Consider the following 60948-nt stretch of genomic DNA (forward strand, 5'->3'; position numbering starts at 1 on the left):
GATTAAACTTGGGTCCTTGCACTTGCAGAGTAGGTGGCTGAAACACTGAGCTAAATCCCCGGCCCATTCTATGAAGTCTTTTACATTCCTGTGATTACCGTGAGAAATCCCTGGAAAGTATAGCAGACCTATGAATGCTTTCAGTTCACCTAGTGAGGTATCATAAGTACATTTTTTAATATGACTATTGGTGCATACAGAACATTTTACTTGTAGTTCAGGCTTTGTGTATTTCACAACATTTTGTAGCACTTCGTCTGTTACAATTTCCAGCAATGAATGGCAGTGCTGACATTCTGTCCAATAGGTTTCACTCCCCCAAGATCTTCACTATATTTTTGGATCTAGTTCTAACATTGGATCGTTCCATTTGGTTGCAGGACCATTTCACAACATTTCGACTATTCAAATATGTACTCACACTGCTGTTTTCTTTGTCATCTAAATCAAGGAGGTTTGCATTTCCTGTGTCTGTATCAGTTGGCTCTTGCTCCATTTCACTGTCACAGGAACTTTGGCTTACATGGCCAACATCAAAGTCAATATCATCTTCATCAGAACATGAGTAATCTGATGATTCACTTTTTTTTGAGACAGAGTCTCCCTATGTAGCTCAAGCTGGCCTTGAACTCACTTCACTGTATAGCCCAGGCTGGCCTCAAACTCACGGCGATCCTCTTGCCTCAACCTTCCGAGTATTGGGATTACAGGCATGCACCACAACACCAGGAGATGATTCACTTTTGACCTCCTCTAAAACTTGCAAATCTGGTTTTTCATTTGCCATTGTTCTGAATTGGCACATTGTACCAGAAAAATAAAAAAAAACAACACTTTCTTTTCAAACAAATCCTAAATGCCGAGAAATTTAGCAATGAGCATTTCACAAGTAAAACTCACCTGTTGCTGCTTTGGAGCTCCTGTACACATGTTGCTGTTTGTCTGCCAAGTAGGTGAATGCACAGATGAGTTTTTGCTTTCCCCAGGTGCAGCTACCATAAGTCACACCCATATTCCATTATGGTAAAATACATGCTTTCATATCAGAAGAGTGGTGTGGGTGTATTTTAACCCCTGTGATGTCCAGGTAACACATGCGAAACCTGTTAGCAGAGCATTATGTAGGTGAAAATCCTAGTTTGACACTTTTGCACACGTGCACACACCTTGCTGTTCATCGTATCGAGTGAGTAAACACAAAGCTTACTTCTGGTCTCCGCCAGGCACAGCTACTGAGACACACAGCCAGCTACTATTATGCTAAAGTACCAATTTATAGTAAAAAGTATGGGATGGGATGTTGTAACCTAATGTTGTGTCCTGCAGGTTCCATGGGTGGTAGGAGAGGGTTCCATTCAGATCCTGGCCAGGAAGGTCTGCTTGTTGAGCTGGGCAGTGGGGCTCTGGGAGTCATGACATCATTCTAATATTTTCATATATGTTTAAAATAGTCATTCTAGAGGCCAGGGATTTAGCTCAGTGGTGCCACGTTTGCCTTACAAGTACAAGATCCTGAGATTGATCCCTGATACCGGAAAAAAAAATCCGTTCTATAGAGTGGGTGATGAGTCCATTAGGGGGTAGGAACCCCTCTGTTTCCCCTAGTCGTGCCTTCTGGGGTCACCCCCTCCCCCAGCACTCCCACACAAACACACACACACATACATACATAGGACCAAGGGGAGTGAGTGGCCAACACATAGCAAAGAACCCAGCCAGGCAGGATGGGTCCACGGTGTGAGATGGTGCTGGAGTCTTTGTAAGCTCACCGTCCTCGTCAGTGAACAATCAGAGGTGGCCAGGGAAGCTAGGAGGAGGCAGGGTTTCTCAGAAGCCCCAGGCTTCATCTAATGGCACAAGGATTGATAGTCCAGGCTGTCCATACCTGCCTGGCCACCAGGGGAACCCTGGAGCCAAGAGGGTTGCAAAAGCAGCATTTCTCTGGATTCAGCGTCAGGATTCAGAATGATACGCCTGCTGAGTAGATGAGACCCAGCTCCTGGTGGAATTGCCCCAAGTCCACCAAGCCTCCTGTCTTTCTCTTTTCCCTTCCTGTCTCATACCTTTCTACTCAGTAATCCTTGCGGACCATCTCCCTAACCAGGAACTGGATGCAGGTCTGGGAGCTGAGCAGTTGAAACCCAGGTTCTCTCCTGAGAATTTACTTTAACTAGGGGGACACCTGGAAATTGTGACCACCGTGTGGGCTAATGGTGCTGAGCCCAGCCTAGATGGAGCCCTAAGAGAGCATGTGGAGGGCCTGAAGGGCTGAGAGGTACTGCCTGTTACCAGGAGTTACAACACAGAACTGTGCATTTGGGGACTGCGTATCTTCCAGCATTTCAAGATTGCACAGCCTGCAGGGGGTGAGCTAGAAGGTAAGACTTAGGAGGCGAGCAGAAGTCAGATGACCAGGGACAGGATCCACAAGTGCAGTGTTCCCAGACGGCTACATCGAAGAGACTTGAGCAGAGGTGATTCATGGTCCGATTGCAGTTTTTGGAAAGTCACCATGGAGCCTTGTGGAGAGTGGATCTGAGCTGGTGCACACATTGCCAGGGCCTAGGGAGAAGACTGTTGCCTGGAAAGGCCGGCAGTGGAGAGAAGGGGGTATTAGAGAGCCCCCTTTTAAGATGGGCCCCCTTAAGCCAATCTGTGCTGTGAGCCAGGCATCACAGCAGTGGGGAGCTTCTTAGAAGCTCAGATTCATAGGCCCCACCAACAGAGTTTCCCCCCACTGGCTGCTGTTGGCCAGGGCGTGGCCAATTCCTGGCCTTTCCTCTGTTTCCTCTCCTGTGTCAAGTCTTCAGGGGCAGGCATTCAGGCCTGACCCTATCTCTAAAATCCCTTTGTTCTCCTGCTGGCAGCTTTTGCAAACCCCATATCACTAGCTTCTCTAGGCCACTGACCCACATCCCTACCCAGGACATTTCTGCTGAGCTTTGCTGCTTTTGCTTGGAAGCATGCCAAGGCCCAAGCCCCCTGAGGGACCACTGGCTTGGGCCCCATTCCCTTGGGCAGGCCGAATTCATGCTGGAAGAATGGGGGTCAGAGTTCAGCACCCGAAAGCTGGGGCTCTGAAGAGTGTCCCAGTGGGGAACTTCACAGCAGCTCTGTGGAATGGGGGCTGGGGCCACCATGCCCTGTCCAGGACAATTTGAGAGTCAGCAAAACAGGACAAAGAAGAACTGGATTCCTGGAGAAGAAAGGCATTTGGGCTGGACTCACCCTGCTTAGGGGGTTTCTTCTAGGTTAATGGGGTGGAAGGAGCACTGGATGAGGAGTCAGAAGACTGAAGGGCTGTAGGGGCCATGGAGTACTTTAGTAGAATATGCACAAATAGCTAAAGTTTATTGAATGTTTATTGTGTGCCAGGCATTGTACCACATGGTTCACAAGGATGGATTCATTTATTCTTTATCATGGACTATTGAGATGGGTACCCATTTACAGATGGGAAAAACAAGGCTCAAGCAGTGTCCTCGGTCACTCTGCTGATGCAGTGCAGAGCTGGGAGGTGAGCCCAGGTGAGCTGGCCCCAGATTCAGGCTCTGACTTCCCTGCTCTGTGGTTTATGGTACAGATGGGGACCTTAGCAGTGTTTGGTCCTGGTCACACAGTGGAGCAGTGGGAAGCCTTTATTTCTTTCCTACCAGTCCCAGGGATCTTGGGCTCAGGAAAGATTTCTGGGGCCCAGGGCATCTGACTGCCTGAATGCCATAGAGGATGATGCTGCTGAAATCCAGGCACATGGCAGATTTGTTTCTCCATCCAGCTAGGCTTTGGTCCTGGGTTGCCTTTGTCCCTGCCATGGCGAGCCTCAATTTCCTCCTCTAAAGTAGGAACCACATCTACTTTGAAAGGTGAAATGAATTAATGAATTAATTAATGTGAAAATAAAGGAGCATACGGTGTCCATCTTGAATTTATGTTCAACTCACTCTTGGCTGTCCACCAGCCCACACGGGAACTCTGGGTTCTCCTTTGAGTTGTTTCATTCACTCATTGCCCATTTTTAAAACGATCTACCATGTTCTAGGCCCTGAAATCCTCAACTAATCCTATGATGTTTGTTAGTGTAGCCACTTAGAGATTTAGAAATGGGAGTTGGAGGTGAATTGACCTTTCAAGGTCACAGAGGAGAAATAGGCAGAGATAGGATTTAAATCCGTGATTATCTCAGTCCAGGCTCTGAGCCTCCAAGAGCTGATAAGTGAGTCTGGTCCAACTTCTATGATGCCACCAGATACAAGAAAGAAGGAAGGCAAAGCAGTAAGCAAACCCTAGTGACCACTCTGTCATCAGTGCAATAATAGAGGAATGATCCAAAGGGGTTGGAGAAGGGAGGAATGACTGTGCCAGGCAGTGCAGAAGATGGAGAAGAGATAATACAACCTTATCTGGAGATTAGGGTCTTTACAGAAGTATTCACGTTAAAATAAAATCAGCCAGGTAGGTTCTAATCCAGCACAATCAGTGTTCTTATAAAAAATGTAAATGTGGATATTGACACAGAGAAGAAAGAAAATGTAAAAAGGCACAAGTCCAGGAGAGAGGCTCAAAGCAGGTCCTTCCATCCCAGATCTCAGAAGGAACCCATTCTGCTGACACCTTGACTTCAGGCTTCTGGCTTCTCAAACATGGATTCAGTAATTTTCAGTTCCTCGAGGTACCCAAGTTGTGGTTATTTGCTCACTGCCCTGGCAAATCAGCACCTGACCCTTGGAAAGCAAGAGTGGATGCCAGTCCTTGTGATGTTAGCGGGGGAGACAGCTATGTCATCCCAAGTGCCTGCCCAACTATAAAGCAGGGGTGCTGAAGACACTCCCAGAACAACTAGGTCCACACCAGCTTCAGAGGAAATAGAAGACTCCAAGTCAGGCTGGCTGGTTTGCTTACTGTAGGCTTGCATCTTGGTGGTGCGTTTTGAGGCTGGGAGAGCCAGCTCAGTGCTTGGAAGGAAGGGCACAAGCTCTGTGAATGGTCTGAGCCAGAAAGGACTTCCTGCCTGGCTGGACCTGTGGAAGCATCAGATCACATGGGCTCTTGTTAGAAATACACAACCCTGGTGGTTGGCCTAATTTGCACGAGGTGTGAGCGAAATGGAGGACTCGTCCTCCACCGGACAGTCGCCTTCAGCCGCCACCTCAACTCCAGCGGAGTTGACCTCACTGGAGCAGCTGGACAAAGAGTAGGTCCTTGCCTCATAATGTTCTATCAGATTTGTCAGAAATCTGTTTATTTACCAAGGATGAACTCCAGTCAGCTGAACAGACAGAACGCTTCTATAAAAAGCTTTTGAACAAGCATAGAAGTAAAACAATCTCTCAGATTATTCCTTTCCGAATTTTAAAAACAGAATATAAAGCCTATGAAGCCAAGCTCCGCTTCCTGAATAGTTTTGACGTCTTTCTTACTGATGAAAGAATTAGGTGGCTTTTGCCCTCGCACATAGGAAGGCACTTCTACCAAAGGAAGAAAGTTCCAATACCTGTAAACCTTCAGGCCAAGAATTTATCAAAAGAGATCAACAGCGCTCTAGCTGAGACTGTCTTAAACATCTCTAAAAGTGGTTCTTGCAGTGCTATACGCATCGGTCATGCTGGAATGCAGGCTCAACACATCACTGAAAACATTGTTGCTGTGATGGAAAGTCTTTCAGAAAAATTGCTGGAGAAGTGGAAAAGTGTGAAACTCCTGTTCGTGAAAACTGGGAAGTCGGTTTCCCTTCCCATCTTTTCCTCATTTATCTCTTATCAGAATGAAACCAACAAAATCTCTATCAGTGAACTGAGGGAAAAGGAAGCTAAGAGGAAGAAAAGAGAGGAAAAATACCATGAAAAGCAGAAAGTGAAGAGGGAAAAAAAAGTTAAAGGAAAAAGCTAAGAAGGCCGCATCAGTCCTAACTAAAGGTGGCGTAGCATCTAAAAGCAAAGGTGCTTCCGTGAGGAGTTATGGGTCCCGGAAGAAAAAGACTGGCAAAGGAAAAACCCAAATTAGGGTGAAAAATGAGTCTGACGATGAAATTCCACAACTGGTACCAATAAGTGAGACTCCAGTAAAAGGAAATGTTGAGGCGCAAAAACATGTGACAGAGAAGTCTCCAAAAAAGAGTCCTGGTCCCAACACACCTAAGGGCAAGAAGAGAAAGGCCCTGCCGGCTCCTGAGGCCCTGGGTGCAGGTCCAGGGAGGAAGCCAAAAATGGGACAGAAGAAGAAACAAAGAAAACCCTCACCAGGGAAGAAAGAGCTGAGACAGACTCCAAAGAAGCCAGAGGCCAAGCTCTTCGCTATTACTAATAAATCTACAAGGAAAGCTCCCTACACTCCTAAACAATTGCCAAACAACCCCAAAGTGCCCCAGTCAACCTAAAATCAGTGACTCAACCAGAAGGAAACAGCAGAGTGAGCTGACAGTTGTTGGAAAATCCTTGGGTCCCGGGCTGGAGAAGTACCTAGTAGTAGAGGGCTTGCCCAGCACGCACAAGGCTCTGGCCTCAGTCCTCCACACCATTACAAATAAATGAATAAAATAAAAGACTCGGGTCCTGATCCACCATTGCAGCCTTCTTCAAAAATGAGGCCTGGGGCCAGGGATTTAGCTCAGTGGTGCCACCACGCACCTGCCTCGAAAGGGCAAGGTCCTGAGTTTGATCCCGGGTACCAAAAAAAAAAAAAATAGGCCTGGGTTTAAATATTTTTTAAACCTCCACAGGTAACTCCTGACAAGTATCTGGTTATGGGAAACACTGGTTAACATGTATTTTTTAATTACTCTTCTGTTTAATTGTTAATGTCAAGCAAAATGAATGCTTCTCCATATTTGTGATTTTTAAATTATTATTATTAAAGTGTAACATTTGCTTCTGAAAAAAAAAAGAAATACACAACCCTAGGACCAACCTGACCCACGGAATCAGAATTTACATTTCAGTGAGTTGAGTTCAGTGAGTAATGGGAATCACATTCAAGTTGGAGAAGCTCTGGGTCTTAAATGTGGCTGTACTTTGGGTGGTCACTGGGGCTGTCAGGTGGCTCTCAATGCCTGGGTAACTCCCGCAGAGATGATGGGGTAAGTATTCTAGAGTGCAGCTTGGACAACAGGTTTGGAAAAGCTTCCCAAGTGATGTAGTACACAATCACATTTGGGGGCCACTGGTCTGCTGTGGGTATTCACACCAACTCCACTTCCCATGAGAAAACTTGTGTAGTAAAGGTCAAAACCAGAGTTTCTGGGCCCGGACAGAACCCACTTTCCACTCCTAATGACTCAGGCTGTCCCAGAGGGCCTGTGCAGATGTCCCCTGGCCAGAGAAAGACAGTCAGAGCCAGTTCCAGGGAGCCAATAAAGATTCCACTGCTTGGCTTGAGGGATCTACATCTGGACGGGGCAAGCAAATACAGCCTGGTGCCCAAAGGTGTTAATCAATCTATAAGAAGCTATGATCCTTCTTGACTGAGCTGGGTCTGGGAACCCCTTGGGAGCATTTTACTTCTCAAACTCTGTAGCGTAGTCTACCCCTCGGGCTGGAAACTGCTCCACTAAGAGGCATAGCCTGAAACCAGTGGGGTGACTCTGGGTCCCTATTGTGAAATCCAAACTGTGCCCGATTCTGATGGTTCCAGGGAAGGCAAACACTGCAGCTGACTTGAGGCCCAGGTGGTCCTGAGGAAGGCAGAAGAGAAACCATTCCTTCTTGGAATCCAGCAAGGGTCCAGCAGGGATGCAGGTAAGTGTTCCAGGGTGCAAATTTCATATTGGGCCTCCTATGGTACAGCCATTCATTAGTCAGTGATAATTAACAGAGGTTTTTAAGGCTCAGATGTTGGATTTAAGGTTGAAATTGCCCTCCATTTACCTCCATCTGTGATTTTCACTAAGTGGTTGAGAGGGGAGAGGGTGAGGGGATGTAAGGGGAAGCCCATGGAGTTGTGGGGGCTAAGGTTTGAGACCTAGTTCCTCATTAACTGGCTGCAAGAGCCTGGGCCAGGCAGTAGACCTGGATGAACTTTTGCTCCAGATCTGTGATTGAGGGTGATACAAATACCCATTGACCTCAGAGGGTCTGGGAGGATCACATGAAATAGTGCATGTGAAATATGCTGTTAGAGCAGTGACCATGTTGGGCAGACGTTCTTGCTCTAGTAAGGGTGATACTCACACGGCCCATGCACATCCATGTAACTGGGTACTGCCTACCTGAATCCGAGTGTGCATGGACACACAGGTCCACAATTCCCTGTTCAAATCTCAGAATGTGGACTTGCAATGGTGAAATTAAAAACTCTTGGGAACACTGGAACAAATTGGCTGCTCTGTGTCCAGCATAGGTCCAACCATCTGGATGTTCCTGCTCCATGATGCTCCCCGCTCCATGATGCTCCCCACATGCATGCTTCCTGTATGTGTCCAAGAGCTGTGGTTGTGGGCTCTGCACGTATTCACTCAGAGTGTGGCACTGAATACCAGCTGTGCATCCACCACAGGCCTTGTCTGTGTCTCTGTGTCGCTAGATGCACACCCTGTCAACCTGTGTGCACTGCATATCTTAGGCTCCCCGTGTTGTGTCTGTGTGCTCTGGAGTGACCTCTGTGTGTCTCTGCATGTGGCACAGATCTCTGGCTGGGAGCCTGAATCTCAGGGTGGGTGTGTCTGGGAGGCCCAGTCTGGACCACTGTGCATCCTTACTCTGGTCAGGGTGACTGTTTGGAGCCTCTGCTGGCCTCTCCTCTCCATCCACAGTTCCCTCTGCTGCCTCTTCCTGAGTGCATCCCTGTGCACCTCAGCCTGGCCCCAGACAGAGCCAGGGCAGCAGACCATTCCCTGTCCCAGTCCATTTCTATGTCATTGGTTCATTCACCTCAGAGGTCTGTGGGGCTGGCTCATGGCAGGCTCCTTGCTCCCAGCTCTACCCTCCCACACCCTCTGTCCTCCAAAGTTCTTCCCCATCCCTCTGCCTTTCCTAGTGAATGCCACTCCCAACTCCCCCTTTCCCCTAACTTGGCTTCTTGAATGCACCCCTCGACAGCACCTGCTCCATGGAGCTTCTCCACCAGGCAGCCTGGAGCAGCACAGCCCTCAGTGGCTTGTCACCTGATGGGTAGAAGCAGAGGGAGGGAATGCTCTATCCATTGAGCCTTCCAGGTGCTACACCGCCATTTAATTCTTGCAGCTATCCAGGAGGGTACATGTCCTCATGGCTGCCTTTCAGATGCAGGAACTGAAGCACTCAGAGAGGCTGAGGCACTGCCCCAAGGCCCCTCAGATGGAAGGCAGTGAACTGGTTCCAGAATCCAGGTTCCTTCTGCCAGGCCACTTTGGGCTCCTTTTTGTGGGGCTCTGGCCTGTGGGTGTGTTCTGTAGGCTGAAATTTTGTCTAATTTGTGTCCACATCTCCAGGACTTGGTGCAGGAATAGGCAGCTAGTGAACACTCCATAAAGGTTTTCTGGATAAATGCCTGCTCTCAAAACTGACAACCTTAGCTTCTATTAGTCTGAATTATACGAGTGATGATCTCTTCCAGGATGCAAGGCTGGGGAAGCCGAGATTATAATTTATCAGAAAACATGGCAACTGTTCCAGTTTCCCTTTCAGTGCAGAGAGGTAAATTGATGGCCAGCAGCCTGACACCAGGAAGCAGCAGCCCTGAGCAGGAGGGGCCTGCAGCAGTGGGTACCCCAATCTTGGCAAGGAAGCCTCCAGAAGCCCCCACAGGGGCTCTGACAACGATGGTCTGTCCACCTGCTTCCTGGAGGTGGCCACAGGAGGGTCAGCTGCTTCGCATCGATCACTGCTCAGGATGCCAAATGGTGCCTTTGAAAGTCCATAAAGAGAGGGCTTCGCATTCATCCCTGATCAATCACCTCTCCGCCCCTTTCGGCACGTGCGGATGCAGCAGCACAATGCACTCTTCACGGACACTCAATCATTGCGGATGACGGGATTAATGGCTTTTCAGAGGGAGCACAGAGCCCTCTCCTTCCCCTCTCCTTCCCTTCTCCTTCCCCTCATCCCAGGCCAGGCATCTCCAGGCAGAACAAGGCTGCTGTGGCTGGAGTAGCCCCATGCTTCCTGTGGGCCTCCTTAATCGAGATTGACGGATGTGGGGTGTGCGGTCTCCGTAGGCCGGGCCGTCCGGCTCTTGCAGGAGGCTGAGCTGCAGGACAGCTGCCCGGGCTCCCAGATGTCTAGGGGAACCTATTCTCTCCTTTAGATCAATGAGGCAGCTGGCTGAGCCCCAAGAGCCCCACCTGAGGCCCTGAACCTCAGGCCACTGCCAGGCTGGGTCATCAGACCAAACGGTTCCTGACTCAGAAAGGGATCTGGGATGATGGCTTTCCTCCCCGTGTGTCCCCCGCTGCTCCCCCACCTGTGACAAGCTCAGCGCTCCTTCCTCCTGAGGCTGCCCAGCCTGAGCTGTGAGTGATGAAGAGGATTTTCCTGGCCCGTGACAGTGATTGCATTAGTGCCAATAACTTGGAAATGAATCATCCTAATAAGACCTGCGGGTGGCTGATGGAGACCGATGGCTGCCCCACATTCCGGCAGCACTGCTTCCCGCTGAGCTGTGATCTTGTCCTACTCCTCATGACTCCCCAGGCTCTGTGGGCTGTGAATATTTAATTAACATTTCTCCTTGGCTTGCAACGTGTTTGTAAATATGATTCAGGGGCTGCAGTGTGAGCTCGGTAGAGTGAGCCTGCTGCCTCTTGTGCCCCGCAGCCCCACCCCTCCCACTCCTGCCAGGTGCTGGTCCAGGATGAGACATCTTCGCTGTAACCCTGCAGACCCAGGCCTGAGATAGACATGGACCCAGGCCAGGTGTTTAAGGAGCAGGAAATGATCAAAGGAAGGCACCCCCCCCCCAACACACTTGAGAACTGGATGCTCGCCAGGTACCTCCCCAGGAAAGGAGAGCATGGAACTGGGGAAAGCTTCCTCATCCGGGCTCTGCCACGAGGGCACTTGAGGGGTCACCTGGCCTTGGTTTAACATCTGCATCATGGAGTCAATGATGTCTATTCGGTTGAGCTCAAGGATAATGGAGATGCTGGGAATTCATGACAGTCTATGTACATTTGAGAAACTCAGGGCCAGGGCCAGGAGAGATGAATTCTCTCATGGTACGGATGGGGAGACTGAGGCCTGAAATGGAGAGGAACTCACCTAGAAGCACAGTCAGGGTTGGGGGCTAGAGGTGGGGCCGATGGCCTCTCAGCTTGGGGCCTTTTCTGTGACAGAGCTTAGAAATGAATGATCTAGTTCTTTTGACTCCATTTTGTATATGCCGGAAAGTGATCACCCTGGAGAATCGGGCAAGCACTCTTCCCTGAGACCTGGAGTGAGCTCTCCACGGCCTGGTAAGCTCTCTGGGTGCATCCTCTGTCTTGAGGACCCACCATGGAAGATCAATTCAAGCTGCTGCCCCACACCTTCTTAGTGCCCAGGCAAGCTGATCTTAGATACATGAGCAGGCCCAGCCAGAGCCCTCTGCTGGCCTGCAGCTCTAAGGCCTTTGGAATCTGGGTCACTGCTTTCTACCTTGCCCCATGGCCCCCATGGCTGCCCCTGGAGACCACAGGCACCTGGACCCTGCTTTTGCTGCTCTCCCTGCTGCTTGCCTGTCAAACATCCCTTGTCATAATTCAAAGCCACCCCACAAGTCTCCCTGATCCTCCAGGTGAGAAACTTGCCCCCTCCATCCCCCACGTCACCCTGTAGTGCTCACCCCAGGTATCTAGATGTTTGTCCTCAGAGCAGGGTGGGCAGGGAGCAGCCATGGCATAGAATGGATATGGTAACCTCCAAGGATGACAGTGAATGAATGGGAGGATTTTCCAGCAAGTTCTAATGCAGGTTCCATACATACAGGTCAATTAGCAGCAGTCAAAGGCCTGAACTTTTCTCTCCCTTCCCAGGCCTTTGTCTGCTCTGCTCCTATAGCCAGTAGCCAAGGGCCTGGCAGATGGGATGGGTGGGCCTGAGGAGTAGAAGGGAGAGGTGGAGGCTGGAGGCTCCATCTTCTGAGGTCCAATTCCTTGAGAGAGTCCTCTTTCACCTCCCTAGCATGGGGCAGGGCATTGTCTGAGGCTTTTGATCAGACTATGTCCTATTCCCGAGGTGAGAGGAGAAAGATCCCCAGGTGTTCTGTAAGACACAGCTGGCTTTGCAGGTGAGGTGGGCATTGAGTGTTTCTGCCTTTAGGTGGAGGGAAGGTTCTGGTCTCACACCTAGGCTGAAGAGGCCTTCACCTGTCCTGCCTTCTCTCCTCTTGAAATGCCATGTTGTCCATTCTGCCCTTGCCCTGCTCTGGATGCAGCTCTAATGCCCACTCCCACCTGGCATGGGTGCCTTGGAGTCAGGAAAAGTGGGGCTTCCATGCCACAGTCATTTTGGGGCACAAAGGAGGAACAGCCTGGTTGAGCCACCTGTCTTCAGGGAGGCCAGGCCCAGTGGTCATTAGAGCCATCCGCTTCCAGCCCACGAGGGGCCCCAGACTCCCTCGCTCATTAACAGTGGCCCATCCATCTTGTCCCCCAGCGCTGACAAATCCATGGCCCCTGACAATTGACAGGGACTCATTACCCTTTGTGTGTGTGAAGTGGGGCGGGAGGGGGGATTTGAAGGAAAAGTCTGTTGGTCTGTTGGTGAAATTTCTTTATTATTCCAACCACTTTGAAACCATAGGATGCTGGAAAGTGGGTCTGGGGGCTGCTGCATCCCTCCTTGCTGTGTGGCTGGGGGCAAGTTTTCCCCCTCATGGAGACAGCGTTCTCCTCTGCATACTGGTGAGGCTGGTCTGTACCCTGATGAGTGATTCTTCCACATGAAGCATGAGCACTGCCTGCTCAGCTCACCTTCAAGACCCCAGAATTAGAAACCTGGAAACGGCTGCCTCTGGCCTGCTCAACACTCAGCTCACTTTTTGTTTCCCCATTAAGTTTATTGGTACATTTTCAGTATAAAATACAGTTACATTCATCATTGGGATCTTGTACCTTTACATGAGTATCTTGGTTCTTATATTTTTCCCCTTCCCCTGCCCTCCCTTCACCCCCTCCACCCTTCTCTATTTACAAAGACTTTGTTTCCATTTTATCCCTTTTCTCATATTTTTCTTTTCCTTTCTTTCCTTTCCCCTAGCCCTCCCACTTCCCCTGCTCCTTTAGACCTTTTCTTCCTATTTCACAATGTCAAGTATACATTTTGATCCTTATTTACACTTTTAGTTTTTCACACCAGAGAAACTATTCGGTATTTACACATCTGTGTCCTATTTATTTCACTTAAGAGTATGGCCTAGGGCTGGGGATTTAGCTCAGTGGTTCCAGCACCTGCCTCGCAAGCGCGAGGTCCTGAGTTTGATCCCCGCTACCCCCCCCAAAAAAAGAAAAAAAAAGAGTATGGCCTCAATGTGCATCCACTTAGCTATAAATGTCTATAGTTTTTCCTCCTTTATGGCTGAGTAGTACACTATTACTGGGCTCACTTTTGCAGAAACTTTTTTTTTCCCTGGTACTGGGGATTGAACTCAGGCCCTTACACTTGCGAGGCAGGTGGTGGCACCACTGAGCTAAATCCCTGGCCCTGGGCTCACATTTTTTTTTTTTTCTTTTTTTCCCCCATTAACTTTATTGGTACATTTTAGGTATAAAATACAGTTACATTCATCATTGGGATCTTGTACCTTTACATGAGTCTCTTGGTTCTTATTTTTTTCCCCTTCCCTTGCCCTCCCTGCACCCCCTCCACCCTTTCCTATTTGCAAAGACCTTGTTTCCATTTCTTTCCTCTTCTCATATTTTTTCCTTTCCCTTTTTTCCTTTCCCCTACCCCTCCCAATTCCCATGCTCTTTTAGACCTTTTCTTCCTGTTACACAATATCAGTTATACATTTTTTTTGTATTAAATTCTTTTATTGGTACATTGTAGGTAGTTATACATTTTTTAAATTACAATATTAAGATCTAGGAGACATTACCACAGATTTTACAGAATTTAAAAGGATATAGAAAGCATATTACAAAAATCTTTTTTGAAATAAATTTGACAACTTCTAAGAAGTAACTTAGAAGACAAATTAATGAAACTAACTCTGGAGGAAATATAAAATTTGAATAGCACCTATTAAAGAAAGTATATTCCTAGCTTGAAAACCTACCTATATGACAACAGCAGGCTCATAAACATTTTAACTGATAAATTATATCAAACATTTAAAGCAGAAAAAAGAAGGAACACTTCTCCCCTCATTTTAGAAAATCAACATTGTGCTAATCCTAAAACTGGATAAAGATAATAGAAGAAAAAAGTATGAACATAGACAGAAATTTGTTTAACAAAACAAACTCTTAGAAGTCAGATCTGGCAGGATGTAGAAAGTGGTTTCACTATAGGGATGGCAGTGTTGGCTCAGCATTGGAAGATCCACCCCCAAAAGTAATCATTTCAACAGAGGAAAGGAGAAAGCCACATGATCCTGTCACCAGCTGAAGAAAGAGCACTGGACTAAATTCTACAGCTATTCACGGCAAAAGCCACCAGGAGACCAGAAGTAGAACAGAATCCCCTCAACAGATCAAAGACATGTACTCCATACTTCCAACAAAAACTCCTTCTATGAATGGAGACGATATAATGCTTTCTCCTTAAAGTGGGGAACAAGGGCAGATATGCCCACTCTTCATCTGTCCATTAGACCCTGAAACATAGGTCCAAACCAAAATAGTCTGGCAATAAAATGACACAATTAGGATAGGATTGGCATGGCTGAAGCAAAATCTTTACATGTAGATGAAACGATCATCTACAGAGAAAACACCAAGAAATCTCTAGGAGCCCCCAGAACCTGTACCTGAATCCAGCAGGACCAGAAAACACAAGGCACATACAAAAATTCAGGTCTGTGGACACTTGCTATAAATGAAGAACTGGACATTGAAACTTAAAAGTCATGCAGGAGTACAAAGGACCCAGAAAAGCCAAAAACAAAAACAAAAACAGTGTTGGAAGATGTTTAGCACCCAATTTTAAGACTTCTTCTAAAGCTACAGTAATCAAGGCAGTGTTGGTGTAAGGAAAGACATATAGATCATTTGAATAAAACAGAGAATCTAGAAATAGAACCACACACACATGGTCCACTGAGTTTTGAAAGACTATCCAACATCAGCATTTTATAGAATATAAACTCGATTCAAGAGCCAAGGAAGAGATAGTGTCTTCAGCAAACAGCACTAGAACACCTGGTATCCGTATATAAAAAATTAACCTCAATCCTTTTTTTCCATACATGAAAATGACTTGAAGGGATCTATGAACCTAAATAAGAAAGCCTAAAAGTATAAAACTTTAAGAAGAAATTATAAGGGAAACTATTTATGAATTCAGGGTAGGTAAGAACTACTTAGGATACAAAAAACATGATGTATAAAAGAAAAAAATTGATAAATGAGATTCCATCAAAATTTAGAACTTTAAATGACATCATTAAATTGAAAAGTAGTTCTTGAACAGACCATATTTACAATGCATATAACCTATGAGCAGAATATATAAAGAATTCTTGGAGCTCATTAATAGACAACCCAATTAAATTATAGACATAAGAAGATGATAAATAGCCAGTATAGCACAAGGAATGGTGTACAATTCTAGAATCAGAAAAATACTAATCAGTACAATAATAAGATTGAATTACACACTCATTAGGGAGATGAAGTCAAAAGTTTTAAAATCCTTGTCATGACTTTTTCTTTTTACTGGGTTCTCCCCCTTTGCGTTTAATTCGTCACGCCCAATGGATTCATTCTGCTGGGTTTCCTGGGGTTGTGATCCTCATTGTCTTTTCCTAGGGTATTGTCTAAAATGTTTTGGAGTGCCGATTTGGTATTCATGAAGTTCCTGAGGTGCTCTTTATCATGAAAGTATCTTATTTCTCCATCCATTTTGAAAGATAGTTTTGCAGGGTCCATCAATCTGGGTTGGAGGCTGTTTTCCTTTAGGGCTTGAAGTACATCACTCCAAGCTCTTCTTGCTTTGAGGGTTTGCATTGAGAAGTCTGCTGTGGTTCTGATGGGCTTTCCTTTGTATGTGATTTGTTTCTTTTCTCTCACTGCTTGTAGAATTTTATTCTTCTGTTGGATTTCTGGAATCCTAACTATTATATGCCTATGTGTAGATTTTTTTTTTTATTAAGGCTAGCTGGAGTCCTATATGCCTCACTTATCTGTATGTCAAGTTCTTTTCTCCTCCTTGGGAAGTTTTCTGCCATCACTTCTGTGAAGAGTTTTTTATGTCATCTGCACTCTCTCCACTTTCTTCATTGACGCCAATCAGTCTTATGGTATTCTTCTTTGCATCGTCTAGCAGCTGCTGGATTGCTTTCTCATTTTCCCTTACAATTTTAAAGCAATTTTTCTTTTCCTCCTCACTAATTGCAATCTTATCTTCTATATGTGAAATTCTATCCTCATATTGGTTAATTCTGCTGCACAGGCTTTCAATGGATTTTTTAATCTCTTGGAAATCTGTTTGCATCTGTTTTATGGATTCCATTTGTTTCCTATGTTGGGATTCCATTATGTTCCTCAGATCCTCTATTTTTTTATCTGTGTCCTCTCTAGATTTATTAATCATGTCTTGCACCATGAGCAAAATCTTTGCTGTTATCTGAGTAATTATTTCTGATTTCATTTTTCCCAGATCCTCTTTTGTTGCCAGTTCAGAGAGTCCAGGTGGTTGAGTATCAGAGTGTTCCATCTCGTTTCCCTTTGGAGTTGCTGTAGGTGACCTGGAAGTCTGTTTTTGAGGCTTGTTTATGTGTCTTCTCATTTCCATGGGAGGGGGGGTGCTTCTGGCGCCCATGTGGCTCACCTTCTCTGCCCTAGGAGCTTGGGATGGCAGCGGGGGAGCTTCCCTCCAGGTGTTCGGACCAGCTCAGCTTCTCTGCCCTAGGAGCTTGGGAGGGTGGTGGGGGAGCTTCCCTCCAGGTGCTGGGACTGGCTGAGCTTCACTGCCCTAGGAGCCTGGGATGGAGGCAGGGAGCTTCCTTCCAGGTGCCCCTGGGCTGACTTTTAAAAGCAAGCCAGGCTCACCTGCACCCAAGCCCTGTATATGATTTATGAAGGGCTCAGAAATGAAGTTGGGTGTTGCCTGCCTACTTTCTGGAGGAAACTTAAGAACTCAGTATTGATGGGCTGTTTCCTGCTGCCCAAGTACTGGGGTCCAGTACTTGCCTTATGTAGATGTAGCCTTGAGTTTTCCTCTGAGCTCTTTGTCCAGCCCACATTGGATCTCAGCAGTGCTCAGCAGACAACCTCTGAAGGGCATAAGTCACGTGGGCAGAGAAGTTCTCAGACCAGAGTCTGGAATAGGCAGTCGGCAATCCCCAGGCTGGACGGGGCCTGGGTGCCCATATGAGACCTTCCCATCACATGTGAAGGTCACCGCTCACGGGAGCCAAACCTCTGTGGGCCCAGGCAGAGCCTGTGAGGAGAACCTTCTCAGTCACCTTTCTCTGCTCCACTCTGCCTGGGGGACTCTGGTCTGGGCCCAGTGCTTCCTACAGAAACTGTCAGAGAAGCTGTGAGTGGCCTACGTGGCCCCCATGCTGAGGCTCTTGTCTCTGGGCCTCCAACATTTCCTGGTGGGACCTGTTTGAGTCCTGCCTCATTCTCATCTCCTCTTGAGAATGTTCCCCTCTTTTCCCACCCTTGTACTGGGGATTGAACCCAGGGCCTTGCACATGCTAGGTGAACACTCTATCATTGAGCTACATCCTCAGCCCTTTTAAAATGTTTTATTTTATTTTGAGACAAGGTCTCACTAAGTTTCCTAGGCTAGTCTCAAATTTGTGATCCTCTTGTCTCAGCCTCCTGAGTAGTTGGGATTACAGGCTCACTCCACCATACCCAGCAGGTATTGTTAAAAAGTATGAAATATATACTTTTAAGTGGAAATATTTTGTAGGAAAATTAGAAAATGGAACAAAGAAAAAATTTGCTGTTTGCATGTTTATATTTCCTTCTAGATTCCTGGTGGTGGGGATCTGGGGTGATCACATGGTAACACAGTCAGGAACCATATATTTCCCTCAGTTCATAGCATAAGCAGTTTCCATGCTGCTATAGGATATCCACTACTTTTTTGATTTTCAAAAATATTACATTGGGGGCCAGGGATTTAGCTCAGTGGCACTGCAATTGTCTTGCAAGTGCAAGGTCCTGAGTTCAATTCCCAGTACCAAAAAAAAAAAATTACATTGGAATGATTCATTATTACAAAACTTTCCAGGCTCCTCCAAATCAACCCAAACCCAGTCAAAATACTACTAAGATTGGAATTAAAATTTATATGGGAGAATAAATATATGAGGACAACCAGGAAATTATGAAGAGAAAGAATAAAGAGGATAAAATTATCTCACTAGAAATAAAAAGAAAATCATCTTTAACATTTTTTTTTTTTTGGTACTGGGGATCGAACTTGGGTCCTTGTGCTTGCGAGGCAGGCGACAGAACCACTGGGCTAAATCCCCAGCCCTGAAAAAAAGAAGAAAATCTTCTTAATGCTTTAGTATTTTGCAAGTTTTGGAATTGGCATTGGAGTAAACAAAAAGATCAATAGAACAGAACTGAGAGTTCAGGAAAGTATCACGCTTGCATATGTAGAAGTGCAGTGCATTAAAAAAAAAAAGACACATCAACATTTGACGATCCAGCATTCCAGAATTGGAATGATCTAACATTCCTGAATCACATGTCTCCTACCCTCCTCACCAGCATCAGGGTCTCTGTGTGGACAATCCAATCACACAGACATTCTGTACGCTAATTTACTCAATGCAGTCCTCTTCTATGAGTCATTCAGAATTTTTCCATTTTGTACACTTTGGGGCACTGTGAGGAGCATCTGTCTCTGAGGATGTTTTCCTTCCTCTCTCAGATTCTTTCTCTCAGGAAACACCTAGGGTTGGACTTGCTGGGGCAGAGGCAGGGCCGAGGAAATGCTCTTGGCCAGCATGGGCCTGAAGTTTTCTCCTTCCTTCTTTCCCTCATTCACTGAGCCTCTGCGCTGGGCCATGGGTCAGGCATGGAATGTAAAACTTCTCAGAGGAAAGACCCAGAATGAATATTCTTCAGCATCAGACAGCGTAGTCCTCGAGGATGGTCATGCTAGGAATGGTGCCTCAGAGCTGGCTGCCTCCCAGAGAGAGGCACGGGAGTGAGCCAAGGCAGCCCACAGAGAGCTGTGCCAAGGAACTGGGACACTGCTGTGGCCACAGGAGCCAAGAAGGCTGAAGAACTGTAATCTATCTGTTCGCCTATGTTCCAGGAGGTTCACGAGTCCCAACTGAGGGTGGCTCCTCGTTTTGGGGTCCTCCATGTCCTATCTCTGCTGTAAAGTTGAGCCTGCCTAACGCTCTGACAAGAGACAGCCTCCTACACCCAGAGGCCAGCCTGGCCACAGGTTTAGCTCCTATGGCTCCAGAAACAGGCTGGAGTCCCATCTGGCCACCTTGTCTCAGATGTGTTCAGTAGGGTCTGTCTCGAGTAGGGTGGTGGTGCCCATGGGAGCTCACACCTGGTTCTTGTCCTGGCCCTGCCACTAATTCTGTAGAAGCATTTTTTTTTTTTTTTTGGTACCGGGGATCAAACTCGGGTCCTTGTGCTTGCGAGGCAAGCGGTGGAACCCCTGAGCTAAATCCCCGGCTCTGCCACTAATTCCGGAGTGACCCTGGGCATGTCCCCGGCTTTCTCAGGCTGTGCCTTTCTCACTGCACAATGAAGTGTTAGAATCAGCTGATCTGAGGACTGTCAGCCTGCGACACACAGGGCAAAAGGACCTCACTCATAAGACCAAGCATCAGCTTTAATGAGGGCACAGGCCCCTTTTTGCCACAGCTGGCCCCAGATCTGCTCCAGGCCCTTCGTGTCCCCAGGCAGCAGAGGCCAAGTGACAGGCTTCATTCATCTTCTCCATAGAGTGCAGGGACAAAGGGCCTAATGTGTGTGCAGATGGCCCTGCCCTCCATCATCCCTACAACCAGTGGCCGATAATGTGCCTTCAATGAGTCTCCTGTGGCCACTCACTGACCACAGGGTGGCCAGTCAATGATGTGTGAAACCCACAGACCGGATGATGAAGTGGGCCTCAAGGGGAGGTGGGGCGGAGGGCAGAACAATGATCAGAGCCCCACGGTGGATCCCATCACTCATTTCTGACATGGACACATTATCCTCTCAAAGACCACTTGCCCCTGGACACTGAGCTGCCAAATTAATTGGCAAGAGACCCTTGGAGGCAGTCCCTGTGGAGCGGCAGCCCTGTCCCCAGAGACCTGGCCCCAGGAGCCATCATCTTCTGGGAGGACAGAATTATGCTCCTTCAGGCCAGAGCTCAGGGCCCTCCTTGGGCTGATGGGATGCTGGCCACTTGTACATGTGAGCTAGGGGATAGGGCTGCAGGGGGCACACGAAGGGCTCCAAGCACACAGCCCCTAGGTGGAGCCAAGGCTGGAGCCCAGGCTCTGGACAGTGAAGTCCTATGTCTGCCTGAGTGCCCAGTGCCTAGGCACAGCTGCCCTAAGGACTCTGAGTGCCCAGGCAGAGCGCCCCACCCTGGGTGAGGGGACAGCATCCCAGCCCTGTCCTCCCTCAAAGCCAGCTGGAGGCCCAGTCCCCTCCAAGCTGCAGATACAGAGCAGGAATAGAGGGACTGCAGCAGACAGGAGCCACAGATTGGGGCCATGAGAGCCAGAGCTCCGACGCTTTCTGTGCTCAACCTCTGGGGATCACAAGTCAGCTGTGAGCTCTTGTAGAACTGGTGCCTTTCAGCAAAGGGAACAACTCAAAACAGGAACCGATAGCCCCTTGCCGACAGTACCCTTCCTGGAGCTCCTTGTGTGGCCTGGGCCGTGAAAGAGCTGCACTCAGTGCTGCAGTGTCTGTTTCTGACTCATCTTCCCAGCGGCTCACAGAGAACCTGATCTCACTTCACAGGCGAGAAAGCGGGGACTCAAAGAGTCTAAGTCACTTCTCTTAGAAGTGGCCCAGCCCAGCTGGAACCCAGTCTTGGGACTCTCTTGGTTTAAGGACAAGGAGAGGGGGAACCAAGGAACAAGGGGAGACTCCAAGGTGCCAAGTGTCCACGAACCCCCAACCCACTCATTGCAGGGTTCCTGCTGGTCCCTCAGGCTTCACCGGTTTGCTTCCCGAGTTTCAATCCCCTCCCTAGTCTAGCAAGACCCACCCCACCATGGTGATTTCTTCCTTCTTCGAAAATTGTCTCTGAACACAAGGCAGTGAGAACTTCATTAGTGCAAAGCAAAAGTCAACCCACTTTTCCTATCAGTCATAGTCACCTGGAAACAGTCTTGGCTCAGAGTCCTCCCAAAGCAGACCCTGAGACCCCAAGCTGGGGTGTCGTTAACAATGTGATCCCAGGGAGCAGGAATGAGGCACAGGTGGAACAAAGGAAGACTAGCTTGATCAAAGATGCATTGTGGAACTGGCCTGAAGAGCTTGGAGCAGGACCTCAGAACTGTTCACTGGGGAACAAAGGGAAAAACACATGCTGGGGCATTCCTGTTGCTCCAGGCTGCCTTGAGTGAACTTGGGTGGAAAGATGAAGGTAGATTCGGGGGAAGGGGAGGTGTCTTATGCTTAAACTTGGGTGGAGCTGGTTGAAACCCATGCAGAACAGGTTCCAGGAGAGTGGCTGGACCAGAGAGTTCAAAGTGATGCACAGTGTCCCATACAGTACAGAACATGGCTTAACTGCTGGTGACACGAGTAGCTCACAGCTAAGGTGACTAAGTAGTGGAAAAACATCCCAGCCCACTACAGTGGAGGGTAGCAGGAGGTAAAATAGAAGGGAGCCCGGAGATGGCAACCTCACTGGATGGACAGTTGGGGAAACTGAGGACTTGAAGCCTAAGCAGAGGCAGGCTCAATTGAGATCCCCCTTTCAGAGGCTGGCTGGGGAGATGCCCATCCTATGCCAGCTGTGTAGTGAGTGCTCAGAAGTAAGATGGCAACTGTGATAATGATGATGCTGACAGAGGCTCCTGGCGTGAAGTCCCTAGTGTTTTCTGGGTGCTATGCTGCAGCCTCTGGGTGTGTTGGGTGTCATTGCACGCAAGGCCTTACAGGCTATAATTCTGCACAGCAGAATTAACCCAGGAGCCCTGAGAAGTAAAGGTGGTGACAGCTCCATCTCTGATGGAGAAGCTCTGCCATGAGGCTGTTCTAATGGCCACCTTCAGCTTCTTGAATTTCCTTTGTCTTCCAAAATGCATTTGATCTGAGGCTTCTGGCTTGCCAGCTTGGTGTGGCACCTGCTCTCCGCGGCTGCACTGGGAAGGGGTATCCAGGTCTCTTGGGAAGTCCAAGGCCATGAGTTCTCTCCTCAGAGCCAGTTTTGACCCCAGCCTCTGCAGACCTAATATCCTCACCTGCCCTCTGTCCTTTGATTGCTCTAGCTTTTCAAGTAAAGGTCCTTGCATTTCCACCTCTCCCACTATCCCTTACTTCAACTTGGACGCTCTCCAACCAAGTGTGTGCAAAGCAGGGAGGCTCTGCTGCCCCTCCAAGTACTGAGCCCCCAGAGCATGTGGGGCTCACACCATCCTCACCAGGCTTTGTGGGAACCCCTGCCTGTCACAGCAACTTATGTTGGTGGTGCCTGGCTTTCTTCCTTGTTTGGCCTAGAGTGATGATTCTCATCTACAGCCCTGGGCATAATAGCTTTGGGAGGCTGGTTAAACGAAGGAGCCCTCCCCCAGTGATTCCTGTTGGGCAAGGTTGGAATGGAGCTGAGAGGTTTTCATTTTAAATACACTTCTGGATGATGCTGTTACTGTGGGTGTGGGAGCCACTCTCTGAAATCCACCTGGGTCAAGGCTACAGTGTCACAACCTGTGAAGCCTGGCCCAGGGTCCACAATGATGCCACAGGAGGCACCCACAGCCTGTGCAGATCTGGAGGAGCTAAGGGAGGTACTCACCCCTCCATCAGTGGCCCTGAGCAGGTGGCGACTGCCACCCTCTGGCCAGGTGTGGTAAAGCCCTGCTGTGGACTCTGGCCTGTGTCCCCAGATTCTGGGACCCTGCTGCAAGGCAGGAAGCCAGGTCTGGGAGGTTCCCTGCTTCCGTCTCCCTGGACTCCAGGAGAAAGGAACCACGTGTTGTAAGTTCAAATTTGAACCCAGACTCTGCCTCTGGCCCCATAACAGTCCTGCCTCTGGCCACCCCTTTCTTCCTATGACCGCCTGGTCACACCAATCCCTCTCCAACCCTGGAATTAGGAATGAAAAGAGAAGTAGCCATTTCCCAGGGCAGCCTGGTCTTCTCCGTACCTTGCCTCACTAGCCGAGTGACCCTGAAGTCCCTTCCTCCCTTCAGGGTGAGTTTGCCTTTCCGTGGTCAGTGAGGCTGACCCATCCAAACAGCATGAGCATTGGGATTCCGCACCCTATGCTTCCCGTGCAAGACGCAGAGCAGTTGTCCATGGCAACTGTCCAAAACAACAATCGGCACATTCAGATCTCCACAGCGGAAGTTTTATATCCCAGGTAGTAGGCAAGACTATTCACTGGGATCTGTGAAGAAAATACCCAACCTATTGGGTATGTTGACTTAATTTAATATTTATTTATTTAGCAGTACTAGGGATTGAACCCAAGGGTATTCTACCACTGAGCTACATCCCTAGCCATTATTATTATTATTATTATTATTATTATTATTAGACAGGTTCTTGCTAAGTTGCCAGGTTGGCCTCTAGCTCTTGATCCTGGTTCAGCCCCCTGAGTAGCTGGGATTAGCAGTGTGTGCCAGCCAATATGCCTGGCTTCATTATATTTATATTTCTCTTGTTCTTTTTAAATTCTATTTGTTTCATAGTGTACACAAATATATTAGTAGAGTAGTACATATACACAATTTACAAATAATGTACACCCACGAGAATGCATGACAAGAATTTGTAAGGATAGGTATGTAAACCACTGCTTTGGGGGTGTGTGGGAACCAGCCTGCAAGCCGAGCTTGAACCTGACCAAGGGGTGACAAAATGAAAAATAGAGACACAAAAACAAGCTAAAATCTGGGGGGCCGGGGGACTCATTTCTCCCTTCGGCGTAGAGCCCTAAATGACTGACACACTTTGGCTTTATTCACTCAGACACAGGCATGAGCAATTAGAGTTCCACAGGATTCGTCTGTCTTCCTTCCTCCATGGTCCTTCTCTGAGTAAACAACTTAACCTCAGGTGTTTTTTCTTTTCCCTGCAGCGTGTTAGCACACTTGTATGCCCTCTTCTCAGTGCTCACTGAGGAGGACAATTAGGCCTCATTCTTCCTATCTGATGTCCACAGGGGGAGAACTTTCTAGAAAATTCCTTGTGAAAAAATACCCAGCCATATCATGGATGGACTGTGAATGTTAGAGATGCGACCCCTGAGCTGCCTAGGGAGCTGGTGAAGGAAAGAGACCTCAAGGCTCTTGGGGCCTCCCCTCAAGGTGGCTCCCAGGATAACAATTCCAAGAGCAATAACAGCTGGCATTTACTGAGTGTTTTCTTTGTGCCAGGCACTGTTCTAAGCACATCACATGTGCTACCTCTTTGAATCTTCATATCAGACTCCTAAGGAAAGTTCTGTTATTCCCATTTCAGAGACATCACTTGGTCACATAATTTGCCCTTCTAAAATGGGACCCGGCATGGTGACTCCAGAGCCCAAGTTGTTTCACCTCCATGTATCCAACCTGGAAGCAGGAAGGGCCTGGCCTCTGTCTGGGAGGGCACGAAGGAGAGAAAGAAGAGCTACCTGATGAGATGGTGACCCTACAGGGTGCAGAGTGGGACAGCATCCCCACAGGAGAGGCACTGAAGCCTGAGGAAGGGAGCAGGAGGAGGACAGGAAGGGGTCTGGGGTATCACCCATGAGGGCGTGGACAGGCTGTTTGCCTGCTCCTCACCTGCTGAGTCATATCTTATCTAGAAAGGCAGCTAAGGCTTTCTGGAACTAGAAAAGAGGCAGCCCTTCCTTCTCAGGAGGTAGTGAGCTCCCTGTCCCCAGAGGTGTGTGCAACTAGAGGCTGAATGATCCTATGATGGAGTTGTGTAGAAGGAGACAGGTATGGGATGGATCTGTGAGGATTCTTCCCCTTCTGAAATGCTTAAGTCCTTGGCTCTGAATGGTAAGAAGAGAGGGTATGGGGTGAGTCCTGGAATGCTGTGGCTATGTCACTTGCCTGCACTAGCCTATCTCTGGGTCTGTCCAGGGCTGCTACTTGTAGGGCTGCAGCCTTCCAGAGCTAAGCTCAACTTTGGCCTCCTATGGTTGGCAGAGCTTTTCAGGGAAGGCCAAACATCTCACCACTGCCTAGCTCACCATTAGCATGAATGTTTGCTTGATTTTATTATAAAATCTTTTCATTCCCTCCTCACCTGCAAGATCACAACTCTTATTTCAGATATTTAAATGGCATGTAGTTACATTGGTAAGACTCCAGATTTGCTTAACAAAGTCATTCAGGGGATCTGAACTTTGATAGGAAATTATGTCTTTATTTTAACTCATAACTAGAATTTAACATTTTAATTATGATTATATGCAACAAATCCAGAAGTATTGTATTGACAGTAACTATGACCTTATCACCAATACAAATCAGTTATTTTCCCATTACATTATAGCCATTGCAGCTGGGGATTTAGCTTAGTGGTTCCGCTGCCTGCCTTGCAAGCAAAAGGTCCCAAGTTCAATCCCTGGTACAAAAAAAAAAGCTAACATTATAGCCATTGCAGATAATTAAAATATTGTTTTATGTTCATTGGCATTTTGAAATTACAGAAGGGATTATATTTTCTGTATTAATAGTTAAAAAAATAAAAAAAATAAAGAGTTCATGGCAATTCCAGACACATTTTGATGTTATCATTTTTCTTTGTGTTTTATTTTTATGTATTTAGAAACATTCTCAGACAGGATTCATAGAGTTCATCAGATACCAGAGACATCTATGACATAAATGGATAATTCACAGTTCCAAAGCTAAGGATATACCAATTGCTTAATGTATCTTTTTTTAAAAAAGAAAATTTGGAGTTCTTGTCATATAGAACTCAATGGTCTTTAGAATGCCTTTATTGCGATGATTTCTGAACTTTTTGTCCATGACTCATGGCAAGAAATAGATTTTCCTTTGTGATCCAATACCAACAAAAGTGAAACCATTTTTATGAAACATGATGTACCTTTATGATGCATGGTGCATTACTTCTTTTATTCTGTTTTTCATAATGTAGTCTATTTCCTTTTATGAGGTAATTAACTTAAATTTTATCCAAAACAACTTACTTCATTTGGAAATTAATAGTAGCACATTTGGAACTGAATATGCAGAAGGGGAAAGCCTTAACATTTGAGTAGCAGATGGAATTTAAAGGCATAAAATGATCAATGTGCTTTTGGAATAATATGGAGGTGGAATACTTACAGTTGATGTACAGATAATAAAAATTCATGTAAGCCTGAATCACACAAACTAAAACATACTTAATCATATAGTCATAGTTTTAGTAGACAAAATTTCTCCATTCTTATAAGTGTGAGGCTTTCAAAATTACTTCTTTATATTAAAAAGCTAAAAGATGGCCCAAATATCTTAGTTTGGGAGAGATCATATAATAACCATTCTGTTTCCAAACCCAGAGAAACTCCAAAACAGGGAGGTAGATTCACCAAAGCCAAGGTAGTTGGTTACACAGGAAGGCACCAGACCACTCATGTCACTGTTCAAAGCCATTGCTCTGGGGACTGCAGTCCTTTCTGTACCGTGAGAACTGGGGTCTTGTTGCAGGGCCAGTGTGTGTATTTTTCTCTTTTGGGTGTGTGTCACACCATGGTCCCCTGGCACTGAGGTCAGTGTACAGAATGAATGGCTCATTTGAAGTGAGCTCCCTCGCCTCATAGTGTAACTGTACATCTTCCTTCTCCAGGGCAGGTGTCCATGGTCAGACATACTCACGTGGTCAAGGGAGGTTCACTCCTAGGAGTCGCCAGGAAAGAATTCTGACAGTTCAGTCTGCTCACTTTCACTCAATTTTCTAAGCCAATGACATGCAGGTGACGTCCAGGGTCTCCTCCCTGACCCCAGACGGAGTTTCCATGGACAGTGTCATTCGGGGGACACTGAGCACCAGGGGATGGACCTGGGGGATCTGACAGGAGAGAGCAAGTGGCCTGAGTCCTCAGCAGTCATGATCATTACAGACTTCAAGGTGCTCCAGACAAACTGGATCCTGTGAGGAGAGAGGGAGGGAGAAAGGGAGGAAAGGAAGAAAAGGGAGAGGATGGGGTACTGGGTACTGGCTGCCTCCCTTCCATCTCATTGAATTCTCTAATAACCTACCAAAGTGACACTCGACACCCCGACAGGCTGTGGTGTGTAGTCTGAAGAGCGACAGAACTCAGGAAGCCCTCACCAAACTGCGAGGGAGCGGGTCCCAACAGCCAGACCCCCGGCCCAAGGAGCCGAGTTTAGCCTCTCCCCGCCCCACCCCTCCTGGCCTGCGTTAGCTCCTCCCTGCGCGCCGTTGCTGGGGGGAGGGGAGGCGGGTTCCCGGCTGTCAAGCCTCTGAGAGCAGAAGTGGGGCGTGGCCTCTGAAGGAGCAAGGTGGGGCCTCTCCCCGCCCCTCCTCTGCTCCTGCCCAGAGGTGGTTCATCTTTGTGCGCCGCTGTCGCGCCGGCTTGACGTCGGGAGTGTCGCCGGGTAGGGCTGCGGTGAGTGGGTCCTCACGGAGGTTGGGGATGGTGATCGTGGGGGCAGCTGATGGGCGGAACCGGAGGGTAGTTGGGCGGGGTTGACCAGAGGGTGCCTGAGAGAGGTTTGTTCAGGGATGTGGGGCAGGAGAATGGGTTCCATCTCGGTGTACCCTGGCCACCCGCGGTGTGCGGCCTGGGGCCGGGAAGGCCAGGAGGTCGCCTGATTTTGCATCCTGGGGACTCACTGTGCAGCCTCGAGGGTGGGGCTGGCTTCTCTGCAGGGGAGTCCCTTCTGGAGACGGAAGGAGTATTTTACCCAAAGGTTCCCGTATTGCACCCCGCTCATAGCGAGCTCCCTGGCACTGAACACCAACAAGCAAAGACTAGGCTCTCTTTAAGCACCACGTAGTATCGCAGGTTACTGATGTATTTGAGAACTTTAACAGAGGCAGGTGTGTGGTATTTATTTGGTACCCAATAATTGGAGGGAGCATCAGGTGACTTAGGGGGCGGCGGTAATCCTATGTTGATGTGGCTCTTATGCTGATCATCGACCTATGATCTTATGTTGAAGGCTGTAAGGAGCGCATTCTTACAATAATAGGTGGGATGAGTTAAACTGATAAGGAATTTGTCCCTCCCCAGGTGAAACCTTTCTCTTACTACTCGGTTCTCATGGAACCAGGATGTCTTTAGCTGATGTAATCTTGCTCTTGAGTATCACAGCATCATGGGACCATTGAGGTCTCAGCTGTGACCATAGGTAAAAGTGGAGTTATGTTTCCGTATGCTATAGCCAGCTCTCTGGCAAAGTGACATTGAGCTTAGACAGCTATAGTCATACTTTAATTATGAAATGATTTTTTTCCAAAATTATGTAGAATGGCTTCTAATCTGATTCATAGTACATTCTTAACCCTGCACTCGTTGATATGATCAAACCCAATCTTAGGGAGGCTGCCTTTTTGGAAGTTGGCTTCAAGAAAGCCTTCTTACCTTCTTTGTTATTGTTTCTCTCTGTTGTCAAATGTTCTTAACATAATTTGTGCAAAGACCCCTCTAGCAGCCTTGAAAAGGCTGTATACCCTTTCACTGGATGTTTTTAAGAAGGGAGGCCTGAGGGTATAGCTTATTGGTACAGCACTTGCCTAGCATGTACCAGGCCCTGGGTTCAAACCCCAGCCTCACCAAAAAGAAAAAAGGAAGGTAACCAGATACAGTGAGTTCTCACTATTCATGGTAGTATGTTCTATAAAGTCTCCACAAACACTAAATTAGGCAATAATAAAACATTGCTCCTCAAGAAAACCCAGGATTCATTCTTAGACTTTCTGGGCATAATATTTTTGTTAATTGATCAATATATAATCATGTTTTGTGGCTCTGCTTAAAGGCAGCTTATTGAATAATATACATTAGTACTGTAATTCATTTGTTTTGAATTCACGCCTAACATTTTATCCCTAAGACACATCACAACCTGCTTGCAATCTGGAACACTGGACAACACTGCAGCTCTGTGCTTGGGGGTTATCTTAAACATGGAATCTCCATCAAAAAGGCCCAAAAATGCAAAAAGCATGACACCAAACACTGCAAACAGAGCACTTGTTTACAGCATAAGAGCGGAAACAAAAAGGCAGAGTGACAGCTGAGAACTCCACATCACTCAAATTTTTCACCACCTTGCATATATGGCATCCAAAGACTACAAAAGTTTTGCAGGTATTGTCTTTGATGTTACAAATTAATTTTAGCAAGAAGAATCCACTAATACTGAGAAGAGACTATGTTAAAATACAATTTTATCAAAATACAGATCCTAAATTTGTGATGGTGTAACCTACATGCTTTATTAACACATTACAAAACAGGATCTAACAGCAAGTCTAATAACTACCATAATTTCAAAGTGAGATGAACTTAACACTGTGATAAGAAACTATTTGCAATTTCTATTCATAACAAAATAACACTTATTACTGTGGTTTGTTGCCTAAATTCATAATGGAATAAAATGCTAAATTTCAGTCAAAGATTAAGGAACAAAAGGGTGTGATTCTTCTCACCCAAGTTTGTGGACCATTCAGTTTTATCCACAGACAGCTCAAGAGACCATACAGCTAAGACATCCAAGTTCATGTTACTTACTTTAAATCTACAAACCCAAAAAGGCTACCAAAGGTTTTCTGAGAACAACAGAAAAATCAAACAAACAAATGCTTTCTAAGTAATCCTTGCCAATGGAGATCTTAATCAAGTGGCCGGTGTTTTATTCTTTTGTGACCCAAGAACAGGGTCTTGCCAGAGTAGAGACAGGAAAGAGTTTGAGGCAATTCTGCTGAAACAAACGACACACAACCTCTGCTTGAGCACCAGCCCTCCGTGCAGTGAAGCACAGGCTTGTCCTCTTCGCCAACAATCTTGGCTTCTCATTTGACGTGTATATTGTATATATGTATATATAATGTGCATTCAGTAAGGTGCTTCGAAACAGAACCACATGATTATATATTGATCAGTTGGCCAGGCATGGTTGCCCACACCTGTAATCCTAGCACTCGGGAGGCAGAGGCAGGAGGAGCGATGCAAGTTGGAGGCCAGCCTAGGCTACATAGTGAATTCAAAGCTAGTCTGAACTACATGGTGAGACCCTATCTCAAAGAAAACAACAACAACAACAACAACAAAAATATATATATATATATGTAGATCAATTGACAAAAATATTGTGCCCAGAGAGTCTAAGAACTAACCCTGGGTTTCCTTGAAGAGCAGTGTTTTACTATTAGCTAATTTAGTGTTTGTGGAGACTTTATAGAACATACTATCATGAACAGTGAGAACTCACTGTATTTGGTTACTTTCCTTCCTTTGTGTGTGTGTGTGTGTGTGGTGCTGGGGTTTGAACCCAGGGCCTGATACATGCTAGGCAAGTGCTCTACCAATGAACTATACCCTCAGGCCTCCCTTCTTAAAAACATCCAGCGAAAGGGTGTACAGCCTTTTCAAGGCTGCTAGAGGGGTCTTTGGACAAAACATATTAAGAACATAGCCAGGTGTGGTATTGCATGCCTGTAATCCCAGCACTCTGAGAGGCCAAGGCAGAAGACTATCAAGTCTGAGCCCAGCCTGGGCAACTTAGCAAAACCTTGTCTCAAAATTTAAAAAAAAAAAAAAAAGGTGGAATGGGGAGGCAGCTTGGTGCAAAGGTCTTGGGTTCAACCTAGTACTTACACACACACACACACACACACACACACAGAACCCTTAGTATAGCCTATGAAATTGAAATCTATTCATTCTTAAAGTAAGTTAGATTTATGTTTAAGCTAGGTCCTTGAAGACTTTAATATGTTTTGGGAGTCTTATCTCCCCCTAGCTCCTTATGTGTAGGCCCTCAAAGCAGTTTTGGTTGAGACCTCTCCATGAACTGTAAGAACTTTGGTATTTTTGGACTCCCTCAAGTTTGCTTGATGAGGAATATCTAAAATCTGGTTTTGTCTCTAAAGAGCAGCAAGGGACAGAGACTGGCAAGAGTTGGGGAGAAGAATCCACCTGATGGGGGCAGTGTTGAGTCCCTGGGAGAAAGAAGACCCCACCGCTTGGCAGGTCCTGTGAAGGGATCCCAGGGACTGGCAGAAAGGTGTCAGAACACCTCCTTAACAAAGGCTCACCCCAGGAAGAGGACCTTCTGTAGTCCCCCTCTTCCCTGATGACACCATACTGAAACTCTGGTGTTGTTTCCACAGAGCAGAGCTGTCTAGCCATTAGCCCTTCATCTTGTGTGAGGACATGACCAACCAGGTAAGGCGTGTATTGAGGGGAAGAACGTCAGGTGGTCTCTTTGGGAAGTTCATCCCCAGTAGATTGTCTGGGTATGTAGTCAAGAAGCTAGCATTGAATTCTTGACCTCTTCCTAAAGAGCTGGGTGACCCTGGGTACCTAGTCATCACAGGATTTGGTGGCACCAGTAAAATGCAGACTGACAGCAGGATTTGTTTATTTAGCCTTCACCACAGTGTAGAGAGGGACTGAGGAAATTTAAAAGAATTTGCACACAAAAACAAAGATCAGGAACAGGAAAAACAGCTTTAAAATAAAATTAGGGACGGGCTGGGGATTTAGCTCAGTGGTGCAGCTGCCTGCCTCACAAGCTCAAGGTCCTGAGTTTGATCCCTGGTACCAAAAAAATAAATAAATAAAACAAAATTAGGGACAAAAGTAACAAGTTATGCAGGGCTGGGGATTTAGCTCAGTGGTTCCACTGCCTGCCTCATGAGCACAGGTCTCCAGTTTGATCCCTGGTACCAAAAAACAAATAAAAAAACAAGTTATGCAGGCTCTGTGGTCTTGTACAACTGCAAAAATTAAGCTGCAGACTATACTCCTGAGGGATCAGAGCAGAAAAGGAAAGCATAATCTCTTGGTCTCCTGTGGCATGGGGGATGGTAGTAGTAGGGGGGGAACATCAGTCTTTCAGAATTAATTTCTGATGTGATTGTACGAGTCTGGCTCGAGCAGGAATGAGAGCTGTCAGGATGTTTGGGCAGCAGCAAAGGGAATGGCTAGCAAAGACTACAGTCCCCTCGGGAATTCCAGGAGTGATGCAGGGTGGCTAACATGTAAGTGCTGGTTTATTGTGGCTTCTGTTCTTTTTCAGTACAGTATTCTCTTCAAACAAGAGCAAGGTAAGGTATCTGCCTGTTCAAGCAAATCCATGCCATTGTATGAAAAGCTGCTTCCTGGTTTCTTTGAGACGTCACACAAACCTGACGTGCAGGTCCTAGGTGCCCTCACTTTGCAGAACAGTTGGCAGAGGCAGCTGAAAACACACACAGTTAAAAACAAAAAACTGGGTAGTCGACTGAAAGGAAAAAGCAGGAGTCAAGTGATAAATGAGAGCTCCAGGCTGAGAGCTATAACTGAGCTCCCCCGGTGCCAGGAGGGTGGGGAAAGCTTTTTGCTTCAGGGCTATGTTAATGCCAGCTCAGCAGGACAGATGGACTCACACATGGCCCTGAGCTCAGGACACCACAGAGGTCCTTACCTCTCAGTACAGGTGAGGTGAGTTTCTTTCAAGGCCCCTGAGTGTGTGGGGAGGGATAAGGCTGTGTGTCAGTGTCCCTGGTGGGCCTGGGAGCAGAAGGGAGCCTGGAGTCCAGTGTGGGCTGGTGACTGCAGGGACACAGATCTTACACCTGAAGGGAGAGGCATTTGTGCAGGGGTGGGTTACTCAGGTCTCATTTCTTCACAGCCTTGGTGTATTTAGGAAGCCTGGTGAATTTGTAGGATGCCTAACCAAGCTCTTTCACTCTAAATGGATGATGTTTATGTAGTCTGAAGTTTAAGCCAAAGCATTCTTCTTACCTAACTAGTATAGGTGAGCAGTACAGCATCCACCATCTCCTTTCTATGAGGCTAATGCCTCAGCCTGGGTCAGGTGGGATCATAAAGGAAGCCATGATTCTGTGTATGACTCAGTGGTTAAGTTCATTGCTCTTGTATTCATGTTTTGGAGTGATGGCCCTGGCATGGTCATGCTTCTGTGTGCACTTGTCACGTTTATAAACCCACACAGGTTGGGTCTGCAGACCCAACTACATGGCCTACCAAATATGCAGCTTGCAGGCTTGGATTTGAGGTGGACTTCACCTAATAGAGATTAGGTTTAAATCCTAGCTCTGCCCCTTGTAAGCTTTGTGATTTTGGGTGAGCTCCTAGGCTTCTCTAAGCCTCTAATTCCTTGTGTATAAAGTGAGCATGGGCTCAGTAGTACCTCTGTCATAGGACTGTTGTGATTGAGACAGCATTCATGAGAGGACTAACATAATTATCTGGCTTATTAAGCATAATAATATTTGTAGTAAAAGCCAGCTTGGGTATTTTTTAGACCTGTACTCTTGACAGTTGAACTGCCTGCTGGTTTCCAAAGATCTTCAAGATTCATCTCATATTGAGTTTAGGTCTTATAGGAGCAGGTTACTGTAGTTTTTCCTTATTTAGCCAATGGATAGCTGTTCCTTACTGCTGAATGCTGGGCAGCATGCTGGCAGAAAGGATGTTGGGCTTTGAGTTTCTGATTCTGCCACTCTACCTGGTTAACTTGTGTTTTAGGGCAGGTGGCTTCTTCAGAACCTCTGCTCCCCATATGTGCCCCACGATTGCAATAAAAGGGAAAATGCCTGTGAAGCTTATAAGCAGATAGAAGTTGGTGGTACCTCAGAATCGTTGGGCAATATTTCAGCTTTTTATCACACTAAATGTAGACATTGCATGCCCAGGAACTTTTTAAATGTAACTTTCCCTTCTAGCCCATGATGATGCTATTTGGTCAGTTGCCTGGGGGACAAACAAGAAAGAAAACTCTGAAACGGTGGTCACAGGATCCCTGGACGACCTAGTGAAGGTCTGGAAATGGTGAGCACCCCTCCTCTAACACAGAGCTTAGAAAATTGGGCTCCCAGGTTGCAATCAGAGAAGTATCAATGTTTTTCTAGAAGAGAAAGCAGTAGCTGTATGATAATGTGAAACAGTGGCTTACATTTGCTCTCTTCTTGTTAGTATTTTTTCTTATTTATTTATTTAACCCTATTTATTTTAAAAAAAAAAAAACAACCCAAGGTTAAAACCTGTTCTCTGATTCTGCATTTCAGAGACCACTGGTAATATACAGTTATAGGGACCTAGGAGTTCAATGCCTGGGTCACTGTCTTGTACGTGAAGCCATTCATTTCTCTGTCCGCCATGCAGGTGTGATGAGAGGCTGGACCTGCAGTGGAGCCTGGAAGGACACCAGCTGGGGGTGGTGTCTGTGGATATCAGCCACACCCTGCCCATTGCTGCCTCCAGCTCTCTGGATGCCCACATTCGTCTGTGGGACTTGGAAAATGGCAAACAGATAAAGTCTATAGATGCAGGACCTGGTAAGAGTTTTCTGTCATAGAGGTTCACAGTCCCTTTTCAAAGCCCTTAGAGATATATATGTTTATTGTTCAGAGTTTTTCAGATGGAGAGGACAGACGTGGGTGTAGGAACTGTACATTACCTATGCCTTCAGTGTAGTCAGACTCTGATACTGCACTAAACATGAGCATTTGTACTAAGATAAATAAAGACTAGCAATAGTCTTACATTAATTAATTCTGTTCTGCTCTTGCTGCCAGATTAATTTTGGTTCTAAGCTTAAGAAAAAACTAATAGTTTTCCCAGTATTCTGGGAGCCTGAGGCAGAAGGATGGCAAGTTTGAGCCCAGCCTGGATAACCTAATGAAATGATGTCTCAAAGTAAAAAAATAATAATGGCTTGGGAACCTACAGCTCAATGCGAAGGCCCAGTGTTCAATCCCTAGTACTGCCAAAAAGCAAAAATAAAAACACTAATAATTTTCAGAGCTTGGAGGGTTTCAGAATTGCCAGTGCTGGGCTGCAAATTTAGCTCAGTGGTTCTGGCGCCTGCCTCGAAAGCGCAAGGTCCCGAGTTTGATCCCCAGTACCAAAAAAAAAAAAAGAATTGTCAGTGTAGGGTTGTATACCTGCATTTGGGTGGTCTGGTGGTTCTCTATTCACTGTATTCTCAGTTGATTCATTCACTGCCTTGGAAGCTCAGCACATAGAGCATTGTGTCTTCATAGAGCTGTGTGGTGGGGATCTCTGCTAATTGCTATTTAAGTGCCTGGTTCCTAGTATGTGAGAGATGTAAAACTTTTAAAGCAACAAATTCATAAATTTTTTTAAAGTACCATAGGACAACATTATCTTTTTTTTATCAGTACATATTTACAGTGCATAATGATCATGTTCATCTTGAGGAGTTGGTACATGGACATAATACATCTTAATTCTTTTTCTATCCCCTTTCCCTCCCATCTCTTTGGTTTCCTTCCCATTTCCAAAAGATCTATCTTCCCTGTTTCCTGTTATCTGTCTTTTATTTAGAACAGTGTGATCTTGTCCCTCTGCCTTAAAGCATCATCCAAGGCAATGGAAATGAACACTTGTAGTAGGCTGAGTTAATGGGGAATAAGCAGCACAAAACTCAGGACCCCTTAGCCTGGTGCTCACCAGCAGAGCCTGTTTTGCCCCAAGGGCTCAAGTGCCCTTCATGGGTAGATCATGGAAGGGCTGCTTGGGTAGTGTAGTGACTGATTCCCCAGTGGATTTGCCTCTACCAGTTACACTCAGTCGCCACTGTGGTGTCGGAAAGAACGCTGTTCCTGACTTTGCAAGGAGGGTGGGCAGTCTGGAAACGGGCAGGTGCCCTTGGAAGCAGCAGTCCTTGCCTCTGATTCTCACCACTGGAGCTTTGCCCAGGCGCTGTTTTGGACCCACTGAACCTCAGTTCTGAGAGTGTAAGCTGGGATATGTGTTTGGAAAAGGCTACCCCTACACTCTGGCTTGCAAGGCAGCCATCCATGTGCCCTTGCCCAGCTCGTATGACTCACAGACAGCAGGGTCCCAGCCACCCCTCAGAGGCTGTTAGGACTCTGAATACAAGGAGCATCTTAATAAAGGAGGACGGGGCAAATCCGTTGCTGCTGTTTCTTCTTGGGTACTTGTGCCTTCCCAGGAGCTGACACTTGTTGCACTCATCATAGCTGAGGATATGAGTGTTGCATTGTTTCCAGGCAAAAGATGGCATCTGTTTCCTGCTGGCCTGCTGTGACAGATGAAGCCTGTATTCTCCAGGGGGCAAGAGTGTCAAGGAAGAAGATCTTAGAATAGAGAGGTTAGAATCTGCATAAAACTAGACCTGAGTCAGTAAACAACTGAGTTATTTGTTTGAATAATAAAAGCAGCCATTGCTGTTGATGGGCAAAGAGCAGCTGAATTCATGGGAAAATTCAGCTCCTTGATGAGGCTAGTCCTCCAAGGAATAGAGGGAAAACAGACAGTTATACCTCACTTGAAAATATGCTTGGAGAGTATGAACCACCACAGAAGGAACAGGAAAACAGCAGACAAAATCCCTGTCCTGAGGATGAAAGGGAGGAAGCAGGAAAAAGCCAAGCTGTGCTCTGCGTTGGTCCTTACCCCGGCTGTGGCTTCTAGTAGCTGACACTGAGGAAGAGCAAAGACCACAGAGACCCTCAGTGTCAGGCGCCCACAGTGCCCACCTTCAGGGAGGCTGTGGGACTTGGAGACTGAAGTGAACATTTATTTTGCAAATGTTAAATCTTAGCGTGCAGGGTTGAGTTGAGGGATAAAAATTGTACCTCCGGGGGCTGGGGATTTAACTCAGTGGTTCTGCCGCCTGCCTCGCAAGCACAAGGTCCTGAGTTCCATCCCCGGTACCAAAACAAAAATTAAAAAATAAAAGGTTATCTTTTAAAAAAATTGTACCTCCAGTTTTGAGCATAAAGCTATTTGGTAGTAAAAGTTCTTCATTGTAAAACACTTAATAGGGAAATATAAAAATAATTTAGAAGAAATATTTTATTAAGCTTTGAGGACTAGAAAGTAGGTTTTCTACTAGCCATCATTTCTGTAAACAGCTAATTGCAGTGGAATAAGAAGACATAATCCTAAATGGGCCTGACTGTCTCATGTTCTACAGGGGTAGGCAAAGGCTTGTTGACAGAGATCTTGCAGGCCTTTTCTGGGAACTGAGCTGCCCTGTGGGTATGGGCAGGGGAAGAGAACATCATCCTGTCAGAATAAACACCTCTATCATGTAGGAGCAAAGACATGTCTAAAGCATCTATTTGAGAGATTGATTATAATAAAGCTTTTAAAGGTCTTGTTGGTTAATTGAACACTTTTGAAGTAAATTTTGTTTTAAAAATCATTTCATAAGTAAAGTGATTGAGTTAAATGATTTCGTATTGCTTTGGATATGTGTGTGTGTGAAAATTCCAAGAGACTTGTATATTAAAAATACCCCAGGGTCACAGATTTAGCTCAGTGGTGTTGCCACCTGCCTCACAAGCACAAGGTCCTGAGTTCGATCCCCCATACCAAAAAAAAAAAAATACCCCAGAGTTCCTGGACAAGGGACAGGATGGGGCAAGATGTGGGGGTGGGATGGGGGTCCCATGTAAGACTGGGCTTGGGAACGTGGCCCAGGTGGCAGTGTGGGTAGTATTGTTCTTGTGCCCACCCTCAAGCACTTCAGGGGGCCTCAGTAAGGCACAGGTCCCTCATACCTCATACCTCATGGTCCAGATGGAGGTAGGTGCTCCCCAGACCTTGGCATGTAGTTGAAGAGTGTCGGGGATACTCAGATTGAACTCTCCATGGTAACTCAGATGTGTGATGTCACTTCAGAACTAATGGGTTCCTGCCCTATTGATTTGTGGTAACTATTTTGCCAAATGTAGTTTTATACAAGATTATTTTTGGTACCTCTTCATATATAGCTTTAAATTTAGGTGAAATCTCACCTCTCTAATTACACCATGAAAATCACCATCTGAAGTATGTGGTTTGCTCGCCGAGCAGGTTTCTGCAGGTGTGCACCATCAACCCAGCGTGGTATGGGACCCTCTGTGCCCACATAGTCGGCCTCTGTGCTCCCCTCGGCCATAGGCGGCAGTGAGCTGCTTGCTTTCTGTATCATTTTGCATTTTTGAAAAAAATGCATATAAATGGAATTGTATTGTCCTATATATCTTCATTGTTTCTTTAGTATGTTTTTGAGGTTCATCTATGTTATGGCATAGATTTATTCCTTTTTAATGCCAAGAAGCGTCCCGTTGTGAGCAGGTACCACATTTTATCCATTCACTGGTAGGTGAGTGGACACAGCTGCTGTGAGCATGGGTGCACGTGTCTCTGTGTGGACACATTTCAGTTTTCTTCAGTGTTTCATTACTCTTAGCTGCCTGGGAGTGGAATTGCTGGATACTGTGGTAAGCGTTTGTTTTCAGCCTGGTTTTCACAGTAGATGTCCCACTTTACATTCCCACCAGTGTGTGGGGACCCTGGTCTCTCCACAGCCTTGCTAGCCCTTGGTGTTGTCCTATTTTTATTAACACTTGAAGAAACCCTTAGACTAAATGTGGTAAGGAAGCAATGTTTTTACAACGTAATTCTCAGAAACAGTGAAGGAGACCACTTTAAGATGGTGTTGAGCAGGCTTTGATTATATTCAATAGGCTTAATTCAGTTGGCTTATACTTATAATTCAGAGCTGGTCTGAGGCTTAAGTGCCCACCTTAATTGTGGCAGCTGGCATGCAGAAAGAACTCTACGTGCCACTGGCCATGGCTGAGACTAACCCAGGTCAATGACATTGTGGTGCTTGTTTTAGCCGATAGCATCTGCAGCTGAAGACCCCGTGACTCTTGCTCATCCTCTATAAAAAGTTAATATTAATCTAAGGGAAAGAACAAGTTCCCATTAACCTAAGATTTACTTCTTGCAAGAATGCTTTGTTCTGCTCTAGCTAGGCCTCACTCACATCAGCACCTCTGATCATCACCCCACATACCTGACCATACCCTGCCCCCAGCTGCTTTGTGCTCAGTAAAATACCAGCAAGTCCAGAGGTTCAGGGTCTTTGCTCACTAGAAGCTCTGAAAATAATCAGAGCCTGCTCAGCACCATTTTTTTTTCCTGGTACCAGGGATCGAACCCAGGAACTTGCATTTGTGAGGCAGGCACAGTGCCACTGAGCTAAATCCCCAGCCCCTGCTCAACACCATCTTAAGGTGGTCTCCTTCAAACAGGATGGTTTCTTTCATTTCAAAACATGTATCATTTGGCCAGGGATTTAGCTCAGTGGTTCCAGGCCTGCCTCTCAAGTACAAGGTCTCGAGTTCGATCCTCAGTGCCAAAAAACAAAAAAACAAACCAAAGCAAAAAAAAAAACCATGTATCATTTGGTTAAACTTCAGTTTTTAAAACTAGGATCAAATCTTTTCTCACTATTTTTTCCTTTCTTTCCTTCCAGTGGATGCGTGGACTTTGGCCTTTTCACCAGATTCTCAGTATCTGGCCACAGGAACTCATGTGGGGAAAGTGAACATTTTTGGTGTGGAAAGTGGAAAAAAAGAATATTCTCTGGACACAAGAGGAAAGTTCATTCTCAGTATTGCCTATGTAAGGAAACACAGCATTCTCTTGTCTTTCTGGATCCTCACATTTACTCTTGCAGTGTGTCATTGTCCATGCCTCGGTAGCCTCCAGCCAGTTAGACCTGGAGCTCAAGGAGGCTGAGCTGTGTTCAGCAGGGATAGAGTTACACCAGGAGTCCCAGAGGACTCATCTTCCGTTCTCTCAACAGAGTCCTGACGGGAAGTATCTGGCCAGCGGAGCCATAGATGGGATCATCAATATTTTTGATATTGCAACAGGGAAACTTCTGCATACGCTGGAAGGTATAGCTCCTCCTGATTTTGTGCCAGCTGGGTTATCAGATTACAGAGGAAGTTATACTTTCTTAATATGCTGTTAAATGACAGGTAAACATTAGATTAACAAAATCTTTTAATCTCAGTTGTAAAACTGAAAAAGCCAAGTTTTAGGCTTGTCACCAGTTTTAGGCTTGTCACTAGTTTTAACTACATATTAGTTCTTGTGACAGGGTTAGTTGCTTGTTTTGGTGAGTTAACTTGCTTTTTATTTATGTGTTAATGTACCTTAGCCATGTTTATGTCTGGTTTGTTATATTTGGTTTTGAAAAGCTTTGACTGGGAGACAGCTCTTCTTTGTTAATAACTTGATAACAATCACATTGGTGGCCCTGGGGAGCAGGACTGGGTAGCCAAAGAGCAGGGTGTGTGGGAGGGTGACTTTTTTTTCTGTACCGGGAATCGAACTCGGGATCTTGCGCTTGCGAGGCAGGCAGTGGAACCACTGAGCCAAATCCCCAGCCCGGGAGGGTGACTTTATTACACATTGTTTTGTGTTATTTTGAATTCTAGCCAAGTGAACATATTACCGCCTCAGTTTATTCTTTCCCTGCAACAAAGGAAATAACATGCTATTTGTCCAACTTTACAATGCTTATTTCTATGTTTGGCCATATCTGTAGCAGAGAAGTTTTTAAAAACAATGTAAGGTTGAGGCCCAACTCCTCAGGGAGAGGGGCCAAGGAGAAATGGCTACAGGAGGACAGCCTGGGGTTAGGTGGATGTTTCTAGAACATGAGGAAGAAGAGCCCACTCAGTACCTTCCTTTTCTTTCCTCTTCAGTACAAAGGATTGAGCCCAGGACCTTCACACTGAGACAGATCCCCATCCTCTTTTTATTTTTTCATTTCACTAAGTTACTGAGTTGCCCAGGCTGGGCTAGAGCTTTCAGTCCTCCTGCCTTGGCCTCTCAGAGTGCTGGACTACAGGTGTGTGCCACACCACCCAGCTAATATTTTTCTTTTGTGACAGAAGCAGCAGGGCAGTTCCAGCTCAGTGATGCATGATCATTCAAAGGGACATAGCGGTGGGAAGCCACATGAAGCAGCAGTGGTTTGAGAGGATTAACAGGGCCTTTGTGAATTCCAGGCCATGCCATGCCCATCCGCTCCTTGACCTTTTCCCCGGACTCTCAGCTCCTCGTCACTGCGTCAGACGATGGCTACATCAAGATCTACGATGTGTGAGTAGAAGGCATTGCACTTAACACCAATGGTTGCTCTGTCCCTTTGTTCCTAAGAGTCTTAGTAACAAGGGGCGTGCTGCACCCTCCTGTCCCTCTCAGTAGGGACCTGTGTTCGGGTTCTGTCAGTCACCCTGGTCCCCTCAGTCATCCCCCACCTGGTGCCCTTGCCTTTTAATCCTCTGGGCTGTGGGAGGGATGCACAAGTTAACATCCTCATTGCGTGTGCCCTGACCCCTTGCAGACAGCATGCCAACCTGGCCGGCACGCTGAGCGGCCACGCCTCCTGGGTGCTGAATGTCGCCTTCTGTCCTGATGACACGCACTTCGTCTCCAGGTACGTGGGATTCCGTGTGGTTTCTAAAATCCTCAGAAGATGAAGATGTCTTCCAGAATGAGTTGTCTTAAAATTTGAAGACTGACCCCTTTAAATTTCATGTTGCCTTCATTTTCTGCAGTTCTTAGTTTTTATTTATGTAAATAATGAAGATAGCCTTAGCTGGAACAAAGATGAAATCTTTTGAACAGTTAAACTCAGGTTTTTCTTGTAAATCTAGGCTTCTACCCACAGCTATTCTGAGGTACGCCTGTTTTTCAACAGTAGTTTAAAATATGTGATTCTGGGCCGAGGATTTAGCTCACTGGTTCTACCACCTGCCTGTCAAGTGCAAGATCCGGAGTTCGGTCCCTGGTACCAAAAAGCAAACAATATGTGATTCTGAGCTGGGTGTGGTCACGCACACCTATAATCCCAGTACTCTGGAAGGCAGAGGCAGAGGGATCACAAGTTCCAGCTCAGCCTGGGCAACAAAATAAAAGTAATAAAAAGTGCTTAGAATGGAGCTCAATGAGTTCAATCCTCAGTTCAAAAAAAAACTGTTGTGTTTATCCACCCAAGTGTGTTCAGGCCTGTGGTGGCCAATATGGCTGGACCCATGGGTGGACAGTAAGAGGGTTCTGCCCAGTGGTCTGGAGGCTCCCCAGAGCCTTTGTGTGAAGCTTCATCAGCCTCCTTGGCATCCAGAGTGGTAAATAGGCCAGGGCCTCCTGACAACAGCACCTAGAGGTGGAGTCTCAGGAGGGCAGCTGGCCTGAGAGGACCACCAAGCTTCTGACCCTGCCCTGCACCGGCTGAGGGGCCTCTGATGATGGAGGAGTGTGAGGTTTGGGGGTCATACTCAGTTTCAAACCTGTCTGGAACCACTTTCTGATACTGATGTTCATTTTTTGATGTAGTTCATCTGACAAAAGTGTAAAAGTGTGGGACGTTGGAACAAGGACTTGTGTTCATACCTTCTTTGATCACCAGGATCAGGTATGGAATAAATTTAAGTGTCTTTGTCTTTAGATTGCAGCATCGTGTCCTGGAACAGCTTTATTTTCCTCCCCTCAAAGGGAAAGCGGTAGACCCCTGGATTGGGACTGGTGCTGCTAATGTCCATCTAGCTGAGGCAGGGACCTGCTGTCACCTAGTACCACAGATGTACCCCTGCCTGTGTGATAGTGTGAGACAAGCACAGCCTCTTTGCAGGGGTTTTCTGGGCCCCTCCAGGCCAGGACCAGCTCAGGAAAGGCCCTCCTGGTCAGCAGCTGCCTTTGCTCATAGTCATCATTTGCTGTTTTTAGAACTGTCCAAAGAAGAGATGAGATTGTTCTTTAATATAGTAGAAGGAAATTGTTACAAGTTGTTTGGATTTCATTTGCACCTTTGAAAGGAGCCTCTTTTGCCAAGGTGTGAAGTGTTGCTGGTGTTCTTGTGTGGTGCTTGGTCTTAATGTGCATGTGGGACGTGGGTCCCCTGGGGCCCCCTAACTAAACTGCAGTTCTGACCCAGCAGGTCTGCTATAGACCTGATATTGCACCTGTCACATGCCCCAAGGGGACAGCTGGCTGCTGACCCACCACTGTGAGGATCAGGGTCTAGGAACTAGTCAGCATACAAATAAAACTCCACTGCAGCATAAAGTTGGCTTTTAACATACTCTGAATGTTTCCAGATGCTTATAGATTTCTTTTGGAATGAAGTTAGCTAATTGCTCATGCTGATTCACTCTTACATTGTAACCCATAAAGTCCTGGGGGGTTTTCTTGATATTGACAGTCCAGTGCTGACTTGAGGGAGTAAGTCCTGGTGCTTTGTGGCCTTGTGTGGGGGTCCGTGTGCTGCTCTTGCAGAGGAAGAGGTTGGTTTGAAGAGGGAGTGAGCCTATCATGTGGCCCAGTCACCATGCTAAGGCCCATCTCACAGCCAGAGTGATAACCTGACACCCTAGAACTGCCTCAGATCAGAAAGGCAGTCCTGTTGGTCGGAACCTGGCACATCACCTCTGCCTGGGAAGGAAACAGGAAGTGTTCATCCAGTGCATAGCACACAAAATCAGTGATGTCCATGGTGCCTGGGTCCCAGGCTTCTAATAACAATGGAAGGTCCTGACCAGGGCAGTGTGCATGGGGTGGGAGGAGCAGCAGCCAGTTTTTCTTGTAGGCAGTGACCTTGGGCATGTGGGTCTCCTCCTGGCACCATATATGCTGTTCCTTTGTAGATTCCACGGTCATCCTCTGGATCCTGAATCTTTGTAAGAGTTGTAGTTTATCCTGGGTAGTGTAAAAATTAAGATGTTCTGGTAGGGGGGAGGATAAACAACTAAATAGCAGCAAAAGGAATGTGCCTGGTTAAAGAGAAGCGACCGTCCTCTCTGATTCAGGAAGTGTAGGAACACTCTGAACTCAAGTATTTTTCTGAATTCAGAATACGAGAAGTAAATGAAGATGTTCATTTTGTAAACAGTCTTCAGAAAGAGTAAAACATGAATAGAACTTTTTAAATTTACAGGTCTGGGGAGTAAAATACAATGGAAATGGCTCGAAAATTGTGTCTGTTGGAGATGACCAGGAAATTCACATCTATGACTGTCCAATTTAGACATCAGCATCTGTAAGGCTAACACTGTGGAGATGTACAGATTGCCGGGACATTCCTTACCTTTATGTGCATTTAAAGTAAGAAACTGAGCACACATTATAGCAGAGACTCATTTTGTAGATATAGTATAAAAATTTTTCTGATTTAATGGAAGTGCTATTCATACTTTAATAAAGCACTCTTGATGCAACGCCCCTGTTGGTGGACACACTTCTTTCTTGGTTTACCTGCTGCTGGAGAACTGTGAGAGGAGCTGGCATTATTTAATGGGAGAGAGGAGCAGCTGGGTGCTTACTGACCTTTGCGGCCCCTCTCCCGGGACCGACTCCTGTAGCTGGGTACACAGTGAGCATCCGTGTCATCCTGAAGAACGGAGTCCTGAAGGAAACAGGGTGTCTGACTGGGCGGATTCAGCCTCCGGTCCTATCCACCTGGGGATCCTTCTGTTCAATACATTAAAATTATCTCCCACACTTTCCCCTTCCCCTTGTCACATCAGACTTCTGTAACCACTGGTGGGTGTGGAAATGCGCTGCTCTTGCTGCCTTCGTAGTGCCAGGGCTCCAGACTGCAGAGCAGGGCTGTGTCCCAGAGCACCGCTCCTGTGCTCCTTCCTGTGCTTGCAGAGTGGCTGACATTCATGTTTTCCCTCCATCCCCCACCCTCAGAACAAGTCCTCTGCTTGCTCTCCAGCCTTGGGCGCGCTCTGCCTCCTGGAACCACGCTGCCCTGGCTGCTCTTCCCTCACTCTCCAGCCCTTGGAGAGACCTCTTCCTCCTACCCTCATGTACAAGGAAATGCCATTCCTTTTACCAGTGCATCTTAACACTACACTTGAGTGCTCCAGAGAAGAAAAAGCAAAGCCACTTGTCTCTCATAGCAGCTTCATTTTAATTTTAAAGTGACAGATGTAGAGGTGGAATAAAATTTGAAGCAACACCCTCCAGAAGCCATGTATGTGACAGGAAAGAGCCAAGTGTAATTTTGCTCCCTCAGCAATAAACAATAGTTCTCTAGCAATCATTTATCAGGAAGCCACAGCACAGGAGCAGCACCCTGGAGTGGTGGTCCATTTATAAGTTGATTTTTTTTTTTTGGTACCGGGGATCGAACTTGGGTCCTTGGTGAAACCACTGAGCTAAATTCCCAGCCCTATAAGTTGATTTTCATGTAGGCTTGGTTGGAAGAATTGGTTCTAAGTTTCCTGGCCAGCAGTTGAGGCAGGCACAGGTGGGTTCTCTGTACTGGACCAGCTGTGTCCCACCAGCCAGCAGTGCTCCTAAAGCCTGGTCACCCCGTGGCCTCTCCTGTGGCCCTCCTGGGTGTCTTTGTCTGGGTTTGACTTGAGCATCGTATTACCAGACAAAGGTGCACCTGACACTCAAAGGTAGTGGTTTCTCTTCATGACTGAAAAGAAAGGAGTGGTGATATCCTGATGTTGAGGTAATGCTGATTTGAGGTGTAGTCTGCTTGCCAGGAAAGAAGCAATGGCTAACGTGCCCTGAACTGGGCATCGACAGCAGGAATCGACAGAGGAGAGCCTGCTTGTGTGCCTGTCCCACCAGTGTCACCTGAGCAGGACACCCTTTGGGATATGGCTGTGCAGTACGGAACGACCCTTCAAGAAGGAGCCCAGCTTAGAGAACATGGAAGGGACACTGGGATGATCTGTGCCTTCCCAATCCTTCAAGTCACCCAGGGTCACCAGGCAGGAGAACCCACCATCTGTGGGCCAGACCAGCGTCCACCCTTGGCTTCTGCTGCTGTCTGAGGCTGCCAGGGATATGAGAGGGTTTTGTTTTCAAGTAAGCACTTGGGTGGGACAGGGTTGCAGGGGTTCCAACAGAGGATCATGAAAACCAGAGAACAGGGGCTGGGTCACAGGCAAATGGTGGGTCTGAGATCACTTAAGACAGTGGTCTGTCCCCCCATGGGGTTGGGAAGTTCAGAGAATCTCCAGGAGAGATGAGCAGACTCTTGTGCCCCACACCAACCTTCTGGGGACACTGAACGAAGGGACTAGGCTGACCCTGCATCCAGGGTACGCAGCCTGCTGGGCGTGGACCAGGCCCTCAAAGCCCTGTGTGTATGCCTATGTTTGTGAAGATGCTCATCTGAACCTGGACTCAGAAATGTCCTGTCAGCAGCTCTGCATACAGGCCTTCGGTGACTGCCAGAGCACAGGGTGAGAAGCCACCTGCACACACAGCTGAGATACCCACTGTGCCTCCCGGCCTGCAAGGGGGTGGGTGCAGCTCTGGGCTGAGTGCTACCAGGAACTGAATAACAGCAAAGCCACCTGAAGTGCAAAGTGTCAGCGTGGTCACCAGCATCCCCGGGACTGTCCTGAAGATGAGGACAAACAGATTCCATGGGCAGACTGAGGTGATTAACACGTAAAACATTTAAATGCGAACCAAGCTTAACTTAAATCAGAACCAAAACAAAAGCAAAAGAAACCCAAAGACACTCCGCTGTGGAGAATGCTGAACACACACAAGACACCCCAGACAGCCATTACAGGACGCCGTTTCATTGTGCCAACGTTACACCGCCCCTGCATCACGCTGCCTGGCACTGCACGCCGGCTCGCGGCCCATCCTCATCCTCCTCATAGGCTTCCCGCTGCGGGCGCCAGCTCTGCTCGCCAGCACTGAACTCCTGCAGCTCCGCCTGCTCCATGTCCTCTGTGACCCGCACCTTCTGCCTCGGGGGTAACAGGGCTTCCAGCTGTGGCAACTTCTCCAGGGACAGCCAGTGCTGCTCAGGGAAGGTCACCTGTGAGGGGAAACAGAATGATGTGGCTCTCCAGCCAGGCAGCAGTGCGGCATCCCCAGGATCAAATGCAGCACACTTACTAGGAACTGTATGACCAGCATCCCCTTCTCCAGGGGGGACTTGTAGATAGGCATCCCCTCGTTGCGCACACATCGAAGTTCCCCGTGCTTTATCACCTCACCTGCCACAGAAAAGGTCATGTGTGACACAGGAAGCCAGGGGCTGCAGGGGTCAATGTCCTCTCTGAGGACAATGGGGCAGGCTAGGAGGCGGCAGGAGCACAGGCCTTGGTGTCCCACAGCAGACACTGTTCTAGTGAGTTCTGCCGGGCTGCCTGGCCTCACTGGGTCCACCTGGCCCAGGAGGGGATTTTTCCAACCCAGTCACAGGCAGATGTGCTCCTGGTCCTAGCAGGGCTCTGATCTGCAGAGAGGATGTTAGGATGTCAGCGGATCTGGGACAGAACCTGGGGCCTGGGTCTCACCTTCCTCTGCAGAGAGAATGCGCACTCAGTGTGTGTCAAGAATTTCCCACCACAGGGCCAGGGATTTAGCTCAGTGGTTTCACCGCCTGCTGCCTGCTGTGCAAGCGCAAGGGCCCAAGTTCGATTCCCCGTACCAAAAAAAAAAAAAATTTCCCACCACTCTGCAGTGCTTGCCACAATCCTTGAATCCATTGTGGGTGCACATACGCACGCACGTGCTCACACACACACGCACGCACACAGCAAATGGAAAACCGCATGGTGTAAAATGTTAACAGACAAAACCAGCTATGGGGCCTCCTATTGTTTTTATTTTCACAACTTTTTCTAAGTTTGAAATTGTTTTCAAGTAAAAAGATTTTTAAAAACCCCACAAACTTAGGCCAAGGCTTAGAAATATAATTCCATTTCATATGATCCCAGAGAAGGAGGAACCAGAAAGAATCTGAGAGGAAACAGAAAGAGAACAGGCCACAGTGGGCAAGCAGGCAGAGAGTGGAGAAACAGGCCCAGAGCAGGGGAGCTCTGTGAGGGTGGCTGGGGTGGTACAGGTCCCTGGACTCCAGGTCTTATCACAACCATCATGACCACCATGCATGGCACAAGGTTATCAGCGGGTTGCCTCCCAGCCACCCTCCCCTCCCCTGCTCACCCAAGGTGAACCCTCTTCTGAGCCGCAGCCAGGAAGGCACAGGAGCAGCACTGCTGGTGGCCACAGCCAGGCCCGGGCATCAGGCATCCAGCCATGTGCTGCTCGGGAGCGGCTTAAGCAAGGCCCAGACCTGTCCTCTCCCTGCTTCCAGCCCATGGTGGCAGGTATTCTGGGGCCCATACAGACCCAGGGCCCCTGTGCAGCCAAGCCCAGGCCCCAGGACACCTCCCTCAGCTGTTCCCTGGCGCCCACTGGTGGGGGCATCTCCGAAGACAAGCAAGCAGGCAATGTCTTTGTCTCAGAAAACTCGATTCTAAATCCTCTCTCCTGTGCAGTTGACAACAGAAGCCAGAGGAAAATGTAGACAAATCGACACACACCCCACATGACAGAAAAACACCACTGCTTAGCAGCTGTGTTCATTTCTACAATACTTTAAAATTGAAGTGCTGGGTGTAGTAGTGCATGCCTAATCACCTCAGCACTCAGGGGGCTGAGGCAGAAGGATCACTGTGAGTTCGAGGCCAGCTTAGACTATATAGTGAGACCCCATCTCAAAAAAACAGAAAAAAATAAATCAAAAATAAAATTGAAGTTTAACTGGCAGATTGCAGCTAGAATTTTAGACCTCAAGATTCCTATTGGAGGCTTCTACCCCTAGCTCTGTGGGGGTTTTTCTAAGAAAATAGAAAGGAAATGAAATCATTCAATTATTACTGATGACTTTAAATTTAGAGAAAATCAAGTCCCAGTAACAGAGGTCACCATGCCACACACCCAGGGCAAGCACAGCAGGCACACTGGGGATGTTACCTGGTCTGGATGTGATAAAAAGGACTCGATCATCCAGTGTTTTTATTGTCTTCTTGAAGCCACAAAGAGCTTCAGAAAGCTGAATTTTCATTTTCATGATCAAGTCGTGGCCTCGTCTCTGAAAGACACTATGATCCTTCTGATCAAGGACAATTATGACATCGCCAGGCTCCAGCTCAGGCTCCTGGTCTCCTTCGCCATGAAATAGTATCTTTTGCCCATCTTTCATACCTATGGAACATCAGCCCTTGCTGATTAGCCATTTCTCATAAAAACCGTACTTTCTCAGAGCTTTTGAAGAAGGGATGCAGAGTCCTTTGGGGCCTCTCCACTCATCAACCCCTCAACCTCAAATGGGCACGGGGTGGAGCCGGGCCACTGGGACAATGCCTTCTCTGGAGTCAGGCCCTGAGCTATGCATGCAGCTGGGGAAGGAATGTGAGGGTCCACATCTGGTCCACACCACACTCCCCAGCCCCAGGCCTGCAAGCCCACAGGGAGGCCACACTGTGAGCATGAGGTGACCACCCATCTCCCACATGGCATATGGTTCTGGAGACTGAGAAGGACAGGACGGCCAGCGAGTCTCTAACATGTAGTACGAACATAGGCACAGGGTAAGGCTTGTTTAAGTGAGGATCCTTTCACCATACTCAAGTTGGTATGGGTGTTGATTCGTGGACTTTTGGTCTCCTCTCTGATCTACAATATGTTTGCTGGTGTGGAAGACCACAGAACACTCAGGGTATATTTGGAAAACAGCTGGGACTGAAATCTACCTTAGAATGATGGCACCAGGCAAGATGAGTATCAAGGGAAGATGATCTATATGGAAGAATCTGATGCCACAGGGAAGAACATGGAGGAAAGGAGCATGAGCTACTAAGGCACAAGCTCCTATGGCCAACGGAAAATAAAGATCCCAAAGAAGGGGTTTGAACATGGCCAGGGAGGGCAGTGAACCAAAGCTGAGGTCAGGTAAGACTTGAGGGCATCAGAAAACCTTAAAAGAGGTGAGCTGTGATTGCATGGAAGCAGATGCAGCAGGAAAACCTCGGTGCGTGCCATGGGTTGGAGAAATGGCCAGGAGGGCCAAGAGAAGAGCTGGAAACAGGAAGAGTCCTGACACACCCTAGCATCCTTTAGTTCCAGGCTGTGTGGCAGCTCAAGTCCCTGACACCAAACCTGAGCAGGGAGCACCAGTTCTGTGCAGCCTTACCTTTCTCCACAGGTACCTCGATAATCTTCTTCTCCCGGATCACCTTGGCACCACTGCAGGTTTCACACCGGTCCTTGGGGTTGATGCGCTCTCCCTGGCCCTTGCATTCCACACACACAGTCTGGATCTGCTGCACCATGCCCGGCCCGATCTGCTGGATGTGGACCTGCATCCCTCGCCCCTTGCACAGTGGGCATTTCTCCACAGAGTCCTTCTTCCCACCAACTCCTGCAGGGCAGGGGAGGGGGGGACAGGAGTGTGGGCTCTGCTGTTCCCTTTCCAGGTCCCCTGGGCACTGCAGCAGAAAGGCAGGAAATCTGTTCCAGTGGACATGGGGCTGAAAGTCTTTATAATCATGAAGAAAGTGTGGGAGAGTCTAAAGGGGCCCTAGTCACGCAGACAATACCAGATGTTAACATGTGACCTCATGCGATTATGTTTTGGACTGTATTGATCCAAATTTATTATTTTAGCCTCATCAATTGTGTTTTTTTCCACCCCAGGGTGGAAAAACACCCAGGGTCACAATTAAGCGAGGAGGCTGGGCTGCAGATACTTGAAGGACAGGAGCTCTGTTCACGAGAGCAGCCACCAGCTTGGCCATCCTCTGTGGAACAATGGGCCTGGGACAATGTCAGTCACCTTTACATCAAAATGGAAGGTCATCAAACGATGGCCAGACTGTAGGTCTGGTAAATAAACCTTTGCTGGACCCAGGGGCATCCAGTCATTCATGCACAGGGGCTGCAGAGTTGAGGGATTTCAAACATACTATTTTACCTGTAATGGAAAACCTTGCCGACTCCAAGGTTAGGTGAGTAGTCTTGATTTGGACATTTTAAAAATAACTGTCAACAGGTCTGGGGATTTAACTCAGTGGTACCACGCCTGCCTCACAAGCGCAAGGTCCTGAGTTTGATCCCCGATACCAGAAAAAAAAAAGTCAACATATTAAATAAATGTGCAGCCCAAATAAAAAACCCATTCGGGCAAACAGCTGTGGCCTCACACTGCCTACTAGCAGACACTGCTCGACCCTTGAGTTGAATAAAATATTATTTTTGTCTGAGCTCTGAAATAAGCACAGTTTTGCCAAGTGGCAGTATTGTAGGCAATGAGATTTATCCCAGTCTCGATTATTGCTAATTGAAACAAGCAGACTTGCCTCTAGATCTAAGAGATCAGAACTGTGAGATTCATTAAAAATTAATTTTTTACCTTCACATTTCTCACAAATTACATTTTTCTGGAGGGCCAGTTTCTTGGTGACACCATTGTGCAAGTCTTCCAAAGTTACAGACAACTGATGCACGACATTCTTGGCTTACAAGGGAGAAAAACCAGTTAGTAATAGTGCAAGAAACAGACTGCAGTGTTGAATTCCACCCACATGACCCTGCACTGTAAGTATCCCAGGTTTCTCCTCCCCTCCTGCAGGAAGTGACACTCCCATTACACTATTCTACCTTCTGTCCTCTTCCAGCACCAAGAATTAACACCTCGTCTAATATGAACTAATTCTCAATCATTTATGGGCCTCAGCAAAGACTTTTCACCTTTATTTTCTGAGAAAAAAATCTGAGGACAAGGAGATTCTTAACTGAGAGACAGAAGGCTCAGTGTTAACAATGATGCTGGTTAACCAAGTCCTCCTGAGGAAAGCAGCCCTTCCTCACAAATGTGTGACAGCCAGAATCACTGGGCCAGTCACGGAAACTCCTCCTTGGACACCACGCTCTTTACTTGTTTCTGTAATTTGTGCCCAAGTACAGACTCTTTCCTCTGCCCGGCTCTTGTATCTGCACCCAGGATGGTGGGTACCTATTCCTCAGGGCTGGACAACTCCTGAGGCTGGACCTCCTTGCTGCCCAGAGTCCTTGCCATCTCTGGGACAAGGTGTCCTGGCTGCCTAACTATCAACTTCAAGAAATGATTTAATGAAAGGCATGAAATTTTTCATCTTAATACAGTGAGTGGCTGGGCAAGAGAATCCCCAGGGTTTTAATCACATCCACGTCATCAATTACATGAGCAGATGACATACCAGAGGAGAGGAAGGGACTGTTCCTTAATAAATACTTGGTGACTTTCAGCACAGGATGTTCACAGGATTGGCACCCACGTTTTTTAAAGCTCAGAGTCAATTACAATGTGAGAACTAACACATTTATCCAGGGGACTCATTGACCAGAACCAAATTTCTTAAAAACAACGCAGAGCTTTTTTCTCCTATTTTATCAAGAATTGTACTAAGCTTGGTTATCTATCTGGTCTTAGGATCCAAAACAGGTTGTCAGCAGAGCACAGGGCAGGGGTAAAGGGACTTGGCCACCAGGAACCACTGATTACAGAGGTGGTATGTGAAGCGTGGTGGAGGAGAACCATTTGGCTAAACATTCCTCACTCACTGCTGATCATAACACCTTCTGAAAAGACTGAGAGGTAGTTCATTTTTCAAAACTATAACATATGAAGAGGTGAATCTTCCAGAAAACTGAGCCAGCCAGGGCCTCATTCGAGGCTGCAATGAACACAGCAGGTCCTGTCCTGTCTAGAATGAGACAGCCCACAGGCCCTCATTCAGGTGGGGACCCAGGCCAGGGGCGAGAGCAGGTGGAAAAGCAGGTGCAATTTCTGTCCCTCAGGAAACCCTGGTGCCTCAACCCCACAAGAGAGGATGAGAAGGTGGAATGAACTTGACCTTCCTCCTTTCTACTCATGACCCCATTTGCTCCTTCATCTGGGGCTTGAAGGGTGTAAGAATTACTAAGTATACTATCAACTCCTCACTGAAACTCCTTGCGTGGAGCTCTTTACTTGTTTCTATAATTTGTGCCCAAGTGTGAACTCTTTCCTCTGCCTAGCTCTTGTATCTGCACTCAGGATGGTGGACACCTGTTCTTCAGGGCTGGATGACTCCCGAGGTCCAGTCCTGGGGACTCAACAAGGGATGAGCTAGTTAATGATTCCCAAACATGACAATTGCACCCTTTTAAAACATGATCCATCCTGGTTCCAGCAATGTGTGCAGTTTTGTGAACAACAAAACTTGAGTACATCTCTTTAGAAACATTTACCTCTTCTCTCTCTTGCCATCCGTCCTCCACCACCAAAGAACATGTCAAAGATGTCCATGGGTGAGGAGAAGCTAGGGCTGCCCGAACCTCCTTCTTTAATGGCCTGTTCCCCGCCCTGGTCGTAAATCTCCCTTTTCTTTGGATCTGAAAGCACTTCATAAGCCTGGGATATGAGTTTAAACTTTAAAAGAAAAAAAAGGAGAGGAAGATTTAAAAAGAGAGAGGAGGTTTGAGTCCTTTTATTATTAGAGCAAACACATCACCAAAATATAAACCAATCACAGAGGGGCCTGCACCCAGCCCCTCCAGCTGCTGGAAGCTGACTTCTGCTTGCTGCATCCCTAAGTGGGACACTCGGGGCCAATGCTATGAAGGGACTGATGACAGGGATACTTTGAGCTCTGGAGAGAAAGCAGGGCATGGGAAAGTTTCTCCTCACTCTGCTGCACCACGAAGGGAAGCAGAGTCCAGCAAAGGGGGGCGGAGGTGAGCCCCAGTCAGGCTGCATCTGTCAGCAGGCACAGCCCAGGACTCCATGTGCTGCTATGGCTTTGAGCTCCCGGGAATCAATTTACTTATGAAAGAGCATGAAATCCACCTCCAGGCACCTGAGAACACCCAGTACACACCAGACACAGAGTGCAAGCTGCGCTCATGCTCCCCCGACATCTGTCCCTTCCCAGCCCCGCCCCCGCCCATGACCACGGCAGCTACTGGCAACACCAACCTCACCCTGCAATAGGTCCCACTGGTGCTACCATCCCGCTGGTATCTTCAGTCCCTGAAACTGACACAGTACCCTAATGTGACATTGCTGCCAAAACTCAGCCACTGGAACCCAACTGTAAGAATGAAAAAACCAAGGCAGGGATGTTGTATAAAACTAAGGAAACCAAACATGATGAGTGGTCCTGGGTTGGATCCTGCACAGGGGAAAATGGCTACCAAAGGCATTATTGGAACAAGCGAAGAAATGCAATCTTTTAAAAAATATTACATTCTTGTATTTGATAACTGTACTATGGTTACCTACAAAGGTGTCCTTGTTTCTAGGGAAAACATGCTGAATTAATTAGTGCTGAGTGGCTATGACATAAGCAAATAGTATTAATGTAAGAGATAGCTAAAGTAATGTGCTTTCTCCGTATGAACACCTTTATTTACATAACAGAGACCGCTAGCAGTCATTACTTATCACTGGTGGAGCCAGGTGAAGGGGGTGCAGGGGTTCCCTGGATGACTCTCATCTCTTCTTTAAGCATGTGGACATCTCTAAAACAAGATCCGAATACTAAAACTGCAAATTCCATCCTCTCCCCCATCGCCACCGTCCACCTTGGCCAACCGTGCCCTCGGCAGCCTGGACCACTGCAGCAGCTTCCCTGCTCCTCTTCCAGCCTCTCCTCACCCAACCAATGCTCTGCCCAAACCTCCCTGGCAGCCCCAGCCCCTGAGAGGAAAAGCTGATCCCAGGTCACTCACCAGCCCAACCCAACCCTCTGCCTTCCTCCTCTCTTGTGCTTGGTTCTGTGCCAGCTCTGCCTGCCTTCTTGCTTTCCTATGAGACCACCCCTTTCTTCAGCAGAAACATAGAGACGTATGGGTTAGGTGCTGGGTTGGACAATCAGAAAGCAATGAGGCCATGCTGCCCCGAGCAAGTCCAGGCCTTTCTGCAAGTCAGGGGTCATGTAGCACACTCCATGGGTACGCCTATGAAACACTGTGGGTACTCACAGAGCCCTGGACTTAGTAGATGAACCCAAGAGTCACTGAAGCATTCAATCAGAAGCTGGGTCTCATAAGGAGGGGGGAATCTCACTGCCTAAGGTGGTGCCCTCACCCAGCCTCTGGGACCAAGGACTCCAGTTTCTAACCCAGCTCCTGCCTAGACCCCTTCTCTCCGCTGGTGATGAGGGGTCTCTGACTGTTCAGAATTGTGATCTTCTGCACAGAACCTCAGTGGGCTAATTATACAGCTGGGGAAAATGGCTTAGAAGACAACACAGCAACTTGCAAAAGTATTTATTATAAAATATTGAGGGAAAGAAGCCTATGTACTAGGATGGTCACCTACGGTCACCCCGGGAGACGTTGCACTAGGATGCACAGGGTATAGGCAGTGTGATATGGTCTTAGTAGGCTTTCCTCTGTATTCTGAAGCTTCTTGTACTGTTAAGATTTTTACCTTAAAGATCTGCTGTTCAAACTAACAGTGACAATGAAATTGACTGAAAGACCAAACTCATCTCAACAGGGCAGCAACCAGGAAGATACCCCTACCACTGCCACTGAAAAGAACCATTTTGCCAACCTGCCACCTGCCACCCCGGGTCTTACAGAAACCAGCTGCAGAGGAGACAGATACAGACTCCACACAGAGCAGCCTGCTGTGTGACAACAAACACAGGCCACCTGACACTTAGCAACACGGGACAACAGGGCAAAAACAAAGACCAACACCCACGGCCTTCTCAGTTGTCTCAGTGCAAGGTGAAAAAGGATCAGCTTAATCTATTTTTGAAGAGACATTAATAATGCAGTGACAAATTCAGGGGGAAAAAATAAAAAGGTTCCACTGGTGACAATACAGTCACAAAGTTAGGTGAAGAAAAAAATTAGAAGTTCTGTCTGCAACCACATAAATACCCTCACAGTAAAGAAAAGTTTTGCACAGTGTGCCCAGCCTAGACAGTCGGTGCTTGGCCAGGCCCTCCCTGGGGAGCTGGGCAGCAGGTACATGGTCCCCCCATTTCCTTATCCCCTTTGATTCCAATGCAAATGCCCACTGATCCCCCAGCCCCCTCCTCTCTGCAATCTCCTTCTAATCCGAGTCGTTATGCAGCTCCTCCTCCACACACACACACACACACACACACACACACACACACACAGACTGTGTTAAGGTGCATCTCTCCTGCTTACCTTGTTATTCACCACCCAACCACCCATCGTTAGTATCCCATGGCACCGCCAGAAACATGCTGCCCGTAGTGGGCACAGGTAGAGAACCAGTAGCCACCATGAAAGCCAACAAGGACTGAGCCAGAGGCAGCCTCCAGGAAGGTGTCTTGGCTGGCATTAAGTGAAAGGTCTCGTCCCTTTTGTGGAAGGGAGGGAAGGAAAGCATTCCTGGTGTTAGGCACATCACAAACCCCCCTAAACGCAAGAGGGGCTGCTGAACCTCATTGCTAAGTGCTTCACTAGCTTGACATGAATTCAAGGCTTGGCTAGAAATAAATATTAATTTCAAACCAAGCGAACAACCTGCCCGGACAGGCATCTACTGGGTGAAAGCTATGCACGTGTAAAGGGCAGATCTACTCTTTTTTTTTAAGCTTCAGACCCCAAGAGCACACTCATCTCACTCAGTATGCACATAGCCGTGAACTCACTTGGGGTAATGGCTATCAGGCTTGACCTAAAACCAGGTCAGAGGCTTTCCCACAAATAGCCATTGCCAGCCGGCTGGAACATGAACAACCAGGAGCCCTCACAGGAGATGTCAGTGACGGACTCAGGAAAGACAGGGAGCAAGTCTGTGAATCACACAACAAGCCTGGGACATTCAGAGCTACAGTAAGCCACCTAAATATAGAGGGGAAGTACGCCAGAGGGAGGGACAAACGGTTTTGTAGAGAAGCATTTTAAACTTATGACAGTCACATTCTGCACATGAGGCTAAATATAAATATTCTGTCACTGTTCCACCAGCCGACCTTCCCTGAGCAGCTGGCCCCAGTTGGGAATGACTACCACAGGCATCTTTTGATCCACACATTGTTGCCACAGGTCTAAAGGCTAGATGGTGATGGTGGCTTCAAAAGTGGCCCAGGATCACCACTATTGTTCCCACCGCTCCAGGATGCCCAAAGTTTTATAAGAAAATGGCCAGAAGTGAAGGCAGAACTGAAAGTCCAACAAGCTGTCCTTCGACGCCTGATCTAAGTTACCTATTCGGGAGAATGTGGGGAAGGGGGAGTCCTCCTGGGACAGAGGCAAAATGTCGCTGTAAAGGAGAGGAAAAGTTTAATTTAGGTCTCTAAGACCAGGCACGCTCAGCCTAGGACGGCACTCAAGATCGACTGTGATCACCAGCAATGGAAGACCTGGAACACGCATGATAAGTGCCTATGTGGGGCTCAGATCTGCAGCCCCCTGATTCCCTAAGTGTCTGGGAGCTGGGTGGACAGGAGGGGGCTCTAGGAGGGACCTGTGTGTGTGTGCAACAAAGGCTGAAGGACAGGAAGTCACCCCAAAGTTAGTGCATCAACAAAGAACCCAGCGCAATGCAGCCCAGTACCCGTCGTGTCAGCCGGAGCCCTAATCCTGTTGCACTGCCTCAGTTTCCCATGAGGACCCCACGGAAGCCTCTGTGCCCACACCGGGGATCAGGACCCCACGGTCGCTGGTGGAGACGGGTGGGTACTAGGGTCATAGTCCCGGGCCCGCCAGCAGGCGGGACCAACGCCCTTACCAGACCCCGATCCCACTCTCCCCCACCCCTGGGACCTTGTCCCAGGCCCGCCCCCCCCCCCCCCGCCTCCCCGGTCCCCGTCCCCATCCCAGCCCCCTAACCCTCACCCTCACCCTCACCCGGTCGCTCTTGGCTGGGGTTCTTGTCGGGGTGGAAGTGCACAGCACCCGGCCTGGTCCCCGGTCCTCTGTCCCCCTGCCCCCCCCCCCCGGCCTCCCCTCGGCTCCTGTATCCCGCCGCGTCCCCGTGCCCGCACCCGGTCGCCCTCGCTCGGGTTCTTGTCGGGGTGGTAGCGCAGCGCCAGCCTCCGGTAGGCCCTGCGGATCTCGTCGGGCGCCGCGTTCGGCTTCACGCCCAAGACGTCGTAGAACTGCGTCTCCTTCACCATCGCCGCGCTCTCGGAGTCCCGGCCGGCGTCACCGTGGTCACCGTCACCGCCCCGGCGCTGGCTTCTCCCGCCCGCCCGGCTCCTCGCTGTTTTATCGGCGCGGGCGGGCGCAGCGACGGTGGTGGAGACGGTGGCGACGGTGACGACACAGCGACCAGAACCTTCGCGGCTCCGCCCCCGCCCGAGGCCGAGGCCCCGCCCTGTCCTTAGATCGGGGTCGGGGTCGGGGTCTGGGTCCGGGTCCAGGTCCGGTCCCGGTCCAGGTCTCGTGGGCGGGACACCCCCAACCCCCTAGTTTCTACCCAGCCTGTCGGGTGGTGTTGCCCTCTGTGCAGTCACAGGCCCCCAGTGTCCTACTCAGAGGGTTTGGGGGAGAAGCCTGGGGTGACGTTTCCAAGTTTGAGGTGACCTTGATCCTTCCCAATAGTGCAGGGGTCGTGGGGGTCGCAGGTGCAAACAGCGGCGCCTCCCCTGCTCACAACGGGGAGCCCATGAGCCCCCCGAGTTCCCCTCTGCCCCCAGAAGTGGCCCCAGACAGTGTGCCAGCCACCAAGGCAGGACCATGCTGGGAGCTCAGTGTTGCCTCAGGACAGTGACAGGTCCTCCACATGCCCTGCTGGTGCCCAGGAGCCAGGATAAGGAGCCCTGCAGCAGCTGGGTGTGTAAAGTGCAGCCACTATCGGGGAGCTGCAGGCTCGCTTGGCTTCTGCCGGGCTAGTGTGTGGTGAGGGATGAGGTGATACTGCCACCTCCTGAGTAGCCTGGCCAGCTTTGGGGTCCTGAGGCTGAACCAGGCCCCACCCCTACCACGTTCAACAGGAGTGACAAGCCCTTCACGTCCAAGAGCAATGAATGTGGTTTTCCTCTGAATTAGGCCCCTGTAAAGCAATTGTCTTGGGCACATTGTCAGCTGGAGGTCAGGAAGTTCGGTCCCAGACCCAAACAGCATCGACCACAAGAGGTGATCAAATACACGGTGAGGGTTTAGATTCAAGAAACTGATTATAGCAAGAAACATGTCATCGGGCCGGGGACTTTGCTCACTGGCACCACACCTGCCTTGCAAACACAAGGTCATGAGTTCGATCCCCAGTACCAAAAAAAAAACTAATTCTGGGGCCGGGGATTTAGCTCAGTGGTTTTGCCACCTGCTGTGCAAGAGCAAGGACCAGAGTTCAATCCCCGGTACCAAAAAAAGAAACACATCATCATGAATCCTCCTCAAAATACCCTCTCCTTGCTTCAAACACACACCATTCCTGCCACTTTGTGAAGCAGTTCTAGAAGTTATTGTTCATGTCTTTATAAGAGGATCAAAAATACAGTGAATACTGTGCTGAGTGCCACCCAACACAAAGGCAGGCTCATAAAAACATGGCAATGCATCCTCATACACCTTACTCACCAGATCTGGCACTGTGCAACTTCTGGCTCTTCCCCAGAGTCAAAATGAACATGAGGGGCTGGGGATTTAGCTCAGTGGTTCCACCACCTGCCTCTAAAGCACAATGTCCTGAGTTTGATCCCCGGTACCAAAAAAAAAAAAAAAAAAAATGAACATGAAAGGTCAAAGTTTTGAATCAGTTCAGGACAGGGAGGCAGCCATGACAGCTCAACTAATGATACTCAGGAAAAAGGACTTCTAGAACTGCTTCAGAAAGTGACAGGAAAAAGGGATAAGTATTTGTGAAGCCAGGGGAGGATCTTCAGGGGGATTCATGGCAGTATGTCCTTTACTATAATAAAGATTTTTAATCTAAACTCTCTGTAATCCTCTCTCACAGTTCAACCATGAGTCTCATGCTCTAGAGCCTGTTTTTCCCCCCAGGACAGGGTCACTGTTGACTGCCTGCCTTTCTTGCAGGGCCCTCCTGAGGATCAAATGGGATGACAAGACAGTCGAAACCTGGCCATTCACAGGGAGCCCCAGGAAATTCCTCAAAACCCCTGTGACCAGGTTGCACCCCAGCCAGCAGCCCAGAGCTGCTGTGGTCAGAAGCGGGGATCGTGTATGCAGAGCTCCCCTAGGCTTCCAGCATGAGGCCAGAGCTGAAAGCTACTGCCCAGACTCATGCATGAGTCCAGAGTCAGGGCTGTGGACTAGTGACATTGTGGGATGAGCCTGTGCCAGAAGGGATGGCTTCAGGGTGGGCAGAGGCTGGGGGGCAGAGAGAGGGCTGTGAACTCCAGCATCTGTGAAATTGGGTTCAAATCCAAGCCCTATTCTACCTGGCCCTGTGACCTTGGACAGGTGGCTTCACCTTACTGAGCCTCAGTTTCTTCAGTCTGTTAGAGGCATGGTATTAATAGTACCTACCTCAACCTTGTGTAGACCCTGTATATGGTCTCAATAGATGTTGATGCACTTTTTATTTTTTGCTTTTGTCTAAGGGAAAAGCTGAAGATTCTCCTTGACCAAACTCTAGCCAGGCTCCTCTGAGCCCTCTTCTTGGCATAGGCCTCAGCCTGAAATAGTTCCTAACAGCTCAAGGCCACCTCTCTAAGATTATCCTCTCTGCCCCTGCCTGCCTGAGGAAACTCCGGGCTGCCAGAGAACTCTCTGTTCCAGCCCCACCTGAGAACGGGGCCACCTCTCATCTCGGTGGGAGGGTGGGAGCCTAACTTTGATCATGCCCCCCTCACACAGCTGGGCTGGTCTCCTTTATGCTGACCTCTGTTTGTCCCTCCCTCCTCCGTCCTCCTCCTGGAAAAGCTCCAGTTGCTTTTGTGCAAATAGAAAGTGAGCTCAGTTCATGCCAGACTCTTCCCTCTTACAACAGGGATTCCTGATTAAAATCTGCCCTCACATCTCAATGGCATCCGGCTTT

The 60948-nt window shown here is 47.8% G+C and overlaps 2 protein-coding genes and 2 pseudogenes across 7 annotated transcripts; 3 read left to right on the forward strand and 1 right to left on the reverse strand.

The window, feature by feature from the left end:
• The first annotated feature begins 5102 nt into the window (after positions 1-5102).
• Positions 5103-6373, forward strand: LOC101715239 (ribosomal L1 domain-containing protein 1 pseudogene; annotated as a pseudogene).
• Positions 6374-27632: 21259 nt separating this feature from the next.
• Skic8 (SKI8 subunit of superkiller complex) lies at positions 27633-44429 on the forward strand. 5 transcript variants are annotated; one of them, XM_004872104.4, is made up of 12 exons: positions 27764-27794; positions 31289-31422; positions 31529-31583; positions 32440-32467; positions 34091-34196; positions 34530-34702; positions 39670-39818; positions 40003-40096; positions 41219-41312; positions 41557-41649; positions 42549-42627; positions 44146-44429. In XM_004872104.4, the coding sequence occupies exons 3-12, from the start codon at positions 31572-31574 to the stop codon at positions 44233-44235; spliced, it is 918 nt and encodes a 305-aa protein (XP_004872161.1). In that variant the 5' UTR covers positions 27764-27794; positions 31289-31422; positions 31529-31571; the 3' UTR covers positions 44236-44429. The 5 variants fall into 5 exon arrangements, with proteins under 5 accessions (XP_004872158.1, XP_004872161.1, XP_012923715.1 ...); XM_013068261.3 differs by having other exon boundaries at positions 31289-31388; XM_021250064.2 differs by having other exon boundaries at positions 27775-27794; positions 31294-31422.
• A 673-nt stretch (positions 44430-45102) lies between these two features.
• Positions 45103-58257, reverse strand: Dnaja4 (DnaJ heat shock protein family (Hsp40) member A4). Of its 2 annotated transcripts, none has more exons than XM_004872105.3 (7): positions 57989-58257; positions 53259-53439; positions 51400-51504; positions 50182-50409; positions 48963-49193; positions 47094-47194; positions 45103-47013 (listed from the first exon to the last, which is right to left on the reverse strand). In XM_004872105.3, exons 1-7 carry the CDS (start codon positions 58118-58120, stop codon positions 46798-46800), a joined length of 1194 nt encoding a protein of 397 aa, XP_004872162.1. In that variant the 5' UTR covers positions 58121-58257; the 3' UTR covers positions 45103-46797. The 2 variants fall into 2 exon arrangements, with proteins under 2 accessions (XP_004872162.1, XP_087066411.1); XM_087210285.1 differs by lacking the exon at positions 57989-58257 and adding an exon at positions 57852-57870.
• LOC147828349 (U4 spliceosomal RNA) lies at positions 51267-51399 on the forward strand (annotated as a pseudogene).
• Positions 58258-60948: the final 2691 nt, after the last annotated feature.

This window comes from Heterocephalus glaber, unplaced genomic scaffold, assembly GCF_053883595.1.
Source record: "Heterocephalus glaber isolate CG9 unplaced genomic scaffold, H.glaber_assembly_v1.0 deba00001140, whole genome shotgun sequence".
Lineage (NCBI taxonomy): Eukaryota > Metazoa > Chordata > Mammalia > Rodentia > Bathyergidae > Heterocephalus > Heterocephalus glaber.

What these genes read in the sequence shown, in the direction of transcription:
- Skic8 (XM_004872101.3), top strand. An exon ending in TCATTCTCAGTATTGCCTAT is followed by an intron (nt 39,819 to 40,002) that starts GTAAGGAAACAC and finishes TTCTCTCAACAG; the next exon opens with AGTCCTGACGGGAAGTATCT. An exon ending in TCTTTGATCACCAGGATCAG is followed by an intron (nt 42,628 to 44,145) that starts GTATGGAATAAA and finishes TTAAATTTACAG; the next exon opens with GTCTGGGGAGTAAAATACAA.
- Dnaja4 (XM_004872105.3), bottom strand. Translation starts at nt 58,120, where the DNA reads ATGGTGAAGGAGACGCAGTTCTACGACGTCTTGGGCGTGAAGCCGAAC. An exon ending in GATGGCAAGAGAGAGAAGAG is followed by an intron (nt 51,505 to 53,258) that starts GTAAATGTTTCT and finishes CTCCCTTGTAAG; the next exon opens with CCAAGAATGTCGTGCATCAG. An exon ending in TGCTGGTCATACAGTTCCTA is followed by an intron (nt 47,014 to 47,093) that starts GTAAGTGTGCTG and finishes TTCCCCTCACAG; the next exon opens with GTGACCTTCCCTGAGCAGCA.